The sequence below is a fragment of the Helicoverpa zea genome, chromosome 28, assembly GCF_022581195.2.
Source record: "Helicoverpa zea isolate HzStark_Cry1AcR chromosome 28, ilHelZeax1.1, whole genome shotgun sequence".
NCBI classification, from domain to species: domain Eukaryota; kingdom Metazoa; phylum Arthropoda; class Insecta; order Lepidoptera; family Noctuidae; genus Helicoverpa; species Helicoverpa zea.
In genome coordinates, this window is record NC_061479.1 from 2,753,517 (window position 1) to 2,825,605 (window position 72,089).

At 37.3% G+C, this 72,089-nt stretch overlaps 1 protein-coding gene across 1 annotated transcript; it reads right to left on the reverse strand.

Annotated features, from left to right (window-relative positions):
- Positions 1–12,678: 12,678 nt before the first annotated feature.
- Positions 12,679–39,555, reverse strand: LOC124643640 (cilia- and flagella-associated protein 44-like). Its single transcript, XM_047182656.1, has 42 exons — positions 39,513–39,555; positions 37,571–37,727; positions 36,268–36,430; positions 35,696–35,850; positions 35,108–35,271; positions 34,659–34,789; positions 34,376–34,480; positions 33,895–34,044; positions 33,518–33,577; positions 33,201–33,443; positions 32,327–32,503; positions 31,784–31,975; positions 31,070–31,212; positions 30,475–30,608; positions 29,813–29,993; positions 29,145–29,310; positions 28,454–28,557; positions 28,074–28,179; positions 26,656–26,828; positions 26,132–26,341; positions 25,798–25,908; positions 25,203–25,371; positions 24,621–24,794; positions 24,104–24,301; positions 23,568–23,715; positions 23,088–23,187; positions 22,733–22,835; positions 22,285–22,404; positions 21,519–21,717; positions 21,144–21,303; positions 20,772–20,910; positions 20,187–20,389; positions 18,007–18,235; positions 17,336–17,440; positions 17,053–17,160; positions 16,450–16,604; positions 15,858–16,011; positions 15,172–15,309; positions 14,628–14,784; positions 14,265–14,378; positions 13,702–13,850; positions 12,679–13,525 (listed from the first exon to the last, which is right to left on the reverse strand). The coding sequence occupies exons 1-42, from the start codon at positions 39,553–39,555 to the stop codon at positions 13,112–13,114; spliced, it is 6,504 nt and encodes a 2,167-aa protein (XP_047038612.1). The 3' UTR covers positions 12,679–13,111.
- Positions 39,556–72,089: the final 32,534 nt, after the last annotated feature.

The following is a 72,089-nucleotide window of genomic DNA, read 5'->3' on the forward strand; positions in this document are numbered from 1 at the left end:
TACCGTATAAGATTGACGCTATTCATCGCATCATTGTACTGTTTTTCGGCCTCTTTTCTTTCTTTAATAACCGATGTGCATTCTTGATCCCACCACGGGGGTGACGGGATTTTATTTCTGGCACAGTTGCGCAACGGAAAGGTAGAGTCTGCGCTTGAGGTAATGGCCGAGATAAAGCCATCGTAGCAGCTCTTAGCATGGCAGTGACCAGAAGAATCTTGGAAACTTGAATTTAAATTTGGAAGCGTACTAATTTTCCCCTCCAGTAAAGATGCAAACTCCGACCAATCAGGTTTGGACAAGTTGTACTTCAATAGTGGAGGAGAAGTTTTCTCTAAATAAGTTTTATTAATTAAAGTTACAACAATGGGGAAATGGTCGCTACCATGCGTCAGAGTAGTACATTCCCAATGAATTGATGCCGCCAACTCAACTGAACAGAATGTGAGGTCTACACAACTCTTTTGCTGTCCTGGAAGGGATCTACGAGTAGGGCTACCATCATTTAAGATGCAAAGGTCTAAATCATCCAAGATTTCTACTAAACCTTCCCCAAACGAATCACAACGATTGGAGCCCCATCTAAAGTGGTGACAGTTGAAGTCACCCATGACGAGCACAGGTCCTACTATGCTATTCAAAATGTCCCTAATGGTGGTTAAAAACCTACGCTGAGGATGGGAAATATACACCGATAAAACAGTGATACCCTCAATTCTACACGCAACTATATTCATATCACCATCCAGAACCGGAAGGGACAAGGTGGAGAGGGGGACACGATTATTAACAAGGAGAGCCGACCCTCCATAGCCATCAGATCTGTCACATCTGAGAATATTAAATAGTGGTATATTAAAACTGAGACTCGGGGTGAGCCAAGTCTCAGCTACAGAGCAAGCCAGAGGCTTGAATTTGTTGAGGAGGAATATGAGGTCGTGCTTTTTATGCCACACGCTCCTCACATTCCATTGAAGGAATACTTGGCGAGGCGCCATTTCTAATATTTGATAAAAGGTTAGTTAATTGGTAGGCAACGTTGGACGGTAATTGGGTATTATTGGTGGATAGGATTGTAGATAGAAGTTTAATAAGTATATCTATTATTGAGGAAACATTACTATCAATGAATGGGTTATTCAGAGCGCAGCCATCAGGCTGTGAAGGTGCAGGGGAGTTAATGATCTGCCGATGGGCAGCTTTATCATAAGAGGGAGATAGAGGGGCATGGGTCCTTGGCTTAAGGAAAACAGTTTTGCGGTATGACTGAGTGGGGGCGGGAACTGCTTTTGCAGCATTCGCATAATTGCGAGAAGCAAGTGGGACAGATTTGCTAGCTTCAGCATATGAAAGGGACTTCTCAGCCATAACCGTCTTAATGGCCTTCTGTCTACCCAACTCCGGGCATGACTTGCTATTTGCAAAATGATTCCCTGAGCAGAGCACACAGAATGCCTCCGCCTCAGAAGTGCTGCAACCATCACCAGGGTGATCATGGCCGCACTTACTGCAGCGAGGCTTGGACCGACACACTAGTTCCACATGACCAAACCTGCAGCACTTACGGCACTGGATGGTGGGATAAACATATTGCTGAACTGGAAGGGAAGTGTAACAGCAAAAAACTCTTTGAGGCAATACTTGGCCATCAAAGGTAAGTACACATGTCTCTGTTGCCTTGAATTCAGTTACTCCATCTATAACTACTTTCCTGCTTATGCGACGAACTTTCAGGATTTCACCACAACCTGAAGGGACCTGTAAGTATTTTTGGGCTTCCTCTTCATTTAAATCTGTGGGAACACCAGTCACAACTCCCATCCTAGTTATATTAAAAGTGGGGATTGAGGCAACATAGCAGTTCTTATGTAAAATGCTGTTGATAATAAATGAGTTTGCATCCTGAGGGGATTTAAACTCTACAGACACACGGTTCCTACCAACTTTTTTAACACCATCACGGACAACGTTAGTAATATTATGTTTTTGTAGGAATATTCCGAAAGTAACAGGGTGTAGAGAGGTACCGGCGTTAGGCTGGGGCTCCAATCGAGAGACATGAACGATAAAAGGTGCCTTATCAGTAGCTGAGTACCTGCTGCGGCCAACTAGGTTCCTTTGTTGTTTGGATGGCGGGGTTGACACGCTAATGTTAGCATCATCTCCGGAGCGTTTCCTGGTATACGAGGTTGATGGGGTCTGGGAGTCCGCGATGCTGCAAGCAACATCAGCGAGTTGGGATAGCGGATAGTTGGGGGAAAGAGGAGCATATGCAGAGATGTCGGGAGGATCGGGATCGGGAGGTTTATTTTGATCCATTATGCTTATAAACAACTAGTAAGTTACCGAAATAACAGTACACCACTGGAGACAAACACAAGGACAACACACAAACACAAAACTAAGTCACAAAAGTTCACCAAAACACTTAAAACGGCTGAAAATTCTAGGCACACGTGCTAACCAAAGACACTCTGTGGCGAGAATCCAACGTAAAATAATTCGTTTGGCGATTGTAACAATTTTGACAGAAAACCGAACGCGTTGTAATTATTCATTCAGTTCATTCAATTAAACTCTCGAATGAACTATTCCAACATGAATGGAATAACCAAATCAATCAATTCAAAAGAATTTCGTGACGATTGCCAACCGATCGAATAACAATATTATAACGAACGTTCGATTTCGTAGTGGATATTGCTTAAACATTGTCGCGTGCGTGTTTGTTTGTTCATTTTTTACACATCAGCTGTAAATATTACATGAGCAACTGTGTCGCGGTGACCATATTGTGTGTACGAAGTCGCGGGGACTCGGAACAAAGATTGTTACAATATTTACTTTTATCAAAGCCTTATCATAATTCAGGTTGTTTAAGTGATTTCATGGCGTTGCTGACGTCCGTTCGCGCGTAATTACCTCAGGTAAGTGTCAAGTTATGTTATAAAAGTGATGATTTATTTCAAAGTTTGTAGGTCTTTTTTGGTGTATCTTATTAACAAATTCGTAGATAACAATCATCTTTTGAGAGCCGGTGAAAGTGTAGTTCACCAATTTCTGTGTTGTATAATAGCTCTATTGTTTTGGTACATTTCTTTTGATAATTTCGTTCTCAATCGTGACAGTAGCATAGTAGTCGCGAACAGGACGTTTTTTGTTCCAAGAATTGTAAAACTGGTTTGTAATTAGTTGCTTCTCGTATCTCACTATTCTCAGATTTACTATTTTGTGTCACAATTTTGTGAAATACCTGTATTCTTGGAAAAATATACATATTTACGGTACCTTCTCAGGTAAAAGTCAAATACGTTAGTGTCAAAAGGTTAAGCTGCAGGGGGCAAGGTCAGATTCGAGATGGGTGACCGTTCAAAAAGTTTTGTTAATCCTTTCAGTAACCGTATTTTATTACATTTCTGTCACATTTTCATTGAAAAACTGGGAAAAATAACATTCCTTTGTAATTTAAAGTGACATCTTAATATTATCCTTATATTTAAATGAATTTACAAATAATGTTTTCCTGTTTAAATTAGGAATTGCAATTTCCTGGAAGTTTAATATACCTTTGTTTAATACTTTACTGAGCAGAAAAGAAGTTTTCTGAGTTCTTCAATTTTCTCTTAGTTCTAACTTCCATCAGCGTGGGATTCATCACCAATTCCATGGGAACTTCCCCACATACCCTGAAAAAAGTAGCCTGTCTCGATAAAGAGGCTGTCTATCACTGATATCATTATTCAATTCTGTCCAGTAGTTCCTTTGATTAGTTTGAAACAAACAATCTCTTTAGTTTTATAGTATTAATAGTATATGTAGATTGTTATAATATTTATCCAGTATGCCAGCGGTTTCACCCGCATCCGGTGGAAACCTCTACACAAACCCCGATAAAAAACCTATAGCCTTCCTCGATAAATGGGCTATCTAACACAGAAAGAATTTTTCAAATCGGACCAGTAGTTCCTGAGATTAGCACGTTCAAGCAAACAAACAAACTCTTCAGCTCTATAGTATTAGTATAGATTCCATTCTCATTTGATTGTGATTCCAAGATCTACAACAGACTTTAACTTGATCTTCCAGAGTACATTTTACAGTTGCCTAACTATTGTCTCCTAACTATTGCCTCCTTTCAAGAACTTTGCCAAGTTGAGGTAACCAGTTTGTGTCAAATCTATTCCGTAGTTTCGGAGCCTTTAGGGTTGTAATCAAACAAAAAAACAATGTTTTCACTTATACATATTAGTATAGATTGACGAAACACATTCCTATCCCGTCTCTGAAACTGCACTTGGGCACGATTCTGCTAATTTTACTTAAGCTATATACGATTCGCATCCAACTGAGATCCAATCCCGACTCAATTACGATTGTAGCGTTTGTAGCATTCCACTATTTTTTCTTTGAAATAAACGTTTTTATCCTTTTCTGTCATTTAATAATGAATCATTTTGTCTGCAAATGATTTACGATTGCAATATGATTGTAGAGCAAACTACCATATAGACAAAAGTCACCAAAATAGCAGACCAATCGCAAACCAATCGAATATTGTTGGAAAAGATTGGTCTTATATTAGTAGCAGAATGCCCGATATGGTTAAAACTGCTATTGCGATTCAAATTGTACATTATTAACTTAGCAGAATCGGGCCCCTCGTTTGTGACTGATCTTTATTTAGCTTACTAGACTCCTTGATATCTATTTCTTCTTAATTAACAGCTGAGAATGTAGTCATTTTAATTAAAAGTGAGTTAGTATTCAGTAAATCAAAATCTAAGATAATCTTTGTATCTATCTTTACGTTTTTGATTATGTATCTTATGTAACTGAATTGATTGCTTTTAAATTAAGTATGTAAAGTCAAAACCAGTCATTATAGGAAAGAAAGTTTCATGTATATTAATTTGTCATCATTTTATTACATCAGCAATTTCTTTTATGACTAATCAATTGAATAGCTGTTGATGCACTAGTTAGATAATAGTGTAAATACATAGATTTTTATTTTCATTCTACTATGATTACTCATGTTTTGTTATAATTCCTAGCGTGTGGCTAACTGAAAGCCGTGCGGATTAATCGTTCATAAGGTTAAGCAACACTTGGCGTGGTCGGTTTGTGGATGGGTGACCATCTTGTCACAATAAGTTCTTCCGTGTTTAGGCACGATAAATTGGTAGGTCCCGGCTGTCATTTAAACAGCTTTGACAGTCGTAATAGGTAGTCAGAAGCCAGAAAGTCCGACAACCAGCCTTAATAAGGGGTACCGGGTTACCCAGGTAACTGGGCTGTGAAGGTCAAATAGGCAGTCGCTCCATGTAAAACACTGGTTCTCAGCTGCATCCCCACATACATAGTTGGGAAAAGGCTAGGCAGATAATGATTTGAACCGAAATATGGACATTCTCAAGACTAACAAATAAGAATTTCATGTTTATTGTATGAGACAGTTTAAAATTCGCATTCGTTATCATATCATTGAATTCCAATATCTTACATAATATTACTATTAGAAATTATAATAATCTTCAATATTAAGACACTTTTGTATACTTGTGTTTTACAAATAAACTATGTTTATCTTTATGAATATACAATCGCTGTATTATCAAATGACTCCTGCTGTGGGTAACTAATTTGTTTTTAATTATCTTTATACCCGCCGACAATCACCGCTAACTCTATCCAATAAACTATTAGTCTACAAATGCATCATAAAACCCATATGGTCTTGTGGGATCCAGCTCTGAGGATCTGCTAGTAACTCAAATCTTGAAATATTACAAAGATTCCAGAATAATGTTCTAAAAGCGATATCAAATGCACCATGGTTCACAAAAAATGTGGAAATTCATGAGTACCTAAATATGCCAACCATTAAAGAGATTGTAAATCAATATTCGGCAAAATAAAAAGAGAGGCTCCAAAAGCATACAAACCAATTGGCCAGGTTAATAACCACAGTGGCATCACAAGACTGAAACGATGGCAAATTCTACAGTTAGATCAGAGACCCTAGCTAGAGGGTAGAACATTATGACAATTGGAGGAGTATATTTACTGAAATATCTCCTGAAACACAAATCAAGTCAGAAAATCTGATTATGGCTGAATAGCCGATGGCAGATGTGAAATGTGTGAAAAAAAAATTCTCACACCAGTCAAAAATGTATACTCTACCCGCCAAATGGCTGAATCAGAGTGGCAGTTGTTCAATAATTTAAGGCAAACTTAATGGCGTCACGCAACTAACTTCCGAGCACGATATATTATGGCTATAATCATTCACCACACGCTAAGTAAATAGCCTGAAAATGATTTCTGTCCATCGCGCGTTTTCCTGAGACGACATAAAGTTTGGCGATAAAGCGTGCTCACAAGACTTTATATACAGAAACTATCGTTCCTGAGTTAATGTAACCATATTCGAACAATTATGGTGAGTTACACCATTATACTATAACGATAACTGAACCATTTTCAGTAGTCACATTGCCGATCCGACAATTGGGCGAGAATTTCACGACTGGTTTGGTTACCGTTATAGTTAATCCCCCTAATCTGAATATTATACATGCATGCAAAGCTTCAAAGATTCAGGGCAGAAGTAGCTCCATAAAAAAAACACCAATGTATTTCGGAGGGCACATGAAACTGTAGGTCCCGGCTGTTATTGAACATCTTTGGCACTCGTTATCGGTAGACAGAAGCCAGTAAGTCTGACAACCAGTCTTACCAAGGGATATTGGGTTGCCCGGGTAACTGGGTCGAGGAGATCAGAGTATTCAGATGCATCCGGTTAGGCTGGCAGCCGTCTCCAACGTAGTTGGGAAAAGGCCCGGGAAATGATGACGGTAGCACTATAAAAAGTGCTGTTTTCAAGTAATTGAATTCTTTCAATTGATTGATTGAGTTCTGAATTTCAAGTGAATAGGTTGACTATTTGTATGAATCATAAATTTTATCAGTGTTATTCTGCATACCATTGTTTTTTGTTGTCACTTCTTCCTCACTGCATTATTATTGCAGTATGTGGCTTTGACAGATAACGAATAAATTGCTTGATTACATTTTTATCTCGTACCTAGTAGTACCATGAAATATGGTGTTGTATTGTTTTTGATGTAGTTGTAATTACGATAGTAAGGTTACATGATTTTTGAGTGTTAATATAATTTGGCCACCCGCGTCCTGTGGGAAATAATGTCTGTACCCGGATAAAATTTAGACTGTGTTACTCGGAAATAAGTAGTGTACCTAACTAACAGTGGAGATTTTTTTCAAATCTATTCCGTGCTTTCGTAGCCAAACAAACAAATGTTTCCTTTTTATTTTATATTAGTTAGTGTAGATTATCTAATACTGGTGGCGTGAAATATGATATTGTAGGTAAGCACTATGTTTTTTAACGTACCTATATAACATAGTAAAGTTACATGATTTTTGAACGTTACAAGATATTTTGGACTAGCTGCTTCCAACTGTTTCACCCTCGTGGCGGAGGAATTTCTGCCCGTACCGTTACGAAAATATACATACCTGAATTAATCGGCTCGATTCTTCTAAGTTCATAATGTCAAAATTGAATAGAAATTGAATCGAATAGCAGTTTTAACCATATCGGGCGTCCTGTTACTAATATAAGACCAATCGTATTCCAACGACATTCGATTGGTTTGCGATTGGTCTGCTATTTTGGTGATTTTGGTTTATACGGTAGTTTGCTCTACAATCATACATAATGATTCATTATTGAATGACAAAAAAGGATAAAAACATTTATTTATAAGAAGAAATAGGGGAATGCCACATACGCTTCAATCGTAATTGAGTCGGGATTGGATCTCAGTCGGATGTGAATCGTATGTAGCTTAAGTAAAATAGCGGAATCGTGCCCCTGGACAAAATATCTAATAAATAGCAATCTATGTCTTCCTCTCTCTAAATTGTTTAGGAATTTCAGGAAGTATGTATTAGTGTTTCACTTACAAACACGCATCAAAATTATATTTATTTATAAACTATTGATTATTATGCACAATTCATTATTTAAGGTCATTAAATATAATCACGTTTGACATATTGAAAATTGCTTAGATGCGATAGGCAAATTACTATTTTTTGTGCGTATGCTGAAAATTAATATATGCTGAAAACATATCTATATGTGACGAATATATAAATATTTCCGCATTCATAACATATGTGTAAGCTGCATAGATTTCAAATTATCTTCTTCTCTTCCATTTTCCGTCACTCGTCATACTGACACTCACTCCCTTCCTATCATGTCATCTTTCAGGCAATCCATCCATCTTTTCTTAGGTCTTCCTCTTCCTCTCCATCCATCTACATTCATACATAGCACACACTTTGTTGCATGCGTATCACATAGACATATACAGACATAGCCAATCTTCTACTTCTCATCTTTTCTGTAACTGGCGCTACTTTTAGACTTCCTCTAATGTAATCATTATCTTCTTCTTGCCCTGTTCCCAAGTTATTTGTGTCCGTTGCAACATGTTTTCCACATCCACTCCGTTCTTATACATGTTCTCTTTCAGGCAATCAATCCATCTTTTCCTCGGTCTACCTCTGCCTCTTCATCCTTCCATATTCATACTCTTTTCAAAGGACATTGGATAGATTATGTAAAAGATACTTACTTCAATGTTAATTGGAAATCACTAGAATCGATGTTTTTTATCGTTTTTGACATCATGGCGTAAAAATTACAAATCATTGCCGTTGTGTATACGTCGTAACTAAATCGTAGATTCGATCACTTTAAGATATGCCCAAAAATATTTTGGTACATTTTCAAAAGTAACATCCTCTAAAAGTGAAACTTGGGATTTCGGGAGTTGGGACTCCCGAAATCCCAAGTTATTGGTGAACAGTTGGATTTGAGAAAAGGCAAAAATTGTCCTTAGGAAAAACGAGTTGTAGCAACACGAGGCTGGGTCAGCAATTACTTAAAAACGAGCCCAGAGGCCTCAATAAAACGTGAACTTACATAAGACAGACGACATTTCCTAAGCTTCTAACGACCTTGTATAGGTTTCGGCTCAAACACCTTTACGCAACAAACTAGTATAAAGAAGCCGTATTAATTCAATTACTTTACAACATATATGTGTGTACGTAAGTATCGAATTCTCTACTGCTTGGCAAATTAACAGAGTATCAGCGTTTTTACAGTCCTATTACCGCAGGCTTCTTCTCAAACAGAGAAGGAACGTATGCTTAAGGTGGATTGCCAATTGCAGAACTTCTAAGTGCAGGTTACCTCAGATGTTTTCTTTATTATTGTTCAAGATAAACTTGGAAATTATTTCCGCGGCCTTGTTGTATTTTTTACCCTTTATAAAAGAGGAAAAGGGTAAAAGGAGATATGAGCATAGGAGTCCATTTATAATTATACTGCACTCTTCATCTCCCAGCCAAAAAATATCTTCATATAACGCATACCTACTTAACAGACTCCTGAAAACATATTTCAGGGATAGAATGCACAATTATCGAGGGAGTTTATACTTCATATCCAGATGCTCGAAGAAATTCCTACGGGACGCAAATGAAACCGCTGGCAGAAGCCAGTTATTGATAAAAAGTGCATACCTATTGGCTGATGATAAGATTCATATTATGACGCCAATAATTTATTTAATATCGGACCAAAATTCTAGGTAATGATTACTGACCACACCCATACATGGAATCTTGCACGACAGCTATGAAATGGATTATTCTGCTCGTATTGTAAACTAGACGTATTCCCGCGATTTCACCTGTTTCTTGATGGAACTACTTTCTGTTGTGTTATAGCCTTTATATCATCCCACTGCGGGGTACAGGCCTCCTCACACACGGAGAAGAATTGTCTACTTTCTGTATCCGGATAAAATATAGCCTATGTTACTCAGGTACAGTGAATTGTCGGTTACGTAGTTTCGGAGCCTCTAACTAAGGGTCCAAATAAATGTTTCCTTTTTTAACCTACTTCCGAAAAAATGAGGTTCTCAATTCATCGGGATCTTTTTTATGTTATTGTTATATTATGTAATTCTATAGTATAGAATTGTCGATGGTAGCTAGACCACATACCACAAACAATCAGACATTATGTGCGCGTACAAGGCATCGTGACGTTGATGACGTCACACCACAATAGCTAGTTATCCTATTGTATATTGTATCTCTTATAAAGACAGGAAGGCTGAGTAGAATGCATCGGTAATTACTTTAGAATGCATTTAAAGTTAGCAACAACCTCTGGAGTAAGAATGTGGGATTCGATACCAGGTCTTGCAATTTTTCTTTACCTTGGACACCAATAACTAAGTAAGTATAGCTGAAGGAAAACATTTTAAGGTAACCTGGACAGTGGACCTGGTAAAGTCTGAAATCGTCATTCCTTCTCTATTTGAGAAGAGACCCGCACGTGGGACAATAGACAGGCTGTCGTGATCTTGACGTGGCCATTATCAAAACCAAAATGATTATTGAAATGAGGCTGATTATAGTTCCTTTTCACGTCATTTACAAAATTAATGTTCGGGGCTACAATGCCGACCCTGCATCGCTTCCAAGTGTTATAGAAGGAAGAAGCATTGATGAACTTCCCAGCCACGTTTAAATTATGTAACAGACAAAGATACAGATAATAATAATAATATTGTTTCTCCGTACATACCACCGCTTACATTTGCATTTAATGAATGCAGTCTTTGTTCTAAGGACATCGTAAGGAATTAATGACTATCAAGGTGGCTATGGTGTTTTTAAAATAACGTCATTTATCATACAAGGTTTGGTCATTCAGCCTGTATAGACAATATCAGCAAAATAGCGCTATTTTATTTATTTATTTTATAATTTATGTAAACACTGTTAAATTACAATTGGAAATGGCATGATACAATGGAGTACAATGGTACTGATTATTTCTAAAGAAATTTCTACCAGCAGGCCTGCGAAAGGAAATATGAAGATGACTAGATCTAGACAATAGTAGCATGGTAGAGTTATATGTGCAATTAGCCTTCTCCATAAAACCAACGACAATATATGAGAACCGCATGAAAATACTTACGTTCAGTAGTTTGTCACAGATAGACACCGTTGAAGACTTTTTTTGATAATTATGTAGTGACAGTATTTTTACTGTTACTGTTACAGCCTTTTTATCGTCCCACTGCTGGGCACAGGACTCCTCTCACAAGGAGAAGGATTGAGCATTAATCACCACGCTTGCTCAATGTGGGTTGGTGATTTCAGACTATAGTCCAGGTTTCCTCAAGATGTTTTCCTTCACCTTTTTATCAGACATTGGTGTCCAAGATATACTTAGAAAGTACATACAAACTTAGAAAAGTTGCATTGGTACTTGCCTGACCTGGAATCGAACCCACACCCACATACTCGAGAGGTTGGTTCTTTACCCACTAGGCCACCACGACTTTTTCCAGTATTTTTACTGGCGCAAACAAAATAACCAGCCCCACTAAACGGTAACACCATTTAAACGAATTGTTATCTTAACCGTTTTAAATATGTAAGAAGTGTTGATGAGTATGTAACGGGTAGTTAAGTGCCGTTTACATTGATTGGCGCCTACTGACTCACTGACATATTACCTATATGATGGTCTGATGTGGGAGAATTGTGGCGAGCAAAATAGCGATACTAATAACTCAAGAGCCAGTGACTGCCAGACCTACGTTATTTTATGAAGGCAAACTTCGCAGCAGTCTTTTGTTCATACCCATTGTAAGAGTGCGTCTACACGGTGCATGTAACTGGATCGTGAGCAAGTGATAAGTAATAAGAGCACGTGGGTGGGTATTTTGTTTTTGTACATGCGCAAGCTACTTGCACCGTGTAGATGCACCCTAAGGTTTTATCCTTTATATTATAGACTAACGAACGTCTGGCAGGCGCTGGCTCTCGATTTGTAAATGTGAAACGGTAAAGCTAGTAAATTATACCTGTATGAAGGGATTAGCGTCCTCATAATAATAGATAAACAATCCCGCAGGATCACACAACCCTTGCGCCAGTTTTATTTGGGAACTAGCTTTTGATAGCGGTTTCATCCCCATCCCGAGGGAATTTCTGCACGAAGCCAGATAAAAAGTAGTCTATAGCATTCCTCGATAAATGGGCTTTCTAACACTTTTCCTGAAATGCGTTCAACAAAAGAGTACAGATTCCAGAAACCGACCCTGACATAGCCATAAAAACCGGCCAAGTGCGAGTCGGACTCGCTCACGAAGGGTTCCGTACCAGAACAAAAATTTGCAAAAAAAAAAAAAAAAATATTTATTTTATTCTAGTTTTCAGTATTTGTTGTTATAGCGGCAACAGAAATACATCATCTGTGAAAATTTCAGCTCTCTAACTATCACGGTTAATGAGATACAGCCTGGTGACAGACGGACGGACGGACAGAGGAGCGAAAACAATAGGGTCCCGTTTTACCCTTTGGGTACGGAACCCTAAAAAGGCATAACATATGAGATAAGTAATTATGTAATTAATAGCAGCCATAAGAAAGTACTGAAATGAGTATCTGCATGTGATAAATTAAAAAGCTCCATTTGCAACTGCAGTTTTTATTAACTTTTCATACATAAAAACACCTTAGACATTAACAATAGGTACATTATAACAAAACTAAGTAAAGAGCTAATAAAAGAAATTTAAAAAATTACCCTAAAAAACATAGACATACAGGTCGTTTACATAATTCCAAGATATTATATTAATTTAAAATAAAAGTAATTGATACCAAATAAAAGCATTAAAAATAACAATTAAAGATTAAAATAAATCAGAAATCAGGTACAATATACTTTACCTCAAGGTACTCACTCAAAAAATCTCATCTGTCAAAATCATTTTAAAGTAAGATACCACCGGCACTGTGACGCACACAAATGTATCTTCTGGTGTACTCGCTCTAGCAAACAGTAACACATTGCGTGCGAACATTTCTAAAACGTCCGCGAAACTGTAACCTTTGTGCGCGAACATTTGCTAGCAATTCAGCAGTTTTCTTTGGATTCGTACCGCGTACATAATTGGCGGAATCTCAACATTACAATTCGTCACTTTTGATAGCATCCATGATGGCTTGTGCTTTCTCCTCATCTGTATCCTCAGGCGGGTCAGGAGGCAGATCAATATGGACCCCAGACTGTTTAGATCGGGCCACATTAGCTTGGAATTGCTTCATCGGCCCCAGAATGCTTGCTGAGATACGTGTGGCTAACGACTGCCTTTCAGTAGGAGTCATGGTGCTTTGTTTACGCTTAGGTCTTAACTCCTCGTAGTCTACGGATATCGTGGTCCTGAAGTTTGGACCTGAAGCCCTTTGAGGTTTGTGGTCAGTTGAGGAGCCCCCTCCTAGTATCGATTTGTAGTCGCCTGTTACTGTCCCTGAGCCGCCCCTAGATTGCTTGAAATCATTTCTGTGACTGGAGGGCTTGGCGATGACGCTGACACTCGCCAGCTGAAGTGATTTTTCGTGAATTAGTTGAGTTTTGAATAACAAATCCACTTTAAACAAAGGATTATTATTGTCATGTTCGCCTGTTCGCTCGTAAACTATCAATGGCACTAGTGTATGAGCGAGGGAACATGAGAATAAAATTACTTTCATTAATTGATCTGTTTAAAGTTAATTACCTCATTGAGAGCCTGGGCCTGCATAGCTCTACGAACCTCCTCACTGACTTCTTCCATCTCCGCCGGCTCCACCACTTGAGCTCTTAAAGCCTCAATAGCACTGGATACCAAACGTTTTATGTCGTCCATTGGCAAGTCAATACCGCATTCTGGCGAGTAAATGGTAAATAATCGTCAAATGAAGATTAAAATTCAAATTAAGTATCCACAAAAAATGGCAATATTTTTTTTGTTTTTGGTTACACGTCGTTAGCCCTCCTACTACAGGGTATAGGCCTCTTGTCATTCAGAGCGTTAGTCACTACGCTTGCTCAAGGTGGATTGGTGATTTCAGACTATCTGAAGGTTACCTCACGACTATGTGGTTAAAGCACCTTCAACTTTTTTATTATTATTTTTTACGATATGCTATCTGCCAGTGCTGGGCAAGAGTCCATAGCCTTCCATCTTTCTCTATCAGTCGCTATTTGTGGCCAGTCCGCGAGAAAGCTGTCCAACCTTAATTACAGTTTAAAAAAATTCAGGTACAAGTGACACCAATTCGTTATTTGAAATGGATTAACCTTTAATATCTTCGATGACGTCAAAAGAACAGACTCGTTCAAGGCTATCGGAAGTGACTGGGTGATCTTCGTCTACCAGCGATTTTACGAGAGAAGCCATATTCTCGGGGTCATCTGGAAAAGAGGTGGAGAGGAGTTGAAGAAAGAATTTTCTGCAGGAGGTGTCTTGTCTGACTTTGTCAATCAACTATACCACCGGGGTGGCGATGTATTCAGAAACTTCTGAACAGATTTTCATACCATTTTGGACAGGAGATAAATAAACGAATGGGGTAAGGGGACTATTCTATCGTTGTAAAATGTATTAACTCTTTTATGAACACACAAAGTAAAGCCAATTATAAATATTAAGTACATATTTACCAACGTCTTTGAAATGCGCGGAATGCAATAGCGCCGCAATGGCTGGTCCCAGCCGGTCTTCAAGTCTATCATGCTCTTCCGACAAGTCCCTCAGTGCATCTTCCAAACCATCCAATATACCATCTGCTGGCGACCCTGAGGTTTCTATGAGTTCTAACTAGAAGGTTTCAAATAAAGATTTACTTTTAAGGGTCAACAAGCCCACCAGCCTACGGTGATCACACCCAAACAGAATAAGACAAAGAAAGCCAGTAAGTTTGACACTAGTCTTTCCAAGGATTATTGGGTTGACCGGGTAACTGGGTCAGGTCCGGGAAAATGAGGAGGTCAGATAGGCAGTCGCTCCTTGTAAAGCACTGGTACTCAGCTGCATTCACTTGGTCTCGAAGCCGGCCACAACATAATTGGGAAAAGGCTCAGGAAACGGAAAGTGAAAAAAAAAAGTGTTTTTAAAAGGTTTAAGGTAGACTGGTAGAGAATGCTTAAGGCGTTAAGTTCGCCGTTGTACAATGTGCAAAAAGTATTTTAAATAAATAAAACATACTTGTTGTTTGACGAGTCTGTCAACTAATGTAGCCAAAGTGTCGAATGCTTTGGTTTGCTTCTTGTACTGTGTTGGATCGCCTCCGCTCCTTAGCAGCCACTTTTTCACCAAAGAGTCAACCAAATCATAGCGAGACATCTGCCTGAAATGAGATACTTTTCGTTTACTTTTTAAAACGGAACGCTATAAATAAGACTTCTCTGTCCATCTATCTTTCATCATTTTCGACTAGCACTTTTTCGGTGAGCAATCATCAAATGATCCCTTACTCTGCGGGTAAGGTAGTGTCAGACTCTTACTGATTAAAACCAACCATCTTTCGAGTTCCAGCGCCTCGGTTACTCTTACGAACGAACCTTTCAAGTCCCACACTCACTTATACGCATTTGGACTCATAATCTGCATGAAGTTCAGGATTACATATTTTTTTTATGAAATACTAGTGGCCCGCAGTACGTGCTCTGCTACGTATAAAGTCCACCATTTTGTTCCCCAAAATGTGATAAATGAAGAACCGCTCGACCGATTTTGTGCAAACCTTACATAAATCATCTACTAAATAGTCCAAACAAAGCCTAAGCATTTGGTTTGGAAAGACCCTATTTGAGTTATAAAATTACAACGTAAAGTGGCATTATTTTATATACATATTATATGTATAGAAGCGAAGATGTATATAAGGGTACTGACCCAGTCATAACTTCAGGCAGCAAGCCCATGATTTCCCTGAGTAGAACTTCAGCTTCGTCTCTCGACACGCGCATAGCATCCAGGCAGTCGAATAGCATCATCATTATATTGACACCGCTCTTTATTTGCGTTCTTGATCCTAGGGGCGTTCTGTCAGCAATGAAAACATTACTATTTAAGAACTGCTTCAAAAGAGTTAAATTCGAAAAGTTGATCCAAGAAGCCTAGTCTTTTCCTAACAATGTTGGGGTGGCTTTCAGTCAAACCGGACAAGTGCCAGTGTGCCTCAAGGAGCGTCTGCCCATCTGTCCTCAATAACCCGGACTATCCGTAACGACGATGATGTTCGAATGACAACTGAGACACCAGTTTTGCGTGCCTCTTGAAACACAGACAACCTCGCCGTGACAAGATGGTCACCCATCCACAGACCGACAGTGCCAAACGTTGTTTAACCTTATCATCTATTGATCTGGTGTGCCATTACTTAGTCACGAGGAACTCAGCGTATCCTTATTATAGTCAAGAGATAAAATAGTGGGTTTAAGGAGTAGTTGATGTTATGCTACTGAAACAAAAAATACTCACATGGGGAAATATTTTCTACGATGGGGCTGCTTGGACCGGGGTACCATGAAGAGATAAATGTCAGATTTCTCCGGTTCAATTTCCTCGTGCGGTTCAAACGGGGGTAAGGGGGCTGACGGCTTGCGGCGGAGACTGAGGATCTCCTCTTCTAGTTGCTATTAATATAAAAAGTACTTTAAGTAAAAACTAGAAGTTTTATCGTCCCACTGCTAGGCAGGCACAGGCCTCCTCTCATATAGAGGGTTGAGCGTTAATCACCATGAGTACTCAATGGGGGTTTGTTTAGTATTCATACTTTTATTTGCATTCCACAATGAACGGAACAGGAGCTAAGTACAACCGTGGTGCCTGTAAAACACAGCAAAAGGTGCCTGAAATATTCCGTGGAACTTTAAGATATGAAAAAATATTTTGAATTCATACACTATATAGGTTCTTGTTTTACTACACATATGTATAGGTATTGTCTTGCTACACATATGCACAGGTATTGTTTTGCTACTTTTGAAGTGTGCAAGCTAATTTTATATTTATGACATAATATCTGGTAATTTTGATAGAAGTAACTCAAACTGTCGTCTGGAAGAACATTGACGCGATCACCTTTATTTGTTGTCTCTGCCGATGTCGCACAATTAGGAGACGCATCACATCTCGCTGGAACTGACTCAGCTCGTAACCTCCGACCATCTTTTCAGGTTCTTTCGTAATCTGCGATATGAATTTAAAACTAAATTGCAAATCAAAGTAATGGTTATATCTATCCATCCTGAAAGAAATTTCATACAAAAAAGCTTCTATTGGGATCTAAATGAATCTAACTCCTGTCAAATGTTTTCCCTCCTAACTCTAACTCAACTGAACCTGTATTTTTGACTAGGTTTACCTTCCGTGGGAATACTTCAGCTTGTAACGCCGCAGCCAAACGTAGTCGATCAGAATACTGATTCAAGGCAGCCAGATATTTCTTTTCGAGATTACTGTTGCGTTTCTGAAATAGACAGTTACCAAGATGTATATACTTTATTAGTATTCTTATGTATGATTTATGTGTATTTGTATTTTTATGGGCCCTAGTTGCCTGAAATAAAGGAATAAATAAATTAACACCCATAACTAGCATTAGAAAAGATGGATGGATTGCCTGAAAGATGACATGAATAGGAAGGGGGTGTCAGTATGACGAGTGACAGGGGAAAATGGAAGAGGATGACATATTGCGCCGACCCCAAATAAAATTGCTAGTTCAATAAGTAGTGGCAATTTTTTATGTGACTGGTACCTTAATAATGATTTGGAAAAAATCTATGAACTCTGTCGAGGGAAGAGGACTAAATTGACACTGCAGATGTAGACAAAATTATGACAGTGTTACAAAGTATTATATAGTTATCGGCACGGATATTGAGCTCTTGGCGGAAGAGTGGGGATCGCTTTGCGCACTGTACACATAAGGCAATAAACCAATAAATCGCTTCTGCGCAGGTGAAGGTCAGGGCTCAATATACCTGCCGATGATTATACCTACGGTTAATGATAGTGTGAAGTAAGACATACGGCCCAAGCCCTGATTTGCGTGCGCACTTGTGGCAGAGCGCCATAAGACATGGCATACTTGTGTCGTCTCGCCATCTGCCGCAGCTGGTCATCTAACGTGCGGTCCACCTTCCTCGGCTTGCCTAACTTGCGCGTCAGTACGTCTCTCATCTGCACGCGTAACTCCGTCGCCTCTGCTTCCATTGCCCGCAAGTCCACGTTCATGCGGAACAAGTGGGTGCGGTTTATCCTGAATACCAGTTAGAACTTCAGTCTTATGACCGTTCCCAATATTATATCTTAGCTTAGTACAGGGAATTTTAAAATTAACCCCATACAAGTAAAATCAAATTCCCTGTCTTTAGAAAGCAAAGCAATAGATAAATACATAGAATATATGGTACGACCGCTAGACGTACGAAGCACCAGAAAGTTACAAATTAGATTCTTAAAACTATTAGTGGATAAAAAAACTAAAAATAAACATAAAACAGACTATCATAAACTATACAAAATTTGCAAAGTATTACCGGTCAGCATAAAACATAAGTTCTTACTCGCAACTAATAGCCATGGTAATCGGGAGCGTAATTCATTGTTGACTAATGTTAGTAATAGTTATAACACCCGAACGATGTCGTCTGGTAAATATGTAGTACCCAGAGTTAATAATGTTTATGGGGACCGAACGCTAGAAAAGCGTGTCCCATACGTACTCAATAGCTTACCAGGCGACATCAGAAACGAAAATAGGAAAAATAAATTTAAGATAAAACTAAAAAAACACCTACTCAGTACACTGCCTTAACTTTTTATTGTATTACTATCCTACTAACTACTACTACTACCTAACTACCGACTACTTTTCTTACTTATGCTATATCTATACTCCGATTATATCTATCTAATCTTTGATTTTCATACTTACGTACTTAATATTAACCTCCTAATACTACTTATATAACTTAACATATATAATACTAATATTACATATATAATACTAATATATATATATATATAATATAATACTAATATATTAATTTTATTATTATTGTAAACTTAACTTAATAGAACCTATAATAGTAAGTCAATAGTTTAGAAATCTGATCCAACAGATAAACTGTGTATACAGTTTTGTTGGACATTTTATATTTTTTATAATGTAAAATGTACCTTCTAAGCAATAAATAAATAAATAATAAATAAATAGTTTCTACTGTACGTACTGCAGTCAAGTTCTACATCGACATAACAAATCAATGTAATTATATTATCGAAGACCAATGCAGTCCAGGTCTAGTTACTTAAATATCTAAGGTCATCAGAAAATTTGAGGCTGGAGATGGCGATGCATTCCACTAGCTTCTTCGACAAATCTTTTACTGTTCTGGCTGTTCGACTATGGAACGCATTGCCCGTTACGATAAGACAGGCTCAATCATTAGCCGTTTTCAAGAGAATGTTAAAAAGCCACTACCTTTCCTCCTAACGGTAGAATAATATTTATAAAAAGTATATATATCTAGCATTGACATTATTTAAAGGTATAAATGTATTTATTGTTATTATTTTATATATATATAAACATATATGTATGTATATATATTTAGTTTATAATTTAAGTATTTATGGTAATAATATTTAGGTGCGCAAATTGCAGGAGCAAGTGTACACTTAGCCTAACTGCCTACCGTATAATCTTTTCCTTCTCGTCTCAATCCATCCTAAGGTTGTCTGGAAGAGATCGCTCTTAGCGATAAGACCGCCCATTATGTCACCTACCTTAACTAGATTTAGATCAAAATTGTAAAATTGGTGTACCTATAGTTCGGCCATTCAGAGAATGCGTTCCTGACACGTCGCGATTGAACTGACGACGTAACTTTGCAATGGCGTTGCAGTTACGATAAAAATATTTTTGCTGGTTGTTTACCGTTTTAACAATTGAGGAGCATTAAAACAACATTATTATATCAATAATCAATGAATGTTATTACGTCGTCAGTTCAATCGCGACGTGTCAGGAACGCATTCTCTGAATGGCCGAACTATAATAAAGTATATCTATCTATCTATCTATCTAAAACAAACATGTGGATATTATTTACTTGCAAACATAAGATATACTTTTTTCCTAGGCTATTTAAAATTGGCTGTCTAATTACATGCTATCGAGGAGACGTCACTAATTGTTTCTCTACCTCTGTCTCAACTTCTGCTGCCTGATCTCCTCTTGCAATTCCAACACTCTTCGTCTCAGGCGGGTGAGGTGTGCTTCAGGGAACACCACAGTCTGCGACAAGCCCTGAGCACCTGTGCATCCTCTGATAGCCGCGGCTCTTATTTGGTCGTATCGAAGGACCACTACCGTTTCCACATCGTTTAGGCAGGTCTGTTTCTCCAGCTGAAACGATAATACAAAGGATATAGGAGATATTATTTGACATACGATAGAGGAACTCTAGAAAAGTTGAAACATCTTGTAAATATGGCTTACTAGCTTCCGCCCTTCGCGTTACTCTACGCGGGCGAAGCCGCGAACCCAACTCTATATAACTCTATATCGCGTTTCCAAGAGAATTCTTCAAAAGTCCGGGATAAAAACTATAATATGTTCTGTCTCAAGGTCAACTCTATCTCTGTACCAAATTTTATTAAAATCAGTTCAGTGGTTAAGACGTGAAAGCCAGACAGACAGAGTTACTTTCGCATTTATAATATTAGTAGGGATTGATGGATGGCTTCCAAAGGGCTGACCATAACACTAAATTATTTAAAACTTCTACCATGAATTCTCTGAGCTCGGTTTTCCTCTGTTCCAGTTGTACAGAGAGTTTGCGTTTAATCTTGTTATGGGCCTCAATATCTCGCTTTAGAAGCTCAACCAAACGGTCCTGCTCCATCATGTTTTGTTCGTGCTTATGTCTGCAAAAAACACAGGTCATCCATAAAATTTCTACATAAGTTATGTGTATGTTGCATTGAATCTAAAGGACGGATATTAGGTAAACCTTTCTTTGTTAGGAAAATCAACAAATATTTTTTAGAGAGGATGCTGTTGGGATTGTAGGAGACAAAGTTACTTTTGGAACCCTTTGTGTTCCAGGAGAACAATAACTCTTAAATATGCCCTAAATGCCCCAAAGAATCTTTCTAACCTGTCATTCCTCATTTCGTACGTCAAATCATACGTTTCTCTATCGCAACCCTCGGGACAGACGTTGGGGTCCAGTCGTATTGGACCTATCTCTCGACTGTCCAAACTGCCTTCATCTTCTTCCTCGCTAGATGATGAAGAAGACTCTGATTCCGTTGAGTCTGTGAAAAAATCACAACTCGATTAAGTATACTCTTCATTCTTTCTCTGTAAAAGAAGAGGCCTGTGAACTGGAGTGGGACAATAAAAAGGCTAATGATGATGATGACACATTACATAGAATGGAATCGTCCATCATATAGACCGATTGAAGGGTTTTTTTTAATAAGTCATCTTAACAATATTCTCTCAAACCCAACTTCAGATAAAGTTTTACCATCGTCATCACGAATTCGTGGCGGACGATACTTCTTTTTGAATATTCTGCGCAAGAAGTCGGCAAACTTGTTGTCCTGCACCAATCTCTTGAACTGCCTCTGCAGGTCCTGACACAGGACTGCTAAGTTCTCTTTCTCTGTTATATGTTCTTCAATACGATGCTCGCAGTCGCTTATCTGTTCTTGGACTCCTCGGACCTATATTTAAACCAGTAGTACATATCAAACGCTCTCCGCGTCTGTCTGTTCGCATGTCAGCAGCTAATACATAAGCTTATGGGTTATGGCACATTATAGCGGCACCGCAACAGCACGGCTCCACACCAGCATTTAAGTTGTCATTCAATTTAGAGCATTAAATCGTGTAAATTATAATATATTTCGTAATGTCAATATGAAAAAGCCAACGGCTCACAGTCAGCGTGCTTGCCGCTTCCACACAACTCCACTCGCCGCCCGCGTGCTGCAAGCGAGCGGTCCTCATGCGTACAGCGCGCCGACGGCGTGCTAATTGCGCGCCGACTCCGAGCCGGCAGCGAAACAACGTCATTACGTCGTGTTCAATCATAACATCAATCATAATCGTCTTAAAATAATATTGAGTTTGCGGTGACAGCAAGCTTACACCTCGCGGCCGGCGCGCCGACGGCGAGCGGACAGCGCGTGGTTGGTGCGCTGGCAGCTAACCGTAGTCTTAATTCGAGGCGACGCCGTGCTGCAGCCGTGCTGCTGCGGTGCTGCTATAACGTGCCACAAGCTTATTACCTGCATTAGTTTGACGTAAACTCGTTCAGCTAAACGATCTTCATGCATCTCGAAACGGTTCAATACATTCATTTCTCTATGCAACTGGTATAGATGTAGCTCTAGCAATTGTGCCTTTTCCTGCAACAATTTCATAAATAACAGTTACTTCCTTATTCGTAAATCTTTGGAAGTCATTACTGGTAGATAGAATCTATAAGTCCGATAACCACTCGTATTAAAGAGCGTCATCCAGTCAAAGGCCAGGTTTGAGAGGAGAGATAAGTAGGCCCTCCATGTCACATAGTAACTACTCAGCTGCATCCGGCTAGACTGGAAGCCGACCCCAACATAGTTGGAAAATAGCTACTCAATACAGAACACATGAACACTAACATTATAACACTAAATACAGATGGCAGATGCTATGTATATTATATGTAGAATGTTTAATTGAAAATGCACGAACCTGAACTCTGATACGGGTTCTCTGCAATTCTTTTAAACGTAAATCAAATTTGTCTACAGCGAACTCTGCGTCCGCGAGTAGCATATCTTGTTCAAACAGATGTCTGTGAAATGTGTAAAAAATATGATCAATTTTTTAGTCTTAACTGTTTCTCGTGGTACAATCCTCATCCTGGTGGAACTACTTCCTCTAAACAAATAAAGTACAGGTGATCTATAACATTATAAATAGAATAACTTTTGTATAGGAAAATATATTTTATTGGTTCAGTAGAACTTCTAAAACCCCTACAAATGTCTTGGGTCCTTTACAAAATAATGATTATCATGAAATATCTGTATTTTACAATACATACCGCTCGATACGTCTCTCGCGAAGTTCATTCTCTATAGCTGTTGATTCCTGATCAGGCCTAATTTTCAGAAGTTCCCACGAAGCAACTAGAGGTCGCGTTTCTGAAAGTAAATAGTTTGTAACTATTCATTTTGTTACTTTGTGTGCTAAAGTTTAATCACCTAACAGGTCCAAGTGTCAGAGTTTGTCATATCACCCTGATTGTTTCCAATGTGGAATTATTATAACAACTGTCAATAGGGAAAAGTTGGGAAAGATAGCTTTACATGTCTGCCCAGCCCCATGCCTACTTCCAGGCTTCAGCCTGTTCAGTGTATATGTCTTATAAATCTAGAAAGCTTTTTCGACCTAAGTCTAGCAGACCCTGAGTACGGCAGTCGCGTTTGCTACCACTAAACCAACTCTGGCTGACTGATCCTGCGATGGTCATTTTCATGTAGCTACATTCAATATACTGGGCAAAAAAAATTGCTTCGCTCACCAGTAATGGGTACAAATTGGTTGACCCTAGGAAGCCGTACTCTGGCAACTTGGTGTACTTGAGATAATCTTCTCCGCTCCTGGACTTGTTGCGATTTTTTTGACGACGCTACTCTGCCTGCGTGAATCACTATAGGCTCTGGCTTGACCTGTATTTTGTCAATTAATTTGAAATTGTGCCTGGACCAGTTGAAGACCATGTATCGTTCTAACTCTTCCAGAAAAGTAGGATAACGTTAATGAAATGACTAGCTGTAACTTGCGGTTTCACCCGCGATTTCAGACAACTACTTCCCGCACCCAGATAGACGTCTCAGGCTACCGTAACAAAGAAACTACGTCGTTTTCATAATACTTGTGTGTGCGATAAATAGATTTTTACTCACTTCCGTTCTACATTTTATTAACTATGTGTGAAATTTGATATGGTAAGAAAGATTGTTACTTGTATGACGGCAGATAGAAAAGTATGGAAGGAGAAAACATGCTGTGCCAACCCCAATGGATGGATGGATGATGATGATGACTTGCACTCACTTCCAGATGCCTCTCAGGGAACTCCAGTTCATCATCAAACTGTGGTAAAGCCGGTGGAGACTTAGCAAGCTTAGGTGGTATCTCTAATCGGATCTCTGCCAGTCTCTCACCGATCTCCTTCATACGTTGCACCATCTCAACTTTCCTATTCCGTAGGTCAAGCACTTTCTCGTTGAATTCGTGTTTTATGTCATAAATCTAGAAATGAAAGTTTCGTTTTCAGATATATTTTCTAGTTATATAGTGGTCTCGAGGGATCTATGTCCTGTAACTAATATGTAGCCTTTCTCCGTCTCCTGGATGCCAACTGTTCCCTAACTATTTCACGATTTTCTCTTAGTTGATTTAGCTGTAAGTGTACCTAGCAAATAAACATACTTACTTCGCATTACTTTCGCATTTGCAATATAAGAGAAATTCTGTATTCATATCTGTATCAATAGAAGGATTTTCGAATCAAACTGTCTCCAAAACCATTGTCATCATTCGTTCATCTCCAGATCTTGGACCCACTAACCTCTTTCCGAGTTAAACAGACTCGCATTTGAGTATTATGGCCACTAGGTGCCACATATTCAGGCTGGGTCTTCAGTAACCTGTTACCGATGCTTTGCTCAGCTTCCTTTAACGCTTCAGCCGCTCCGGGAGGCATGGCATTCGGGTCTGGTTTTTGATTTAGATGATTTTGCCACTGAAAATGAGAATTCAGGATAAAGTTAATACTAGCTGTTCCACCGGCGTCCTACTACTGCTTCTACCCAGATGTTTGGTTCATCCGTCTTGACGTGGACGCCAGACAGATAGTTCTCGAATCTCGTCGCATCTACAATATGGATTTATGTTAGGCTAATGTTTTTCTTATATTAATTTCGAAGACGTCCCAATACATACTTTGAACAGGCTTTTATTATTGCAACTAGCCATTATTTTTGCTACTATAAAAGTAATTAAACCTTTAGACATATTTAGATTTCAAAGATTTAGGGTGCATTTCCACTAGCAATGCCCGAGGAAGAATTGAAAAGAAATTGAATCATTTCATTTTCTTGCCACATCTGATGATAAAGCTTCCTTAAACTCAAGCAGTATACATACAAACCTCAACAAATTGTAAATGGTGCCTGTTCAAGCGGCGGTGGTAGTTCTTGAGGGCTTTCTTTAAAGGATACGGAGGCTTTGGTGGCAAGCCAAGCAAGAAGGAAGCTATCCTTGGCGGTCCGAATGATGCCTTGCGAGGAGCTACGCGTCGAATTTGTGACTCCGTATGTCTGTTTAAAAAAAAATATTATTTAATTAGGTGATGTGCCTAAATAATAGATAATTTTAATTGGATGTTAACTTTGGCGGTATATACGGCGTCAATCCAATCCAAGACAAGGAGATCAGTGAATTGTGCAGGACATACAGCGCAAAAGCATTTGCAGTGTGCTCTCTATTCTCTAAATCTCAAAGCCCAGTGGGACGGCAACCTAACACGACCTAGGTGAAAGATCAGGCGCAGCACCAAAATTTACGTGCTCTCGTTACGTGCACGGGTGTATCAATCACCAATTTCCAAACTCAGGGGCTGCTTTATGAAAGTTTCTTAAAGCCCACAAAGCGATTGCCGCCCACCCGAGGCTTTAAGCGAAGACCCCGTGCACAGCAGTGGTGATGTATATGTATAAAGTCAAACATTATGTAATATACAGTACCTTCCTCTCAAAGCAGCTTCAGCTATCTTTTGATAAACTTCTTCTAGTTGAGCATAGAAAGCTGCTGACAGATTCTTCTGGCGAAGTATTCTTAAAACGATATCAGGGTCCCTGCGAGAATAAACAGTAGACGTTCTTAATTTATAATCTATTTTTCTAATTGCATAAATAGCCTTTTTTGCACCCGTATTCAAATATTCTGTCTCCAAGCTATATAGATATATTTCATTTCTCAGTTGTTTTAGCGTGAAAGTGTTGCTTACAAACTCACATTCTCTTTTAAGGGATAGTTTGTTTATATAAAAAATATTCAAGATTCTTAAACTTCACCAACCTTATACTCCTTACAGTAAAAGGAAAAACATCAAGCTGTACGATATTCCTTGAGTGCATCTTTTCTAACGCCAGGTCAGAAGCTTCTAGCTGATGAGCCAGTTTCCTCTTCGTGAGGGCCTTAGCATCTTCTAGCTCCTTCTCTTGGACTTGGAGAGGGCGAGGGTCTAAAGTCACGTCTATTTGTTGCGAATATGGCAGTGAACGATTCCTGAAAATTATGGTTTAAGTAAGACACCTCTTTATAAAACTAGTTTAATGCGGTTTCACCCGTGTTATAGAGGAAGTATTGTTCCGAGTCAGAAAAGAAGTAGTTCGTTATACAGTTATCGAATTAAAAACAACATGAGATTAGGCAAACAAGACATGTAAAATGAGAAACTTCTCCTTTTGAATTCAATAAAAAAAATCTAAGACAAAATTATGATTCAATTGTTATTGTCATCATAATTGCTCTCTAAAGGAGTCATTTTAGTTGGATCAGAATTCTCTAAGAACGTTTCTGTCTGTAGATCTTCAACTTACGCTTTAATCAGCTTATTGTATTCCGTTGTTAGTTTAGCTAATTGGTCTCGAACTTTCTTCTTATGTGCGTTAGCTATGGCCATCATTTTATCGTATTCCTCTTTCTGTTTTAGCTGTTCATGGGACATAAGTTCTCCTTCAACCGTACTAGGCTCTTTTGTTTTAGGTACTTTCTGCAAAACGTATATTTTAGGGAACATTTTTATTTACTCCATAATGTAATCTAAAGATTGTTTGGAACCAGTCTTAAATATTATCCTATACTTCGGCCGTTCAGAGAATGCGTTCCTGACACCTATCAGTTAGTCACGACTAGTGATGGGCACAACATAACACTGAGTTCGTTACCGTTCCTTCAAAATGAACCGCCGCATTATTTTAAGATTATTTTCGTTTTAAATTGGCGGAATCATTTGTTTTATATTTTAGTTATTTAAGTGGAAACCAAAAAAAGGTAATATTCATATAATAAAATTGTTTTATTTATTCTTTGTTACAAGTACATTGAATTGAATGTGCGAACAGAATATTAATCAGACTCCGATTTGCTTGAGGAGGTGGTGTCTTCATCATCATCTTCGCCTACATGTATAATTATATTATTATCAATAACAGAATCAATCCTGATATCTCGGTCTAACAAAAGCCGGGTAATCAAATAAAAACAGATCGAAAACACTTGAAAAACGTGGTCTATGCGCACGAAACGACAACGGACGACTGTTTTAGCGTCACAAAATGGCGGCCCATAACGCCATTTGGGGTTACCATTTTTAATCTAAGTATAAAAATGCGGTTTGGTCATAGTTTTATTTTTATATTTCATAAAAGTTATAATTAAGTCTTATAGTCCATTATTTTCCAATTCTTAAAAAGAAAATCAAAACGTATTATTTTATATTATAACTGTATAAGAACAGATTACGATACTTGCCTGTTATTTTTAGCACAGCACTACAAAATATAAACCGCTGACATAACCTTGTAATAGCGCAGTATAGATTTAGAAAAATATTGTTTACCAAGTTATTTGACACTCAGTTTGGCACAAAATTATAACATTCATTGATTATTGATATAATAATGTTGTTTTAATGCTCCTCAATTGTTAAAACGGTAAACAACCAGCAAAAATATTTTTATCGTAACTGCAACGCCATTGCAAAGTTACGTCGTCAGTTCAATCGCGACGTGTCAGGAACGCATTCTCTGAATGGCCGAACTATAATATAAGATAAAAACTTCTCTGATTTTAAGCTTACTACGGATGTGGGCTGCATATTAGCAAAATATTCATTAATCCTTCAATTAAGCAAAAAATATACGTGTATCATAGTGAGGATCATGATCAAGAGATGTTGTCTAGGGTGTCTGTGAATTTGCTTAAATAATTCATTTTCAAAAAAAAAAATACTAACAAGCGTCTCTGGAGGTGGTGGCAGCCTCGTTTCAGGCAGCAATGGCTCCGGAAAATTTATTCTATAAGCGAAAATATTGCCATCGGCACCCGAAGTGTATAGACGACTGAAATAAAACATTGAGTTGACGTAAACTTATCTTGCTGGCTTTGGTTGGGTCTCGAAAGTCATGCATTAAGTGATATGTGGTCATGCATAGCATTTCTAGTGGTTCCTGATGATAAGAAAGCAGTTAGGCAAGACGGCAAAGTATTTAGTAGATGTCCCTCATGACTACTTCATTCCCTCGACCACTGGTGGTTCGCGTAGGCATTTTCATTTGCTCGATAAATAGGTATATTTTGTAGTTTAAAAAAACTGAAAGGTGTTGGCTGACTAACCTTGAATTGTGGTTAATTTCTAGGCAAGTGACAGACCCTGTGTAGCGATCATGCATCGGCAAATAGTAGTAATCAACGAAGTCTATACGGGGTATCGGTTGTTTCTGCAATAATCAGGAAGTATTAGTATTTTGAAGACAATGCAATATGAAATATACTATCATAACGAAGGGGCTCGTGGCCAATTCATTTTATTTTTATTTGTTCCTTTATTTCAGGCAACTAGAGCCCATAGAAAATACAATACAAAAATAAATTGCATCACAATACTTATAAACTAATACATAAAAAAAAATAAAAACATTATACATTAGTAATCAAACAAAATAATACTATAAACTTATACATAAAACAAACAATAAACTAATGAACATCACCACCAGTCAACCTATCCAAGCTTAAGAAACCCTTTGAGCGTTTGGTCCGTGGATGGCTTGACCCTCAATCACAAAGAGGTCCTTTTCGGAAGGCACATTGAATATCAATGCTTCTGACTACCTGTATCAACTGCCCCTGTAGCTGGCTACCAATCTTACTAAGGTGTTTCCCGGATAAATGGGTTGAGTAGATAAGATAGGCAGATGCTCCATGTATATATAACACGTAATCAGGTGCTTAAGGATAGGCAGTCGTACGACCCCAATCGAATTAGAATAAGACTAAACGATATTGGTACAATCACAAAGCTTACCTCTTCTTTAGCTAATCTTCTGCCCTTCAGCATACGTAGCAGCTTCTTCTGAGAATTTGCCCAGACAGTAAAATGATGTTCAGGGTTATCTTCGTATTCATATGGCATACGAACCACTCTGATGATTCCTGTGTCTGTTCCAATTAACAAATAGCGGCCTTCGCATCTGAAAATGCACACCTTTTTTAATTTACCTGTTTGTTTCACTTGGATACTAGCATACTATATGGAACGCTTATATGTTATTCTGAAATTCTTATAAGATATGTACTGACACTTTTCATCAATTCAAATAAGCAGATTTTACATAAAAGAGTAACAATCACTCACATTATATATCCCTATATACTTTTGCATTTGCAATATTAGTAAGATTAGCTTCATATCGTTTCACCCGCGTCCGCATCTTCGTATCAAATGTCATCGCAATCGGTTCGACTGGTTAATACTGTACCACTCGGGCTATAAGAGTAAAGGAATAGAGAGTGCACTTGTCTGCGCAAATGCTTGTGCACTATAATATGTCATCCGCAGCTGGCTGATTCCCTTATATGAAAACAGCCGCCATGGCCGATAATCGGCTAGAAGGCAATATACCGCTCGTACCCATACCTCTTTCTTCATCCTAAACTACAACACTAACATCCAAGCTTATTTCTAAAACCTACACAAATTTAAGTGCAGTCATATCTTCATCCCAAGCACCAGGGAAAGGAGCGTACTTCAGTATCTTATTATTCCCTGGCTGGATGAGAAACAGAGCACCTGTCCCTTGCTGAACGATCCACACGCCATCATCGCAGTACTCTGCCCAAGTGATCGTTGTTCCTAACATGCTATCGCTTTCCACTGGAATCATAAAATAGTTGGTGAACAGTTCTTCTACATAAATAAATGTGATGTGTATTCATGAAATAAATGAGACATCCGAAAAAACTTGTCGAGTCTGAAGTTATACATGGTTTGTTGCATCACAACATCAAATGCGCTAAGCTACTTCTATCAGGCTGTAAAGTAGAAAAAAAAACGTATTTCTTGCTATTGCGGAATCATTAACTTATAGATGTTTTATCTCAAGAAAGCAGGTGAGCCAAACTTGTGTGTAGATGTACATGCACATTAGGTATCTTTATATGAATTGGCGAAGAACAATTTGCCTGTACAAACGCCAGTACATCGAGTTAACATACGCTTTGAAACTTTAATATATTTTCAACTTTATCGTATAAGGTTCAATGTTATGTTGGAGTAGCTAGATGCACTGGCATCTATACATTTACATACACAAGCATACCACAACTGCTTTCGTTAGTTAAACGTCTGTACTTACTTAATTCAATTTCGCCGATCCATTCCATGTCATCTTCACTTTCGTCTCTTAGCTGGGCCTCTTCCTTGGCTTTCAAAGCCTCCTCATCTATGCTGGCAAGGTCTTCTTCTTCAGGGAAAGGTCTGTGACGCATACTAACAAAAGAAAAATAGTTTTAGTTCATTATATTATATATTGTTCATATATTACTCATACGTGCTCTCGCTGTGGCGGCATATTGGGCTGACAAAGTGTAGTCTCACTATAAGACATGTCATCGACACGAAAGAAGAAGTTTACACATGCTTGCCATTTCTAATAGCTGTATTCATTCTATTTATGTATACTTCATGTACAAAAACAAATAGTACATTGGCAGACTTAATGCTGCAAAGAATTTTCATTCATTCGCAATTCTTGGCGTAAATCACATGAATATGCATGCAAAATACACTTGATAGTTTTTGATAAAACTTGACAGTAATACAGCTTATATGTCACTTATGTCAGAGTCAGAACCTCTTTATTCTATATCAGAACGTTTAAGACTACTTTTTAAACATGTGCAGGAAATATTTCCCGCAGGAAAAATAAAAGGATGAAATACGGTACTTACTAGTGCTTTTTCACCAATGTTTCTTTAAAAGATTCAAACTCCAACTTGAAACTTTTGATACTGGTGTACTGGCGAACTATTGGTTCCGGTAGAACTACTTCCATTATTAGTCCTAACTGACCACAGAGTAGAAGCGTGCGTTCCTGAAATAATTAAAATGAAGCTGAAGGTTTAAAGTCCAAAGTGGAGCAGAGAAAATTTTTAAACAATAGAATTCCTTCGCTAAGTAAGTAACGAAATTCTGTTGGTTGTTTAGAACTTTCTTTGCTGCACTTCACTCTGACAGAATTAGGGTTAAATTTTAGCGAGAAAAAACCTACAGTGATTTAATTAAGGATTCGTTGATGGCAGAAGAAACAATGAATTTTGCTAGTTACGTTCATTGTCTATCTTCTATCTATATATATAAAAATGAAACCCGCTTTCTGTTGTCACGACATAACATGAAAACGGCTTGACCGATTTGGCTGAAAATTAGAGGGGAGGTAACTTAGACCCGGGAGAAGGTTTTAGGATAGTTTTTGTCACCATTCGGCTACGGGACGCGGGTGAAACCGCGGGCTAGTACTAGCTAGTACTAGATATTTCATGAAGTAATTTCAGCGTCATTATTGAAATTAATTATAGACAGTGGTCAAAATGACCATCCGATATTATCCTTTTTGCGTTTTTCCTTGGAAGAAGATAAAAAGACAAATCAAGCTACTAACTTACCGTTCCAGGTTTCCACGTCATAAAAGCGATATTATTCGGTGTATCCACGAAGCCTACTCTATCAAGTTTGAAGGGAGTGCCCATTTTCAACTGGTAAATGAATATGGTGCTATCCAGCCCACAGGTCACTAATAAAGTCCTTTGTTCGTTTATTGTTATCTGCGTTATGGCTTTTGAGTGTGGTTTTAATAACTGAAAGTAAGAATTTTATTAGGAAAGAGATGATATGACTTGAAATAATGTTACTTGTGAGATGATGTCAAACAGAGAAGTAAAGTTGAGGAAGTCATGCTATGTCGACCCCAAATTAAGTTGAGATGAGGAGGAAAGGGACTATTAAGAAGTCTATTTCAGAAATTTCGAGCATAATAACTCATGGCATAACAATTAATGCAGTGAACAATCACTAAATTAACCGATAGCGTATAGACTAGAATCCGACCTCAACATAAGTGGGAAAAGCCAAGCAGGTGATAAAATAAAATTAGGATATTAAATCAACGTTAAAACATGATAAATAAGAAATTAGTGATGAAGACTCACCGAAATCATATCAATAACATCAGCATGTTCAGAATCGTCGCTATGTATTGTGAGAGCCGAATCCACTTTGATGTCAATCATAGTCGTCTGGTACAGGAATCTCTCTGGATATAAGAACAACGTGCGCATGATACCGTCTTCGAAACCCACTATTACAATCCGCGATGTTGAATCAACCTTTAATATTGGAAAAAGTAGATTTAGGTATGAAAACTCGCTCTTCTTCACTAAGTCCTGGCTAAGTAATAGCTGCACGGATCCATCGATCATAGGTTTTACACCTCGGTCCGTGCCTAGGAAAGCACTTTGAACTGGTGGGTCTCGACTGACATCTGAACATCACTGGCAGCCCTTATGAGTAGAAGCCAGAAAGTAAGTTTATTTATTTAACAATATTGTACACATAAAACACAAACAACAATAAATAATAGGAAAAATTGTACAAGGGCACAGCTTATCTCTAATGAAATTTCTTCCAGCAGGCCCGTTATGGGAGAGTTAGAATAGAAGAGATAGGTACAGATAGACAGTGTAAAAAGAAAGAAGATATAACCAATATATAATCAGTAACATAAACTACTTAAATACATATATATATATACAATAAATACTATATGCATCTATGACAGAGAGAAAAGATAGTGTTCTTTCAACTTGCGTTTAAACACAGCAACAGTCTGGCAGCTCCTCAGTAGTAAGTTTTCTCGAGTTGAGCAGGCTACTGGGCTGAGAAGGTGTAATGCATATAATATGTTGGTACTCAGCTGCATCCGACCCCAACATACACTAACATAGGTAGCTATCCTTTTCCCGATCATGATAATGAATGTTAATGAACTCCGTGTCCACCAAAACTATAGTCATAGGTACTTACATCAATAGGTGGATAAAAAAGACATGTAATAGGCCTCGGGAATAGATATCGAGCTAGAAGAGTATGCCGCATTGTGTTGTAAGCATGTAATGCACCATCTTCACCGGCTGTGATGAGGATAGGATGGGTCCTCAGGGCAGCCATAGCTACCACTTTCCCAGCATGACAAGTTATAACTTTCTTATGCTCACATTCTAATTTGTCAATCTCAAGTTCTACAACCCAAATGCCACCGTTGCCATCCTAGAAAGAAGAGTAGGACAATTTTAATTGTATCCGTTCATCAACTTTAGCTTAGTTGTTTCTTGAATACTTACTTGTGCGTACCAAAACATGTCCTTCTGATGTTTTAGGCACATTATCTCGCAACCAGCAACCTAGATGTGAAATATTGCGATTTAGTTCTGCAAATGCAATCTAGAATCCATAAATATATTTATCAAGAAGTGTCACATGCAATTTATATTACTAGTAACCCTGTCAAATTACTGGTGTAACTCACGGAACCCTCCCTCCACTGACGAAACCAGATGAAAGTCCAGTTTCAGTTTGTTCAAGTTAGAAGTTATGTAGTTAATATCTCCTGCCAGCGGATCCGGTTAAAAAGTGACCTAGCCTTCCTCGTTAAATGGGCTACTACTTATCTAACTTTCGCGCATTCATGCAAACTCTTCAATATTATAATATTACTCACACAACTCTCCGCAACCGGATTCAGTTCCACAAAAGGGTCATCTTCAGGAGGATCAGCCTGATCCACGGTATCCCAATACCATGCTCGGATGCAGCCGTCGCGAGCTATAGTCGTTACTTCATCGCCAGCGGGGCTTAGCATGAACTGGATCTGAAAGGAGCAAGAGCGGTGGTGATATAAATTTATTCTCTAAGAATACGATACGATAATAAGAAACTTCTGGGCAAAGGCCCAGCAGTGGGGAAGTTAAAACTGCTGATGAAGATGATGATAAAACATATCCATAGAACTAGCTTCTTCCGTAGTTTCCCTAAGGTGCCGAGTTACATATTATTAGGGTGAAGATAAAAACAATGCTATATCTTATTTGGACAAGTGATGTATAAGCCTAACTGGGGATTTCAATAACGTATCTGTTTGTCGATTTACTAGTACACAAATACACAGATAGAATATTGGGGACGGCCTTTAGAATACGTACGATAGGTGCTTTGTGACAGAATTTTCTTCCCTTCTGTGTAACTTCTAGTTTGACGAGGCCAGCTTCCCACACTAATATGTTGCCCCATTCACAGCCTGATAGCACCTAAAACCAATATGTTATTAGATTCCCTTTCCTCGTTATCACAATTTTATTTGTAAGTCTTCTTCTTCCATGCATTTCCAGCCATTAACTTCTCTTATCTCCCTGGTATACTAATCAAAAAAACAATGTCCCGAACACTAAAACAATAATTTTCAATATTGATTTCATTATATTTTACCTTCTCGTCAGGCATAGGATACACTCCAAGAACATCACAGATTTCTGTCTTGCCAAATCTGCCTAGTTCGCCTTGTAATTTCAGCCCAGTGAACGTTTGAGCCATTTTCCAAAATTTAATATGAGCGGCACCTAAAACCATTGGTCACTGAATTGAAAATTGTTGGTATAAGCCCTTAACCCAAGCAAATAAAATACTGATTGAAGTCAATTAACGCTGAAATCCAGTTCAATAACTTATCACTATGTTCTCGCCAAAGTTAATGGCAGCTCGCAACTGACTTCAGAGCCCAACAAGTGCGCGCGCATGGGATTATTGTTACCCCCATGCGTGCCTTCTCCGTTCTGCGCAGCGACTCTCGTGATGTTGCGAGCTCCCATGAAATTAGGCACAAATATGACATAGTGCTGCTTTTGAATTGAAAACAAATTTAAAATGCTATAGTAAACCTGCTGTCGTAAGTTGTCCTTCGCAGTAAGGTGAGAACATGACAGAGTTCACGCCGTAAGAAAAGGCACTCGTGCGCAAAAGAATCTTGTGTCGTTTCCAGTTCCAGATGGTCAGATTGAAATCTGGTTCCTTGCCGACTGATGCTAAGAGCTCGCCATCGGGGCTATGAATTCAAAGAAACTTCTAAAGGTTAATCTTCTTTAGAATAAAAAACTTCATCTGAAATGTAACAATCTAAGACAAATTAATCTACCTCATCATCATCTTGTCTTGCCCTTATCTCAATTTTTTTTGGGGTCGGCGCAGCATGTTTTCTCCTACTATTCTTTCTATCTGCCGTCATCTCACAAGTAGCAATTATTTCTTACCATACCAATCTAACTGTCGAGCAAGTAATCTGTGGGCTGCTTTTCTTAACCTATCCACAAAAGGGCCTACGTAATATGTTTATGATTTATTTTCTACTTGACTACCGATATACTTTCATTCTCTTCCTGTTTATTTATATCATCTTTCAGGACATCCTCCCATATTTTATTTTCTCTTCTCTTTTCAACCATTAAAACTTGAGTATAAGAGACACCTACCTAAAATCCAGGATAGCATAGGCATTAGCAGTGCCATCACGTAGAACTGCATCTATTTCCATTGTAGGCCATAAGTATAAGATTATCAGCGGTTCCTTCTCCCCTTCTCTGTCCTCTGCTATCGCTATGCGATAGTTGGGGTCTTTTCTGTAGGACTGAAAAAACATGACAGTTACAGCCTTTTTTATCGTCCCACTGCTGGGCACAGGCCTCCTCTCACACGGAGAAGGACAAAAACGAAGGAGGAAGGGGAAAAAACATGCATTAGTATTTTTTTATATCTGAATACAATATTGACTGTATTCAGGTAAATGAATGCAAAAGCGGCTTTGTCACGCCTTTAAAATAAAACTTGATTCAATCGAGATAAGATATGGGATGAAGAAAAACCGAAGAAAAGGTTTTTTTTATTATCTATTAGGTGGTTTTGAGAAGAATTTCCCCCGGGTCTTTCATAAAATGTATGGATATATGTTTTTACTATTTTTACAAAAAATACTGAATGGATCTTGTGGGAACTTCACAGTAAATAAAATGTGCGATATATAAGCAAAATAAGTTAATATATTTACGGCAATACTCCCGACGGTACCACCAGTGGAACTGCGTCGGAACCAGGTCTGCTTAGTAGTGACGTCGAGGAAGGCAATGATGCTGCCTGCAGACCAGCAGACGACCAAATCATCGCAGGCGCAGAGATTGAAGAACTTGTGGCAGTTGTAGCCGTAGGAGTATCTTGGTTGGGTTAAGGAGATTAGTTCGATGAAAGTTAGCAGATCTATTGCAGATAAAACTTTTAAAAGCCTACTAATTAACCTAACAATAACCCTAACAAAAAAAAAATTAAGCTACGTGATCCTTTAAAGAAGGCAGACGAAGATAAATTACATTTCTTGAAATAAAAGAAAGGATATCGAAATATTAGTATGGTTGTTAGGTGGTAGTAGTTAATAGTCGGTCACCGATTCCTTAAAATTCCTTTTGTTTTATTTTATTGAGAAAAATATTTTTATTAGTTTGTTTGTCTCTAATCGACCACGGGACTACAGAGTCCCGGATTTTTGGAAGGCGAACGTGGGGCCGAAGCCAACACGCTGAAGCCCTTTTGAGACAACTTTAATGAAATGGCGACACAAAACCGACGATTATCCCCGTATACACTATAGAAACGTACCCAAGGACAATCCCCGGTTCTGTGTTAAACTATTGCTAAATATGGAATAAAACTACTAGAGCTATTGGGATGGGATGCTAATGGACTGGGAATAGGGATAACTATGGGAACTATGGCACCTGCCGGTAACAATGTTTGCACACGTAAAAATGGCAGGTGGAGACTCGCCAGCTCACTTACTGGGCCCCCGGGAATCGGTCACTGAATAGCAACAAGAGGGCAACAGGTACATGAGCGGCTGAAGGGTGAGGATACCTCGGCGGACTTTAAATGCAGATCACGCGCTCCCTGTGGGTCCAGCATCACCGGCCCACTCGCCACTTACCACGAGGCACCTACCCTCCGAGCGGGCTGCTAACCCTGCTCTAGCGAATCCACTCTGACCGGCCGATGAAGGCAAGCCAAGAGGCGGGAGGCCTATCCCCCGTCATGCTTCACCCCGGCAAGCCGGAGATGGGGGACAGTATACTCTCCCTGGAGCACTCGGATATATAGCCCCGCGGGGTCGCTACTCCCCGTCATCCGCCTCAGATACCCTATTGTGCTGTGTGCGCCTCTAATGGACAACCTATGTATTTATTTATGCAATGCATATATTGCTTTGCAGCATTGCCGTTAAATAAAAGATTGGTACCAAAACCAAGACGATCCATCTCTAAATCGAATACTTTAAAAAATAAATTACTTAATGCAAAGGATACTCGAAATCAAACAGGTCGATCGGTAGAGAAGAGTGGGGACTGGTAACCGCACCAGATATGAAGTCATCAGGGTCGTACTCCGAGAGGATGGACTCCTCTTCCACGAGCTCATCTTCTAGTTCCTCGTGATGTTCTTCTTCGTGACCTTCTTCACCCTCTGTGTAGAAGAGGATTAATTAGTAATTATTGCTAGCAGACTATTGGTCGGGTAAAGGACATTGGGCAGATTGGTATACCCCACCAATAGCGATGTCATACATATCATTGGATAGGCCTTTTTATGTAGAACAACATTTACTATGACAGCTTTGCTGAAATGTTTGTCCGTTCTGAGATATAGATCAAAAACTGAGCAAAAGTTAAACTAAAGTTAACTTAATAATCTATTGATATCTCAAGTTTTTAGAGGAAAAACTAAGTTCCACTAAGTGTAAGTCTCCTGAGTCCTACCTGCTGTTCCCGTTAGGATCCATAATTGTTACTATTATTTTTCATTTCAACCTTATACTGTACCAACTGGATATTGGGCATAATGATAAACCCCACCAATAACAAAGTCATGCATATCGATGGATAGGTCTTTTAAACTGGAACAACATTTACCTACTATGACAGCTTTGTTCTATTGTTTGTCCGTTCTGAGATATGGCTTAAAAACAATGCTAATCAACACTGTAATCTGATATTCTTTGAAAATAACACCAATGTCTTTATTTTTTTATTTTCATTACTTTTCATCATTACTTTCGAATGAGAAAGATTTAATGATCATGAGAAAGAGAAACTCTTGTCTGAGTAACAGCCACATGTGTCGATCGATAATAAGGATCATAAGCAAACGCTTGATGCGGTCGGTCCATGGTCTTACATGGGTAACAACAGAAGACAAAGAGACTGGCAACCAATCTTACGAAGAGGTATCGAGTTGCCCAGATTACTGGGGTAAGGAGGTCAGATAGGCAATTACATCTGGTTAGTCTGGAAGCCGACCGCAAGATAGCCGGGAAAAGGCTAATAAGATCATATTGAATTATTTAAATGTACAAAGTAACGTATGAACGAAATGTGGATATTATAGGTTACAGTATAGGTTGAAATGAAAAATAATAGTAACAATTATGGACTCTAACGGGTATAGCAGGTAGGACTTAGGAGACTTACACTTAGTGGAACTTAGCTTTTCCTCTAAAAACTTGAGATATCAATAGATTATTAAGTTAACTTTAGTTTAACTTTTGCACAGTTTTTGATCTATACCTCAGAACGGACAAACACTTCAGCAAAGCTGTCATAGTAAATGTTGTTCCACATAAAAAGGCCTATCCAATGATATGTATGACATCGCTATTGGTGGGGTATACCAGGTCCCATATATTTGTGCCCATTGTCCTTTGTATTTACTATTTTCTGTCTCCGTTTTAAATGGTCATGTCTTACTTTAAGCCTGACTACTACTAAAGGACCTATAATATTATAAAGGATTTAAGCAGTTTTTTTTTTTATAATTGTACTTACACTCTTTTATAACAGAGCACACAGCTATTGTAAGAAGCTACCTTTTATTTTTTTTTAACGATGTCAAAAATCATCAAATGACCCCTCCCGCTGTGGGTGAGCAGCGGTGAGGGAGTGTCAGACTCTTACTGACTAAAAACCGTCGTGTTCCGTCATAGGCCTTTTATGTACCAGGGCCGCGGTATCTCTTTCGAACAACCCGCAGCCTCGGCAGGCCTTGGCCCTACTGGGTGTAAGAAGCTACCTACTATAATAATTTCTGTCATAAACATGTGTAAAACCGCGAGCTATATGAATTTACATTTTTGAATTCTCACGATCATCACTAATTTCTGTTTCGATGCATCTGAGAACCCTTGAGAATTTTACTTGAAGCGACTGCCTACCAGACCTCCTGAACCAAGTTACTTAATTTTAAATGACATACCCTGAAACTCCCCTTCGACTCCTTCAGGGTCTCCCTCAGACATTCTTATTTATGTATAATCTTGTATTTGCAAACATTAACAAAACTATAAAAAGCAATATTTCAATTGCTTTTGTCAATATTCGGTTCAATTTGATTGAATAATCAAGCCGTTGCTAGGATACGCAAGATTAAAAATGGTTGTTTTTATTTTTTTCTTGGTTTGTCATTTTGCTTGAAAAGAGGTGGTATATGCAGATGTATCCAAACTTTTTTGTGCACAAGAAAGTTGATAAAAGAATTCTGTATACGCGTTCAACGTTTCTTTTGTTGAAGTATATTTTTTTTTTGTGTTCAGTTAAATAATCAGCGACTAAAACTGAATCCTAAGCAAAAAATCTTTCTCTTAACTTATTAAAAACAGCCAAGTTTCAAACAAACCTGCATTTTTGAACACAGCTTTTTTTCTTTGGCTCTCTTTATATCGTAGGTAAAGCTTGCCGCTCACATTTTTACAGCTAAGGTAAACGTACCAATACTCGTCGGATTTCGGAAATCGCCGACTTTGAAGCGCTACTGTGTGTTAAATATTCAATAGAAAATGAAAATTTTTGCATGACGTGATAGAGTATTTATTCGTTATTCTAAGTAACTAATGTTTTTTTAATCATTTTCATGGGTTTATGTAGTTATTAAGGCAAAAGTAAAAAAAGGGCGATTTGTACCAATAGTCGTCTGATTTGTACGGATACTCGTCAAATATTCCCAGTACTCGTCAACTTTTAATGCGAATGTAAACTCTCTGCTGTTGAACATAAAGTTCAAGTTATGTACATTTTTTTTGTGCTTGAATTTGTTAAGCATACTTATACCTTTGAAACATTACATTATGGCATGGTAAGGTACGGTATTCAATAAAACAGATACATAGTTGCATTTTAATTTATATTCCTATCTATCAGACGCTTGGAATCACAAAATCAGTCTATAAAATATATTTCGTAATCAATCATATAACCATGCAGTCATGTGCATATGTAGCACGAGTAAAATTGTTACTATTAAAATTGTAAAATAAAATAATTAGTTTTCACAAAAAATAAAAGCCTCAAAAAAAACATCTATATAGCTTTCCGCGAAATAATTACTAACATTCATAAATATGTAGGTAAGGTTGTCATTCATCAAAACTTATGAATTGCTTAGCGCATGCTAAGTACGATTTGAAAAAATCTCTATAGACAGTTCAAAAAAAATTGTTTTAAAGGTATGAAACAAAATTCTGATTACAACTAAGCGTTCAAACCCAATAATAATAATATCTAATAAGCCCCGCAGGGCATCTGACTCGGATGACGGGGAGTAGCGATCCCGCGGGGCTATATATACCGAGTACTCCAGAGAGAGTATACTGTCCCTGTCCTGCTTCACTCCTGCTGGCCGGAGTGATGCATGACGGGGGATAGGTCTCCCGCCTCTGGCTTGCCTTCATTGGCCGTCCAGAGTGGAGTCGCTAGAGCAGGGTTAGTAGCCTGGCTCGGAGGGTAGGTGCCTCGTGGTAAGTGACGATTGGGCCGGTGATGCTGGACACACAGGGGGCGCGTGATCTGCGTTTAAAGTCCGCCGAGGTATCCTCACCCTTCAGCCGCTCATGTATTGCCCTCTTGTTGCTATTCAGTGACTGATTCCCGGGGGCCTAGTAAGTGAGCTGGCGAGCCTCCACTTGCCTTTTAACAATTATTTTATACATTGTCATCGGCAGGTGCCATAGTTCCTATAGTTTTCTATATCCTAATCCACTAACATCCCAACGCAATAGCCCAAGTAGTTTTCCTCCATAGTTAGCAATAGTTTAGCACAGAACCGGGGATTGTCCTTGGGTTCATTTCTATAGTTTACTATAGCTTTCCGCCCGCGGTTTCACCCGCGTCCCGAGATAACTGCTTCCCGTAGCCGGATGGTGACAAAAACAATCCTATGTCCTTCCTCCTGGCTCTAAACTACCTCCTGGCTCCTTGCCAATTTTCAGCTAAATCGGTTCAGCCGTTCTTGAGTTATAAGTGGAGTAACTAACACGACTTTATTTTATATATATAGATGTATACAGGGATAATCGTCGGTTTTGTGTCACTATTTCATTAAAGTTGTCTCAAAAGGGCGTTTTAAATTTTCTTGCTGCATCTGATGTTGTGGCCCCTTGATTTACTGCTTCTATGACTTATAAAAGGCCCTCTTGCTTCTAGTGTCTTTCAGTCATGATCTGCTATTAAAATTACGACCATGCAATCACTAGGTACATACAATTTTAAATAAATAATCTTACTTAAGATTACTCTTTACCCATCGATATCGAATACGACAAGCAAAGAAGTGACAGGGATGGAAGCTATGTCATCTTAGTTTTAAAACTGATTTTAATATTTTTTGCGTAAAGACTAGTTGAATGACATAATTTTTATACCGGCGCTATTAAGGCACGTTAGGGAGACGCGGTACAATACGCGTGACGACATGCAGTTCTTTCAAACATTTTACATTCAAACATAGCGTAAGAACAGTCAATTTTTGCTTGCCACAAATTGAAATCTTGTATTTCAGTAGTAGAAACAAAGGCTAGTGGAAGTTGTACCCAAAGCGGTAGATATGTACCTATTTCGTGTCCTTAATCGAATGGCGGAGGCCTACAGCGGCCAATATTTACCTAAAAAAAACACTTGTAGAAAGTGCATACTCATAGAAAACAGGGGATTTAGCCATTAAGAAACATATTAATTGAATCGAATAACATGACTGTGTACGTGCATCTAGAACCAGCAGAGTAAAATTTACCCCTAAGAAAAAGCTTAAAAGAAACGCAGTTTTATCAACACATGTAGTCTAAACCTTAAATATATTTGTTCTAGAGAGTTAACAATTTTGTAAAAGTCCCGATATTAGCTATTTATTCGCATTTTGTACTGTAAAACACAAAATATCCTCATTGTGACGACTTTAGGTGCAACTTTTGAGCATGTCCCAGTAGTCGTCAAAATAATTCTAAAATTGGCGGGTTTTGGGTCAAATGGGAGTTTTAAAGTACCAATACATGTCACATTAAAAAAATATATCTTCTATGTTAAAAGTATTCCAAATTGCATATTACATCCATAGCAAATAAACTTAACTATCTAATTAAACAAAGAAACATACTGGAGTTACGTAAATCAAAAGACAAAACCACGTGCTGAGTTTCACTTTTGACAGCTGAACTCCACGAAAAAACTTTTTTGTTAGGGCACACACGTTTCGAATAACATATCTTAGACGCCATGACTGTTAAAACCCCGTATAGTCATTTCAATTGTGCAATATATTATCAACAATATGTTGACATATAAACCGGCCCATTTTAAGTTCAGTAGAAATAATAAATAAAAGTTTTTAGATTAATTGACGACTATTGGGGCATGACGACTTCACCCGCGTTTACTACAACGCTATAAAAACATCGCGTATACCGTAGTCTACTATAAAGTTGAAGCATTAAAAATGTAAAAGAACTCCGCCATAGCGCAGTCGTGTTTACGAGACGTGTATGTGAGTGAGGTGAGTGTGTATGTTTGTTTGTCGCTTGCATACGAAATGTTATATACAAATAGTGGCTTAGCTCGCAGCTTCGGTCGCGTTTTACTGCAGTGTTTACTTGTATAATTTATTAATGAGTGGTCTGTTATTTTGAGAGGTACTTGTAGCCATAGTAATATGTAATCAGAAGCCAGAGTAAGACCTGAAAAAAGCTTTAAATATCTATAGGAAAAAATCTAGCTTGTACATAAATAATTATTATTTTGGATGTTAACTGTACCCCGCGATTTTACCCTCGACCCGAATTATACAAACAGAGCTAGAAGTGCAAATGCTAGAAGTAGTTCTCTCGAGACACAGGTGAAACCGCTGACAGAAGCTAGAGCGTAATATTTTTAAGATGTAAGATTTAATTTTTGGCTCAGACTAAGTTGAAAGTTGACGGCGATTGGCTATAGTTAAGTTATAGAAAGACTTTCACTTGATATTTTAATTTAACGCTTATCTTTCGATTTGGTACAAGAATCTTTGAATGGAATTGATTCTGTTTTAAAGGTTATTTCCAATCTATTGTTTGTCAAACTTTTCAAATACGAAAACTTTTTATTTATTACTAGCTGTTGCTTGCAGTTCAAGCACGACCTGTAGAAACTGCTTCCAGAACTCGGATGAATATAGCATATGCCTATGCGGCATAAGCTTAACTATCGGATCGGATAGCGGATAGTGAAGCTTTCACACAGTTTAAGATTTTTTCAAATTGAAAGTATATTAGTATAGACTAACGGTTTCCCACGATTTCACTCGCGTCCCACACATTGATAAAAAGCATAACCCTTAGCAGTCGGGTAAAAATGTAGTTAAGCTATAATACTGAAAAGTTTCAATCAAAATTCATCTAGCAGTTTTTACGTGAAAGAGGACCAAACATACAAAATTTTGCATTTGCAATATTAGTTCTTCTAGTATTCAGGTATAATTTCGAAATACCCCATAGTGAAGAGTACTTAGACATGAGCAACTTAAAATAATACTAAAACGTTGTCTGCCTCGAATCGATTGAAAGGTAGGTATTATGGCGACTGTGTCAATGACCTTAGTCTATGGCGTTCTTTAGAAGGTACCGTTCAGAAGGTCTAGTTTGGATGTTACTTGAAAATTCATCATCTCCCAGGACTATTCCTAACTGTGTTGGGGTCGGCTACCAGTCGCATATGCAGCTGAGTACCATTGTTTTACAAGGAGCGACTGTCTATTTGGTACCTCCTCAACCCAGTTACCCGGGCAACCCAATACCCCTTGGTTAGACTGGTTGTCAGACTTACTGGCTTCTGACTACACGTAACGACTGCCAAAGGTATTCAATGACGTGTCTTCGGAAATTGCTTGATAAACATGGACTGAAATTGTCTCACGGTGAGTTGCACCATTTAATTTTAACGATAACCGAACAATTTTCAGTTGTCAAATCGCCGATTTGGTTATCGTTATAGTTAAATGGTGCACCTCTTAATATGTTATTTTTTTGTTTTTTTTTTTTTGTATAAACATTGTTTTAATTATTTTTTTTTTTTGTTCAAAGGTACTCGAGATACATGGATTGCGGTGATTTGAATTTTACATAGTTAACAGGAGTACATAGAAGTTGTGCATGTGGTATGTTATTTCTCCTACATTTTATACTACTCTTGTCTTAGATTTTCATGAATATAATATTGGCAATCGAAAAATCTATCGTGCCTTTCGAAACACGAAAGAACTCGTTATGGCAAGATGGTCACCCATCCACGAACCAACCGCGCCAAGGGTTGCTTCACCTTATAATCGAACCCCGTGGCTTTGACTTAGGCACGTGCTCTTCCACCCTACGATGTTGAAAATTGTAAATTCTGCGTTTCCTATAGGCCATACCAGTCATTGTTCTTCTTTGTTTTCCTGTATGTTTAGATTCCGTTCAATGAAAACCGACAATGGTTTTTTTATGCAAGTAATTCCGCGACATCATGCTGTTTGCAATTTCTTTGAATCAAATACTTTAAGATTATGCCCTATTTGAGGTCATAGCTTACATACTATTCGAATACATTCCAATAAAAAGTAACTCATAGCCATTCTTTATACTTAATAAAAACAATAACTTTCATTCAGGAAATCATAATCATAAATAAAGGAATCCATAGTATAAAAAAAAAATAAATAAAAATACCAACGAATACTCGTTTATGATTCTATCAAACAAATAAAAGAGATTTTTAAATCAGACCAGTGATTCCTGAGATTGACATATTAAAGCAAATACTAGCTGTATAAGATTAGCATAGATAATTCACCAGAATTATTTCTTGTGATATAGAACTTCGACACAATTTGACTGCCCCAGAAGTGCTTCTTATCTATTAGTCTTTCGTCGTCACATCTCAAACCGTCCACTGGACAAAGGCCTTCTCCAAGTTTCTTCTCCAAGCCAAGAGATATGTATTTGCCCATATCCCACTTAGAACTAAGTTATTAAACTTAGCTTCCTTATATATAAATAAATGCCTTATTGTGTCAATAAAGAGGAACCTGTTTCTTGTCAATAGTTAACTGCTTTTATAGTCTGCAAGGGCCGTACCAGGTACGGATAAAAATTGCCGAAAAGTTTTCGCTGAAATGACCTAGTTGTATCATTTTCTTCACGTTCAGTGGCATAAGGCAGTTTATTGTCATGGGTTTTATGGCAAAATATGGAGGGAAAACTTGAACCATGCAAGAATCTAATGTATTTTTTTTTTGACACATAGAAGAAATAAAAAACAAAAGATGAAAAGTTACCGAATCTTTTGTGTAGTTGACAGCAATCAATTTTCAAGAGAAAATAGCATTTATTGTACTGACTGACGGAATTGTCAACTGCACCAAAAAAACGGTCACACTGTACTTAGATGGATGCTATTTTTGAAAGATACTTTTGTTCTTCTTCATAACTTGGACTGCTAAGCTGTTGGTCATTGCTTACTTTTGTATATCTTTTCCAGTAGTCAGTAAGACGCCTTGGTGAGACAGGTTATCTATCAACCTTAGTAACTGTGTCTTGAAAGGTCGGATTGGCCAGCCAGTGACTTCTTGTAAAACCCTCGTACAAAGCTAGCATAGAGTTCGACTAGAAACCACCCAAACAGAAAAAAGGGGTTGGTAGACGATAACAAGACTATCTTTAGGCATTCGACACACACACAGACAAATCCGAGATTCGAGAAAATAAGAGAGATGTTATTTTAGAAACATTGTATACGACAACCCTTTCATGAACATGACAAGCCTCCTAATGTCATAATATGCTTATAACAATGATACTTTAAAGCCCCATTAGTGAACTTAAGTAAACTATAACTATACACATGCAAAAATCACCCTTACGACCATGCAATTAGAACACAAACTCCCTTGCAGTGCCACTAATAGGATGATAGAAACCAATTTAGCTTTGCACTTCGTTTTAGCGTATTTGTCAAAGAAAAAGCGAGCTTTCAGGAATTGTGGAATAATGGACTACGTATAAGGTTGTTGCATGCTATTTTCAACTCTATTGATGTATATTGAAAGTCTAAATTGGCTTGTGAAATTGGTCTGGACAAGGTGTTACCATCGACTTTATGTCAAACAATTTTCAACTCTTTTGCTGTGTATTTAAAATTGGAATTTGTAGTATTAGTACATTAAAGAGCTGTCAAAACAAAGTTAATTTTGCTGCTATTCCCAGCTGGATATCTAGGATATAAAATGAGGATTTTAGTTCGGCGACAGCATAATAAGTTTGTTAAGATATGTAAGGACTTAATTGTGGGTTGGCAGGCGTCCAAGTCCGGTTAGTCACGAATGTATTGGAGATAGTATAGGGGTTTGTCATGGCATTTATTTATTGAGCTATTGATGAATCAAAGGGGTTTTTAGGTCTTTTTACCTGGCTGCCAAAAAGGGTTATGTTTTTTCAATCTTGGTTCAGAATTTGGTCACTTTGGACTTCAGTTTGTAGATGTGATCAATGACAGGCGTTCCTTCTTTGTATCATAAGATGTTTCTCCACTGAGGGTGCAGCAGAAGAGACTGTCAGGCCATTATTTAATAAAACACACCTTTGTTCTTTCCGAAGCCCTTTGTGTATCAGGGCCGTGACAACTCCTTTAAAGTCCTAACAGGGCCATGAGTATTGTCTACTGTAAAAAGGCCTTCCCGTCAAATAACTTTGACCCTCTGAAATCTGCCTCATAGTTTGGCTAATGTGTAGTCAGTCACCTTCGTAATAACCACCTTCAAAACGGCAGAGTAACGACGTATTATAATTATTATATAGAGGAACGAGTAGTATTTGACGAGAATTACAATCACGTTGATACACACAAATATAAATGCACAATCGATTATCTGTAACCGAGTGTTTAGAATCGTTTCTCCACGGATAATTTGGTACAGCTGCATTGTTCAGGACATGCTCCATTTGACGGTAGACCGGTAATCGAAAAAATCATAATATATTAATTTTGACGCGGGTGTGGCTTCTTGGAAATGTCTTGTACAATCCTTTGTTGTTCTTTGATCTATAAATTGAGTTCATGTTTACTGTAGGTATTACTACTATATGTATTCAGTGCAGTATGCACCGTATTAAAAATGCTTTCATCATCATCATTCTGCTGCCCTTTTCCCATTTTATTTGCTGCAGCATGTTTTCTTGTTCTATACTACCGTCCTCTCACTAGTAACTTTTTTTACTAGCCGTATCGACTTACACGATCAAATAAACCATCAATCCTTTCTTTAGTTGTCCTCTTCCTCTATATCTATCCAGATGGTTCACGCCCAAAATATTTCTTTTACCAAGACTTTCAAGATTAATTTTACCGATGATTAGTGGAACAAAAAAATTGTCAATCGTTTTACCTATCGTTATACCTCTCTTGATCCATATAAAACACGGGTACTCAGCTTCAATTCGTTAAGACTGGAAGGTGACCCCAACATAGTTGGAAAAGATGAATTAGGCTATAAAAATACATATACATACCTTTTTAATAAATAAAAATGGTTGCTCCCGTAGCGACAATGTCATCGCATATTAATTGGAGCGTGATGAGGTTGACAGTTTCCGTTCTGTGGCTGCGTTCTCGTCAATGTCGTTGTATTGGATGCTTTAAGAAAACAATTTTTTTCTAGATTTTTCTGTTTGTTTGAAAGGTTCATCTCTTTATATCGAAATTAGGCATGTGTACTAGCTAAGTAGCTTAAGATGTTTGGTGTTATTTGAGAGTAAGTGGCCCTGAAAATCAAATTTATGAAAAAACTATAGATGGCTAATTATTTCGGAGTTCTTCATTTTATAGGGTATTTACTGCTTCTTATTTTAGCCGAATGTAACAACTGCTTGCATTGCTATGTAAATAACATATACCTACTTATTTGTATACATTGACATTTTAAAAATGTTAAAAATAATACGTAATGTCACGTGCCTAATATTTAAAAATATTCAAAAAAATACATACCTAATATCATTTTGCATGAATAACAAAAAAACAGATCCTGATGTATGAAAAAAACATAGTTCACAGCTGAAAGTGTTGAATTTCGCAACTGGAAGACCGCAGGTATTTCAAAACTCAGTTGACAGCAGTCCTCAACTTTCTGGATGAACTTTTTGCAAACTATTCGCATATTCAAAGTTGGTCGGCTGAAACAATGCTGGCAATGTTGTGCTTTGAATTTTCCAACGATAGTTCAAGTCTCTGGATAGAATTGAGATCTTCTTTATCCTAAAAGAATTGTCTTATTTCTAAATTCTCAGGCCATCGTGATCATAGCTAAGACAATCATCAAATCCCCTCCCGCTGTGGGTCAGCAGCGGTGAGGGAGTGACTTACTGACTAAAAACCGTCGTGTTCCGTCGTAGGCCTCTTATGTACCAGGGCCGCGGTAACTCTTTCGAACAATCCCGCAGCATAAACTAGGGGCTCGCCACTAGTTTCTAAGTTCAAAACACTCGCAACCTCAGTCGCTCCGGTACCTTAAAATGGTTTCCAAAGATACGATGTTTCGAACCGTCATAAAGTTTGGTGAAACTCCTCATTTGCGAATTTTAAAAAATCCTTGCAACTTCTCTAACCTTTCTAACTAATGACTTCAGTCATTTCACCTTGAACTCCCACTTTATTGCAATGTTTGCCCTGAACAAACGCTTAAACTTTTAACTACGGGTCAGCCATTGTTGTTATGTTTCCTTTAACGTAAAATTCTGTAACGTCCAATGTTATTTTAACTTCGAAGGTAAGGTTTGCTTTACTTTGTAACCATTTGACTTTGTTTCCATAATAATCTTGAAAATATTTTCTAACAAAATATTCGATAGGACTATTCATGTTGGTCTTTACCTTGGTAGATAATAAAACTGCGTATTTACTAAATCGGGAGAACCTATATTGTTCAATTGATGGCTATTTACAGCGATCTTTATTTTCTACGAATTTGGTTAACGTGCTCTTCCCATTATACGGGCCTAACACTCGGACTTACTCAGTAACTAATTAGTAATTTGTGACTGCAAAACTTTCCAAGCATAAGAAAAAGATGTTGTTCTTAAAGTAGTAGAAGTAAACAATAAGTTACAATCTAGGCAAATACTAGTAAGCCCAGAATGCACCAAAGCAGTGTGGAGAAGTTTTTAATCAGAGAATTTCTCCGCTCAGGTGGGCAAAGACGAGATATTTGAATAAAGAAATTTTGCCCGCTTTGATAGAGTTTGGACCTAAGATATATAAAAGACATGCCTCTGAATAACATGTTATGTCCCAATTCCGATATGAGTTTGTTTTTCAGAATTTTTCCATCATATTTCTCTGGAAAGTTGCCAGGAATACTTATTAGATCCATATTGCTTCAGGAAATTTGTCTCAAGTTTTGCTCTCGTTAGCAAGCCTACTAAAAATTTTCGTATAAGATTTTCGTCTAACGATCTTATTATGCTGAGAAGTTAGAAGTACTAGGACTGTTTTTGAGGCTTAGAATTTATTTTTGAAACCATATTCTAATGAGAATGTTTCAATTTATTATCTAGAGTTACTATAGGTTCTATTTTGGGTATAGTGCCTTGTGATTTTGGCATACATTTTGTAAACCATTGTGACAAGGGCTGTAGTCATTCAGGATCTATTGAATCAATTTTGAAAACTTTCAGCCCTAGATAGACCATTTTTCGAGGAAGTTTATAGGCTTTTATCTGGTTGTGTAAAGAAATTACCACTTTACGCTGGGAATTCGCTTACAGAAGCTAGTTTACTAATATTACAAGAACACTAATTCACCTTCATTAAATACCAAGCCATTGAAAATCAACAACAGTATCAGAGACACAATCCACAGTTAGTTCTACCAGTCTTGAATATGCAAAACTAATGCAAATGCTCATGTTGTCATCGTTGTAGCTGGTTATTTGAATATTAGCCTTCAACTTAGGTAATACTGCGACATCGGCCGTGGTTAGAAATGTCTTAATGTGTATTGCCGTTAGTAAAACTAGAATCTATAAGGTTAACCAGCGTCCGTCAGCGGCTTCAAATGCATTCTTTTGGGATTGGTCTGTACAACTGGATAAATAGTGTAGCCTTCTTCAATAAATGTTCTATCTAATACTGGAAGAATTTTCCAAATCAGTCTAGTAGTCCTTGAGGTGAGCGCGTTCAAACAATCAGATACTTAAGCCTAAAATATTAGTATAGATTTTCCCTAGATAATTACCCACCCCTTCTGGAAAAACGGGCGATATGGCCAAGGTCGCTGGGAAACTGGATGCGAATTGCTGAAGATCGAGCAAAGTGGACGCCTTTGTGTTTCGGCAGAAAATGTCCCTAAAAGTCGAATGAACAATACCTAATTTTTACATAAGAAATTCGTCAATATTAACAATACACTCACACAAACAGACATACTACACAATTTGAATACGACAATTAGCGCTAGTTCAGACACGGCGGGAACCGCGCGATTATAGAATCGCATGGAAATCGCGCGGGTCTTATTTATATGAGTTAGTTAGTAATCGTTCAGACATAACCGCGCGGTTAATCAAGCCGCGCGGTTACCGCAACCCAACCGCCAGAAAATAGAATCGCGCTGCTCCTGCGCGTTTCTATTACTATGGAGTCTTAAACACGCACAAAATCGCATACTAACCGCGCGTGTCTGAATAGCATCACAATTTTGCGGTTTCAAACCGCGCGATTCGTAAACGCACGATTCCCGCATGTCTGAACGCAGCCTTAATCAAGTTGGAAGCGTGCAGGATAACGTCGAGGAAACCCGCATGCCAAATAATAAATACATATAAACATTTACTTCATTTGTATGTACATGTTTTACGTGTGGCTGGTCACGTTTGACTGAGAATACCTTTGTATACCTTAGACTAGCTATCATAGCTACTAGTAGGTACTCTATACTCTATAAGCTTTATATATCGAGTGTGTCGTACCAAATCACATTAAATTAAACACGTTAATACTCTTATAAGTCGATTAGCACAAAGAAAAAAATAAAATAAAACTTTTTTTTTTAAACAAAGAAAATATAATAAAAATATGCGATAATTAGAACACCATAGAAGAATCAGTCATTACAAACAACTGAAATTCTCCCTTGAAAACATGATGTTGTAAATTATGAAAACGAAAAATGACTTCTGTGGCTAAACCACTGAATGGATTAGGTGTTTTTTTTTTATAATTCGCTATAGAATATCATAAAGTATATGTGATAGGATTGAGTGCGTTACGCTGTCACTATGAAACGGCTTAACTGAAATGAAATTCGTTGTATAGGATGTCCAGAAATTGTGTGTAATAGCTTACTTCTTATCATGTGAACGAAGTAATTTCTTCAAAAAACGGAAAACAGCTAGTATTTAAAACTCATAAACGTAAAAGTAACTACATATTATCCAGTAATCATGGGAAATTAAATGAGTTGAATGCGAATGCTGTAATACGAATTTTCCAATCAGTAGTAATTTGTTTATCATGATCCAATTTAAGTTTTTGGCAGAAGCGGACAGTAGTGGTAATTATTGGTGATTTATTATAGCTTTTTGCACACACAATAATACTATTTTTACGGATAAGTATAGCAAGGTTTTTTGTCCCTAACAAATAATTATAAAAAATACGTAGGTACTTATAATAATTAGAAGGTATTGTCTAGCTAGAGGCTGATTAAGGCATAAAATATTTACAATAAATAAAATAAAAATGTTTTAATTCAAGTAAAGACAATAAGAGTTGTATATTTTTTTATTTATACCTCATTTATTAAATACCTTCGAAAAAATGCATTATAAAGTATTTTTTAATAATCTTGTTTATTAAATGCCATCCAAAATATGAATTATAAAAATTATTTATTAAAAATAATAATAAACGGTAGCGTCTAATACGTTGTGCGTAGTAACCGACATTCTATCGAGTATCGATGCGCATCACTAGCTACAAGTAATCGATTCATCGATACCATCTGTCTTTATTGAGTTATGATCGAATGATCGTCGTTGTCACGAAGAAATGAGGGTGTGAGTTTCTAAATTGTTCAGGTATTTGTTTGTATCGTAATTCGTAACATAGAAATATGATAATGCTATTATGACTTTGCTATGCTTTCGTTTCGTAGTGACTTTAGTAAGATGCCCGATTCGAATCGTCATCTCTGAAGCCTTTTTCCCAACTAGGTTGGGGTCGGCTTCCAGTCTAACATAATGCAGCTGGACACCAGAGTTTTAAAATGCCCGATTCGAATGAAGAAAAGTTGAGATGATGAAAAGGCTTTACTCGTAGACTCGAACTTACTGTGGTTTACTTTTTAACTGAAAATCTGTGCACGTACAGCAACTGCATGGTGTCTGAGGGCGTTTGCACGTGCTGCTGCCGCTTCGATCCAAAACGAATGCATGTAAAGTCATACAAATCAGTGATGCAGCTGCGGCACTTGAGTTCGCCAATTGCAGTTGGCAGCTCGCTTCCAAAACATACCCTAGGCCCAAATATGAATGTATGCACTCAAATACCTGAATACACAGATTTTGTGTTACACATTAAGTTATCCTAAGCTTACAGCTGTGCATGTTCTTACATTTACACACACGAGTATGGCTCAACCGCTTTCGGAAGATAAAACATCAACGATTTCATGAGATGAAACATCTACACATCTATCTTTAGTATTTATCGTATATTTATCAATTATATGTACACCCTAAACTGCCCATTTTCAACGTATTCTCCAGATAAACTCCATCCAAAGGTTGTCTGGAAGAAATCGCTGATTAGCGATAAGACCGCCGTTTGTACTCTTCTTTGTGTATTGTGATATCCTGTGTTGTTAATTTTCTTGGTGTACAATAAAGACTAATCTATCTATCTATCTACACATACAAATACTACCATGGAATTTGTTCTAGCGGTTCTTGCGTATATTTTGCAACTTTCACAGTCGGGTCCGTTACTCCATATGCAAATATTGTCCATAATGTTTTGTTTGGTTGCGCAACCTGTATGGTTGCTTAGCTACGCGTGTAGTGTCGTCAACCGTATTGGTTGTTTGTTCGTCATCGGCACAGATTTGTAACCATTCTGCTATGCGCAGAGTCTATCCTGTCCTGTCTGCGCGATAAACTCGAAAATGACGGAACGAACTTTCGTACGGTTTTCACCTTACAAATAGGTAGATTAATCCCCCTTTCGAACCTGGGTCGCGTTTTTATGCCGTTTTTATTTTAGGGAAGAAATGTAAAAAAATAGTAATATGCTGTACTCGAAGGGCGACGTATTTTTTTAACATGTATCGAAATAATACTTGTATATCGACTTATGTAGCAAAGTGTATTAAATCGAAACATAAAAATACCTGCATATTAATATACCTGTGACCTTTATAACATGTTAATATCGGGTTAGCGCAAAAGTTATTTTAGATTGTCACCTCTTTAAAATATTTGAAGGGAGAAAAATATTGTGTAAGGCTGAAGGTTCATTAGGAAAAAATTGTCTTCTCCCGTCTCACAACTCGTGAAAAAGTTTACTGGCTACTGAGGATTCTACTCGAGTCGAAAATATGAAATAATCGAAAGTAAAACGAAGCTATAACAAAGTAATATTTTAAGGTGAGCAATAAGCCCGTAGAACCATTGGAATTATCGTAATAATAATAATATGATGAGGAACTTGTCAAATCAATGGAATCCTTATTTTGCAGCCTTACAACCAGTCTTACCAAGGGCTATGGGGTTATCCAGGTAAAGCGTGTTGACTTGACTTATGAGAAAATCCTATGTGGAAAACGCAGCTTCTTATCAGGGATATTGGGTCAATTTTCATGTAATTTGAGTAAAATTAACCGAGACATTTGACTATGACCTTTATTCACCCGACAAAAAATCTCAAGTGACTTTCGCTTTTAAATACCAGCAAAATCGTATGACAACTGACTTTTATGTTCAAGTATAATTTCACCCACTTTCCGTGAAAATATTTGGCTCATACGTAGAAAAGGATTCTACAGCCTATAGACTTTTACGATAAATGGGCTATCGGAATCTGAACTATTTCTTATTCTGACCATTAGCGTATTCCAAAATACTCTTCAGCTTGAAAAATTAGTACCTATAGATTGCTAGCTGTTTTCCCGCCGTTTCACCCACGTCCCAAGTGAACTACTACCCGTACCGGGATAAAATATAGCCTATGTTGCTCGGGAAGAGTGTAGCTTTACAACAGTGAAAGAATTTATCAAATCGGTTCAGTAGTTTTGAAGCCTTTTGGGTACAAACAGAAAAATGTTTCCTCTTTATCATACACTAGCTTTTGCCCGCGGCTTCGCTCCCGTCAACTGACTTCTCTACTTTACCCTATTTTTTTTTCATAAGAACCTTCTCCTGACAATAACAAACACAACAAAAAAAGAATTAGCCAAATTGGTCCAGGCGTTGTTGAGTTATGCGCTTACCAACACATTTTGCGATTCATTTTTATATTATAGAAGATATAACCTACTAGTTTAGATAGAATTATAGATGATTTATCATGCCAATAATAGATCGATTCATTGATAGAAAAACCTCGGATGTTTTTATCGATAGTACGCAAAAACGTAAATAGGTGTTAATCCTTTATTATTTCCTATATTTTATGCGAAAATTCTCATCGTGATAATTATGTTGACCTTGTATGATAATAATACATTTTTAAGTAAGGTAGGAGTCACTGTTGTTGGACTTATATTTTTTCAATATTAAATGATATCATTTTTTTGTTAATATTATAAAAAAAACCAGCCAAGTGCGAGTCGGACTTGCGCGTGAAGGGTTCCGTACCCAATGGGTAAAACGGGACCCTATTGTTTTCGCTCCTCTGTCCGTCCGTCCGTCCGTCCGTGTGTCACCAGGCAGTATCTCGTGAACCGTGATAGAGAGTTAAAATGTTCACAGATGATGTATTTCTGTTGCTGCTACAACAACAAATACTGAAAACTAGAATAAAATAAATATTTTGGGGGGCTCCCATACAACAAACGTGATTTTTTTCTCATTTTAAATAATGGTTAGAAACCCTTCGTGCGCGAGTCCGACTCGCACTTGGCCGTTTTTTAAACGATAATCCCCATGCTCGACCTTTTCATTCTAATAAGAAAATATTCATTGCTTTTATAACGTATCGTTTTTCAATAGGTCAAGCCGCTATGCAAGTGCAATGCACCGGCCGTCATCTAAAATTGGACGCATAACCTCTTATCTTGAGATAGCTACTATCAGTCAGGAAATAAATTCCTATTGAAACTTTTATTGCTTTTCACTTTTTGGTTTCTATTGCGTTTTTATTTACAATCTACATAATGTATTTTTATATGCTACCTACTGGCTGTTTCACTCGCGTCCCGTGGTACTGCTCGTACCGGGATAAAGTATAGCCTATGTTACTCGGGAAGAGTGTAGCTCTCTAACAGTGACAGAACTTTACAAATCGGTTCTGTAGGTTCGGAGCCTACAAAGAAACAAAAAAAATATTTCCTCTATTATATTAATAGGTATACATTTACTTATTATACCTATATTGCTATAAATCATACCCATTTACTTAAGTTGTTTGTTTTTATGTTTTGTTACTCAGATCGTCAGTATTTTGTTATTCAGTGATGTTTCCAAGACACATACACTCTTTCTATTTAACAATTTCTTTTAACGTGTAAATGACCACGCTGCTAAAGTCCTAATTCGGGGCCAACATTTTACGCAATGCTACTTAATTAGATTTTAATTAACCCATTTAGTAATAAAAACATTGACACTATGCAGGTAACTTGAGGAAACTACGATCTAATGTTCTATATTATTCGATCAATTGTTTTTATTCACAATAGTAAATTCTCCATTCATAAAAAGGATAAAATACATGCTAGTAATTATGTATTCTACCCTACGCCTTTAACGTAAAATAACCTGTGATATTTAAATGTTGTTTTGTCAATCAACTCACTGTCTTCCCTCTCTTTCGCAGATATGGCGACGAGTAGGACGGCACAATCCGAGTTGCAGAAAATTATCAACCGCCGACCCGCAGACTCGCGTACGATGTGATTTTTGAGAAAAAAAAAACATGAAAAATAAAATAAAAAGCATATAATTTAAAAAAATAAGTGATTCAAGTGGTTTTAAGTGTCAAAAAACGCATTCCGTTCATATTCTAATGCTCAAAAGTCGTGTTTTACAAAGTGCTGTGCTCAAAAATATCTAGTTCCTCAAAAATGGCTAGTGACTCCAAATACGTCCATTATTGCATACAGTGAATTGAGTAAGTGGTTTTTAAGTGCAAATTAGTGTGTGTTTAATTCGTTTTTTTCTACAAAAAATGGTTTAAATTACATCGCGAGTGCCAAAAGTTAGATACAGCGACATCTGTCGTGTGATGGACTGTTTTGTTTTGTGCGTGATTGCGTACAGCACCATCTGTTGTTGAGTAGCGGCGATGCTTAGTACCTGATATTGCCATGGAGGCCGGTTTCATACCGGTTGGCAGTGGGAATGGCGGGGGCGCGACGCAAACTAGTTCCGTGGTGGCGCCACCGGCGAATGTTATTCGCGCGCCCGGTTTGAAGCGCGGGAAAATGGAAGAAGCTATTTCCGATCGGGTAAGTGAAGTTTTTCTTTTCAATTATTCTTTTAGCTTACATACACTTAGTTAGGAAAATAATGATATGGTATTTACCAAAAATTAAATTATAAATTTAAAAAAACCCCCGTCCCAAGAAAGTACGCAATTATTATGACAAAATGTTATAAACGATAAACCCTATAAAAAGCAAAAAATAACTTTAAACACTACGTAAGTACCAACTAAAGCATGTCAGACTAAACAAAATTTTGACGTGTCGGGGGACCGCTCTAATTTATTAGCTTAACGTTAGAAGTAATTATATACCTACTACTACATTCCTTCTTATAACTTTTTATATAATTTTGTTAAGATACGTGTTTTTTTTATACGAATGTTGTAATTAGGTAGTTTTCATTTGATTTATGTAAGTATTTTTGAAGGTAAAAAGCGGTCCGACACGTCAAAATTTTGTTTAGTCTGACATGCTTTAGTTGGTACTTACGTAGTGTTTAAAGTTATTTTTTGCTTTTTATAGGGTTTATCGTTTATAACATTTTGTCATAATAATTGCGTACTTTTTTGGGTCGGGGGTTTTTTTTAATTTATAATTTTACTTTATTTCATGGTTTTTTAAAGGAGCTCCTTAATTTTTCCTTCTTTTTATGATGGGTTCGCTATATGCGATCTCAGCCAAAGGAAGCTGTTTAACAATCCTCATGACAAACTGGCTCTGGGAGAATTGCACAGATTGAGAAACAATAAAGATTAACCTTTGGTGATCCAGGGTTATATACCATTCTAGGGTTTCATCCGCCACATCCCATTTCCAGCATTAGGTTCTCGTCAATTAGAAACATGAAGAGAACTAGTCGAGACAAATTAAACGAGCCCAAACTCGATGGGTTTACTAAAAGGCAGTTCAGGGTTACGTCTCCTATCTTCGTGTCCTAACAGCAGACCAGCTCAGTGGTTCCAGAAGACATTATATAGTATTTAAAATTTTATATCCCACATATGCTTGCAAGTAAACTGAGCGTGTAACATTCCTATCACACCTAACAAACGAGCTGATGACCTTGAAGACCTGAACCGATTTCCACCAAACATAGCTAAGAACACTCCCGAATGACATTCCTTTCAAACAAAAAAAACCGCATTACAATCGGATCAACCGTTTGGGAGCTACGATGCCACATACACACACACACACACACATACACACAGACACGTCAAACTTATAACACCCCGTCGTTTTTGCGTCGGGGGTTAAAAAGAAAACTGAACTTCGAAAAAATCGAAATGAAATAGGAACTAGGTAGTCGTTTCTCCAAAACGTTTTTCAAACATAAGTAGGTACCTAAAGCCTACCTGCAATGGCAAGGCCATTGTTATCAAACGCCCGTATGATGCAAAACGAAACAATTGACAGAATTATCTTCAAATGTCAATATTATGAACTTGTCACATTTCAGAAATTAGTCAGACTGAACTTACAGCTCTCATCAAATAATTTAGCCTCTCTGAAGTAGCTATTGTAGAAGTGCTAAAGATAGAATTTAGACGTAAACCTCATACAAATGCCAAATTATCAAATTCACGGATAAATAGGTTATTGAAATCCCCCATTAGTTGACGTAGATATAAAAACTATAGGTACCTAACTAAAGAATAAAATGTTAAGTACACTCAAAATATCAACATCTTAGGTCTTAGAGAGATTGTACAGACAATTTCGAATCTCGACAGAGGAGTTAAACTCAAATATTTGACTTATCTTCTTAAATTATGCAAAGAGATTTCCTTTAAACCGCCCGCATTCTGAACACAATGAAATGCATAGCAACTGCAAACTGCAGTCGGCATAGCTCGCGACGAACTGAGCGAAAAATTGGCGCTCCAATGCGCTACTGAGACTATTGCATTATTTGCGCTATTTATAATGCATTTATTGAATAATTTCTGCTGTAAAAATTATCATTTTGAGCCATCTCTGTAGCGGAGAATTCGGGGCTAAGTAACAATTGCACGGGTTGCTATGATGGGACGCAGTAACCTTGGTATGGTTGATCCGTGGATGGGTGACCATCTTGTACGAGTTCCTTCATATTCCGGAAGGGATGTAAAATTTGTCTTTCCCTACTGAACATCCATCGGCATGGCACTCGAAACTAGAAAGTTCAATATTCATTATATTACCTAGGGAAACTGGGCAACTGGGTTTCCTAGGTAACTAGGTTGAAGAGGTCAGACAGGCAGTCGCTCCATGTAAAACACTGGTACTACATCTAGTTAGATTAGAAGCGGACATAGTTAAAACATAGTTGGGAAAAGGCTAGACAGATGATGACTTGTATCTTACCACAACAAAACATTATTAATTTTTCAAGACATCTTCATCAAGTACTGATTCTAAAAATAAATCTAGAAATTCTCTTGAATTTTACCCGCTTACCCTCAAGTTTTCTTAAGATGTAAGCGTACTTACGAAAAAGCAACACTTGAAGCTCTTAAAACGGTCTTGGCACGTCAAAAGACGCTCTTACTTTATCTTAAAATTTTCACAGCCATTTTGAAATGTTTTCACTGTAAAAATAACTTTATTATCGCTTCTTAAGCAATATTTTGACGTACCTGCTTTGAAGGAAAATTTGACAGTTGATCAACATCGTCCTCCTATCCTTACTCCAGTTTTATTTGGGGTTGGCACAGCATGTTTTCTCCTTCCATACTCTTCTATCTGCCGTCATCTCACAAGTAACATTCTGTCTTCCTCTTGCACTATGTCCGTCCATGTTCATGCCCAAAACCAGTATCACAGGCCCAATAAATCAAATGTAAGTAATTATGCCTTTAAAGACACCTAGGTATTCCTATAAAGACACCTGCATTGAGAATGTTCATTGCATTTTCTCACAAATTACCAAGCAGTATTTAAATCCTTGCCATATAAGTCTAATCCATCTAATTAGGCACTATAATTAAGTCCATTCATCAGGATCAGGTCATTCATTAACTGTTGGCAACTCCAAAAATTCGGGTATAATTTGCGCGTTATACGAAAAAGGATTAAAGATGGGTAATTTGTCCCAAAAGCCTTAAAATCGCCATTTAAAGACCAATGGTCCAGTCACCACATTCTGACGAAAAACTCATAATTCTTGGAATAAAATGACTGCCAGACATAATTTGAGTGTTAGGTATCTATCTGACATATACAAACCTGACAAAGATGTTCCAATGACAGTCAGGACTCCTGACTGTCATTGGAACATCTTTGTCAGTCGTTGTGAGTAGTCAGAAGCCAAAAAGTCCGACCACCAATGTTACCTAGGAATATCGGGGATGAAGAGGTCGGATAGACAGTCGCTCTATTATAAACTGGTTCTCAGCTGCATCTGGTTGAAGCCGACCCCAACATATTTGGAAAAGACTGATGATGTCAAACAAATTAAACAACACCTCTCAGTTAATTTGTAAGTAAACACCAGTATGACTAATTCTACATTACAAATATCGATATTCGTGTCATATCGTATGTCCCAGTATCAGGTAATATGATCATCATACTATATTGTATGGTTTAATGCATAAATCTGGATATTAAACTAGGCGTGGCTGATAAAGTATGTCAAGTGGTTACGGTGGACGAGTTTTGTATACAATTAGGATTAACATTTAATAAAGTAAGTAACAGTGGTCTACATAGATTCCCGAAGCTTTTGAGAGGAACTACGTCAAGTACACCTATGTTTAAATTCTTAGAAGTATCGCTTACATATCAATCTTCAAATCCTTCTCTACACCCGTCTATCAGCAGTTTCCAATATTGTATTTTTCTACTCTGTGGATTTACTTAACATTAGCCTCAACCTCAAGTAATGTTAAATTCCGATCTGTAGTAATCAAATCCTTATTATATCCAGATAGGTTATTGAAATCCTCCCTCAAGTAATGTTATTCCGATCTGTAGTAATCAAATCCTTATTATATCCAGATAGGTTATTGAAATCCTCCCTCAAGTAATGTTATTCCGATCTGTAGTAATCAAATCCTTATTATATCCAGATAGGTTATTGAAATCCTCCCTCAAGTAATGTTATTCCGATCTGTAGTAATCAAATCCTTATTATATCCAGATAGGTTATTGAAATCCTCCCTCAAGTAATGTTATTCCGATCTGTAGTAATCAAATCCTTATTATATCCAGATAGGTTATTGAAATCCTCCCTCAAGTAATGTTATTCCGATCTGTAGTAATCAAATCCTTATTATATCCAGATAGGTTATTGAAATCCTTCGTAAATCAACAGTGATATTTTCGCACTACTCAAGTACATACTTTAATGTTTTTCGGAGTACATTATATATTTCTGATATTACACGTACTTTCAGTATCAAAGTTATCCAACGACCTTTGGGTGAACAATCTGCGTAAAGGACGTCCCTCAGACGAAATCTGCTATTGAACACTCGAATGTAAAATTCTAGATAGAAAAATTCCAGATAATTTCTGCGTAATGCCAATGAACTTATGAAGGATTGATTAAATGGCGGCCTTGGGTGACTACATCTAGTGACTCGCACGCAGCCCCAGTGGTTTAACCCATATCCCATGGGAACTACTTCGCGCATCTGGATAAAAAGTAGCCTATAGCTTTTTTCTAAAAATGGGCTATTTAACACTGAAACATTTTTTCAAATGAATAAGATTAACACGTTCAAATAAACTATCCAGCCTTTTAAAATCAGTACAGACTTAACTCCTATAAAAAACGATGCCTAGACATAGACACCATAGTAACAAAGATTCTATGACAGTCCCATGCACCCATGGCATGCATTTCCCATGTAAGTGCAGTCGAAAGTCTGAACACGTAACCGTGAACATCCGTCCACTGTGATTCTAATGACACATTAATGTGTGATCCGATGAAAAGGGTTGCCAGACTAGAATGGAAAAAAATTACACTATGTACTATCATACAATTTTGTTTGGTTTTTCTTGGTAAATCGTAAATAGTATGTATTTTATTTTTAATATTATGGTTGTCTATAATTATGTTTTTGTTAAAAAAAATTGCAGTCAAAACTTAATGATGTTGTGAAATAATAAAAAATCTTTGCAAAAGTAAAAATCACGAACTCATTTCGTGGAATTGTTCGAATTGATATGGATGGATATAAAAAGCTTAAAGTTAAACAGGATTATAAATGGTTGAAGTCATATGCTACCATAATAAGTATGTACAGATGCTAAAAGTTAAAATTACTACGGTCAAGGTTAAGTAGGTTAAATAAATATTACGCATTTGTATTTATGTTTACTAAAAGAACTGGCAAGAAACTTAACGATGTAAAAAACGTTGTAATGATATCTTATTTTGGAACGGGTTTTCAGAAGGGCTGATTGTTCAATAGTCAAAGAGTTTTATTTCTCGGCACCAATGTATTACAGCAATGTCATACATTATTTTTAAGTAATAAACTTACTTAAAAATAATGTGAGAAATTGCGCTTTGCTAACGTCCGTTATGCTTGATTAAAAGTTCAGCGTGTAGTAAAAATAAATCAAGTTAATATACCATTAATTTGTTTCAATCTAATCAGTTGATCTTAAAACAGTCTACAACGTGATTTCAACAGCTTACTAGCTCACTCAGAAACAAAAATGTGTAATTTTATCACTTAGGTGTCACAAAACTCTCTAATACCATATTTACCCTTCACACTACACTCCTATACTACTGTTACATCCTTTTTATCGCCCCACTGTTTTGCTCAGGCCTCCTCTCACACGAAGGACACTCCCATATATTCTACAAAAATTGTACCAAACAAAAAAAAAACCTACGTATAATTTCTAACCCTAGCAACACCGATCGTATACAATCTAACGCGACCAAGTACTCCAGTGTCGGTAGACGGACGGCCGAGGCAGGACGTGCATCCGTCGCGCATGAAAATAAATCGAATAATTTAATATTAATCGAGTTTATTAAGTTAATCGATTAACAAGTGCATAGTGCAGTGTATTAAAGTGATCAGTGTTTGTGTTTTGTTTTGTGGTTGTTTTAGAAAGGCGGTTTTGTAATGCAAGTATGGGAGAATGCAGTTTTTTTTTTTATATTAGTATCGTTGATAGTTATGTTGTCAAAATATTCTGTCTAATTGCGTATTTATATAACCAATCTATTGTTTTGGGATTAGATATTGAAAAACATAATTTAGATACATGAAGCTAAAGTTAAAGTTCAATCTTTAATCGAAAATTAAGGCTTATGTAGATAGGTTAAAGAAATTCACCATATACATATTTCTTATGATGAAAATGTAGTTTACTGTGTTGTAGTAAAGTATTTTTAATGGATACTCAATCTAGTTTTCCAGTCTAAATATTTTCACGCCAATATCACTGAAGCGTATAAGTTATATTCAACTACATTTTAGCTCAAATCTATACTATCTTGAACATCAGCTGCTCTAAGTTCAGATACCAATAGGAATAGGGATGTCTCATGTAATCCTGACCTTCAAAAAGTGCTGTTTTTCAGCCACTACAAATAAATGATATCTGATTTCAATAACCTATCCGTAGATTTGCTTAGGTACCTACTAGAAATATAAACTTACAATAGCCCCATACAAATGATGTCGAATTCCTATCTCTAGTAAGCAAACTAATAGACAGATATGTTATTGAAATCGGCAGTATATGAACTTACAAGTACATATAGAGATCATCTGTAAGAAATTAAGAATGAGACGAGAGCGCCGTTTGGTTAATCTGTACCTCTTTAACCCTTGGCCCTCGATTAAAATTAATTAGTTAATAGATACAAGATGATTTATATAGTGATAGTAATGTTCTAGTTATGCAAATGTAATCAATATAACTTGGGCTTTGAAATCTACAGTGTTAAATTTTATTCACACTATTTTCTCAACACTAGTAATAGCTTCTCTACTGTGAATCTTGAAAAATTCAGAAATCCGAAACTATTTACCGTAACTAGAACTTCTTAAAAATCTATATCATGGCCCAATTATAATAATTAATCACTTATTTTAATTGACCCTGTCAATATACCCATAGTTGAGAATCCTACCTCTACACAAAAACGTAGTTGACCTCACATTAAATTCTTGAAACAATCTGTTCATTCCAAATAAAACAATATTGACCTTAACCAAAAAAATGTTCAGAAACACCATAAACTAAACACCCAAATCTTATTTGTTCTCACTTACCAATAAATATTTTACGATGGCTTATAGTGTTTGTAATAAAAACCGGCCTAATGCGAGTCGAAATCGCATATAAAGAGTTCCGTTCGTTTCCTCTAAAACTAGTTTTCAGTATTTTTGCTATAGCGGCAACAATAATACATCATCTGCGAAACTTTCAACTTTCTTACTATGTACTATGAGATACCACCTGGTGACAGACGGACAGAGAGCTCTTAATAATAGGGTCCTGCTTTTTAATTGTCCTTGAGTACATTTCTATAGTGTATAAAAGGATAATCGTTGGTTTTGTGTCACCATTTCATTAATGTTGTCTCACTTTTCGGCGTGTTCACTTCGGCCCCACGTTCGCCTATCAAAAATCCAGGACTCCCCTATATTCCCCTTGTCGGACTGCGGCATTGTTCGAAAGAGTTACCACGGCCCTGGTACATAAAAGACCTACGACGGAACACGACGGTTTTTAGTCAGTAAGAGTCTGACACTCCCTCACCGCTGCTAACCCACAGCGGGAGGGGTCATTTGATGATTTTTGACGTCGTAAAAAAAATATAAAAAAGGGTAGTCAAATTTTACTCTTTCGGAACGGGACCCTAAAAAAATCGTGTCCAATCGCTTTGTTGTGACATAGACAGCTGATTGTGACTGTCAGCTGTTTAATACACGTATTTGTTTAACTCAGTTTCAAATTCCGAAGTCAGCTGTTTTTTTAAATGTTGCGCAGAAGCACGTTGTTAGTGTAAGGGATCGTATTTCTGTATATCAAAATTGTTGTCAATTCTTTATGAGAAATGACGTCACTTCACTTGTAAAACTTGGTCTCCGTTGTGTCTGTCTTTATGTCTGCGGTAAATTCGGGAACTGGCAATGACATGCGTACACTCTCTAAATATACACATGCATAACATATGATAAATAGACAAGAAAGGAACTACTCCGCGCACCCAGGTAAAAAGTAGTCCATTGTCTTCCTCATAAATGGGCTTGCTAAAACTGAAAAAAAAAATAATTCAAATACTCCCTGAGATTACCACATTGAAACAAAAATAATCTTAAGCTTTATAATATGAGTATTCCATCTTATCATATTTCAAAATCCTTGAAAAGGTCACAATACCAAACAAGAGATAACGCTCCCACATATCCATGATCCATAACCGACCCCAACGTCCTTTAACCCCAAAGAGTAACGAAAGATAGCAGAGATGCCATTATGAAGATAAGTCAAGCGCCTTCTAAGTCAAATACGTACGGTGGGCAGGTCATAACTAAAACCATTAGTTACGAGTGTTTGAGACATTTGTCAACGATTATATGGTATTAAAAATTGGGCGATTAAAGAAGGCATCAAAGGCGGAGAGTGTAACGTTCCTCATCCCCGGAACACCAGCATTTTGGCGCGCTACTTAGGAGATTTTCCGTTATGACATCTCTGTTAGTCATTTAGTTCTCCATGTTTAACCCTGAAGACGTCATCAGGCGTAGGTCCCCCCTCTTACTCCTACAAGCATTAATGAAATTTCTCAATGTGGGCAGTCAGACCTCATGCGAAGGTCACATAATTGACACACTAACTGGTTTTGTTTGGAACTCTGATGTATTCAGACCTGGGTGTTTGTATTTATGGAAAAACCGGTTTTTTTGTGTAATTGATTTTTTTTTCGTTTGTGGTCGGTTTATGTCATCGTGCGTTTTTTTAAGGGTTAAATTGTTGGAGACTGAATCTAGTCTAGTTAAAAGGTACAACAAGTTAGATAAACTGTCGAAAGGACATTGTTCCGGCTCCATACATGTTCTGCCTAAGAACCGTTTGAATGGAAAGTGACTTCTATAAACTCTTAAAATTATATGGAATCCTATGAAATAAGTTTTCACGAACGGACACTTCAGGAAACTAAAATAATTACGAAAAAAGTTAATATTTTGAGGTTATAAATAAAAAATAACCAAGCTTGCGTGAAATATCAGAGTAGTGTTATCAAACTACACTATACAAAATATCAACAATACTATGTACAGCTCTATATGTTCTCTTCTAGATCTAGGAAAAGACTACTCTACTAGATACTAGGAAAAGAGATAGTAAATAGTCAAGTTTAAGATAATTCTTTGACAATGATCATTTTATAAAGTTGCATTTTCTGTCTGTCCCTTTGAATGCTTTAGATCTTTAAAACTACGCGATGGATTTGGGTGCGATTTTTTTTTATTTTTTTTTAATAGATAGAGTAGGTCAAGAGGAAGGTTAACACCAAGGTTTTATATTGCCACCGTGCGAAGACGGGGCGTGTGACTAGTTTTCATAAATGCTTAGAATTTTTATGAAAAACAACTACCTAAACGCTTTTGCTTTCAACGTTACGTTTCTTAATATATAGTGAATCCACTTTGGATTTGTGATAAAACGTATCCAAAATGGAAGAGTTCCATTCACCACAATTCATAAAATATCGATATTATTACGATAGAGAATTATTTATTTAAATGATTGATACTACTTTTATATTAGACAGTTACCTAGCTATCTACATGCCATAAGGCGGGAATCGAACCCGCGGTCTAATACCAAGAAGGTACAGACCATACTAAAAATGTCATTACCACACAAAATAATTTAACAGTTAAAGTAAGGTTTACCAATAACAATGAAAGAGGTTTTCGAGGATGTGCAATAAAAACAATATTTATATTCAATTAAAGGTTTTTAATCATCAATATTTCTCAATAATATATTATCTAAGAACTGAGCAGGGGGTTCAATTGAGTTTTGGTATCTCGCCCAGCTTAAATACCAGATAATAGTCATTATGTGGGCACAACAGCCCACTGTTCTACGCCCAAAGATACAATTGCAACAGTATGCCTGATGGTAGGAGCTTCTTACAAAGTACACAATTGCGTCCAACAGTGCATTGCATCTTATTATGCTCGACTGCTTGAGACCAACACGTCGTACATATAAGGTCATGAGCTTCAACCTGTAATAATAAATACAAAAAACATTAGTAAATATCAAGTAACTTGCAATTGTGGCAATTGATTTGAAAACCGAGAAATTGTGTGCTTATGAAAACATAAGTAGGTAGTAACATTCTTATCAAAATTAGAAAAACACTTTCGTAGACCACTTACCATACGGGGAACGGTCCATTGTTGTATGCAACGAAGTATATCTTCGTTTTCTAATACCAAAGAACCTCCAGCAGATCCACAATTTATACAATATACTATATTCTGCATCCATTGTTGTAATTATAATATAACTAAATTCGATCACAGACAGAGCAATATCCGAAAATGCTAGTAAAATCCAGTTCTTCACACAAAGCCGAGTCTACCAAGTACGCAATCTAATCGGAGTCCGTAATCAAGCCAAAGTTGTTAGAATAAAACCATGAAACGCATAGAAAATCACAAAAGAAACGATAGTCGCAAACACCCTTTAGGGTATATATGTTCTGTGGTCGCAAAGCTATCAAACTGACTTCTAGCAAACTGACTGAAGTACACCAGTGTTGCCAATTACGAAAACTATAATCCTACTCGAGTGCCAAGCTAGAAATTCGCGATTTCGCTCAAAACCATCTTAAAACATTATACAAATACTAGTTTTTTTCTAGCTAGTCAGTTTAGGTATTTAAATGAATAAAGTGTTAGCAACTAATTTTAATAACCGACTTCGGAAAGGAGGTTCTCAATTCGATCCGTATTTACCGAAATCCCGAAAACTTCCGAAACTGGCAGCACTGGCCGACGGAAACATTTTATAAGGCATCAATAATTGTGACCCTACTTTTTATTTGGAATTTTTTTATTTGAAGTGTCCGTGGAATACTAAAATATGTTTCAAACAATATAAAAATAAATAAAAATTATAGTATAATTTATATTCACATCGGTTCTTAGGCCAAAATTGAACAATGTCCTTTGCCGGTACTCTATAAATTAACGCTCAATCCTTCTCTGTGTGAGAGGAGGCCTGTGCCCAGCAGTGGGACGATGATGATGATGTTGATGACTAGAACATAATAAAAATCGCTTTTTAGTAAGTAAAATTATGAAGAGTATGTTTGTTTGAACGCGCTAATCTCAGGATGTGAAAATTCTTTAAAATCTCAGATAGCACTTTTACCGAGTAAGGCAATATACAATTTTTTATCCAAGTGCATTGAGTAGTTCCCACAGCACAGGGGTGACACCCTGGTAGAAGCAAGACATTTACAAACAAGCAATTTAGTCATATATTCTTGACAAATTCTTTACATTATCTCCTCATGTGAACATTTTGTTTAGTTTCCAAGATAAACTTAAGACTGCAGACACTTAGATAACGTTGTTTTTCATTATTATTGTAGTTTTATTAACTAATTATATAAAAAAACTTTGACGCCACATCCTCTTAAGTAGATGTAGGATAAAAACTAGACACATTTCTTACCTTATACGAGTAAATGTACCTAGTTCTTGTATAGATTTATAGTGTAGGAAGTTATTCTTACTATTTTTCTATTGCTATATAAAATGATAAACTGGTCCCCACGGTGTCACCAATGACTTGAGACTTCTTGTACCTGGATAAATTATTGTATCCTATATGTTATGTTGATGCTAAACTATGCTATTGCCAAGTTTCATCAATAATAAAAACTGTTCCGTAAAAGTATGAGGGTGTGGGTTCGATTCCAGGTGGGCAAGTACCAATGCAACTTTTCAAAGTTTGTATGTACTTTCTGAGTAATCTTAGACACCAATTGCTGATAATAAGGTGAAGGAAAATATCTTTAGGAAACCTGGACTATATAGTCTGAAATCAGCAACCCGCATTGAGCAAGCGTGGTGATTAATGCTCAATCCTTTTCCGTGTGAGAGGAGGCCGCAGCTCAGCAGTGGGACGATAAAAAGGCTGTAACTGCAACAGCAATAGTTCTTGCGTGAGAGAGTAACCAATATATGTACATATCAAAACTTTCCCATTTATGATATTAGTGACTTAACAAGCGACACGTCCCGGCTTCGCACGCATAACTTTTCTTGTAAATTACTGTATTTATTGGTGAAAACTATGAAAATAATTCATTCAAGTTATTGAGATTTTCTTTAATAGAGACGCGGATACCCGCCGTATTTTATAATACACTAGGTTTCACCTGCGGTTACACCAGCGACCCAAGGAAAGTTTTTACCTAGTTAAAAAATTGCCACTAGCCTTCCTCGATAAATGGGCTATCTAACAGTCAAAGAATTTTTCAAATCGTTTCATTAGTTCCTGAGATAAGTCCATTCAAACAAGCATACTCAATAGCTTCAAGCTTTCAGCTCAATTAGTTCCTTTGCATAATGATGTTATAAACTTTTATTATAATGACATGAACTGATCACTCAGCCTAGAATCTAGACCTTATAGCTTATGTACTGTATTGTATACTTTACCTATATATGTCTAGGTATGTTAATCATGAAGCCATTGTCCAAGGTGACAATGATTTATACGCAAACCATTGTTGATTTCATGGTGCTTTGTACGACTAAGATTTATTATGGGAATGCAGTATCTGTGTGCCATCATCACGATGGAATAAACACAAATATAATAATATGAAGTTATTCTAGAAAATATTTACAATCGAGCTAAATAGAACAATAAGAAACGTATGAATTGTCAGCCATCTTCTCATTGCAATATTTTAAAACGGTTGAGCCGATCTATGGTGGCCTATTTAGTAAAAACACCAACCTCCCAAGTACGAGTGTGTGGGTTCGATTCCATTTCAGGCAAAGACCAATGCAACTTTTAATTTTGTATGTACAATCTAAGTTCTTATATCTTGGACACCGATGACTGATGGTACTGATGGTGAAAGGTGCAGGAAAACATTTCGAGCCAACGTGGACAATAAAGTCTGAAATCAGCAACCTGCATTGAACAAGCGTGGCGATTAACGCTCAATCCTTCCCCGTGTGAGAGGAGGCAGGTGCCACGCAGTTCGACGATAAAAAGGCTGATGATATGATGATGTAGGTAACAGACAGACAGACAATCTCTGTATTAGAAACTATGACATAATCCTCAAATCTCCTTGACATGGAACCGCAAATAATAACAGCGACTATTAAATAATAGTTAAACCGTCTTCGAAGTAATCAATCATATTTGTACGGGTATTACCTGGACATTATGCTTTATCAAAGGCTCTGTCTATTTTGATCCAAGGTTTTAAAGATTTTCTGATGGCTTTAATAAAAATATCATCATCATCTCAGCCATAGCACGTCCACTGCTGAACATAGGCCTCCCCCTTTGATCTCCACAGATACCTGTTGGAAGCGACCTGTATCCAGCGATAAAAATATCTAGACTTTTGAAATGTCTCCCCTTTGCATCCCTAAATGAGAAAGCATTGTAGCTCTTTAAGTATGAACCAATTGTGATTTGTTATATGAAACTGTAGGTTAGTTGTAAATAAAAAAATGTGGTAAAATAATCTGGGTCACAATTTTCCATGCTTGTACGAGCGAACACTTTTCAGCTTACCACTAACGACTACCATTGAACACAAGGAAACATTTTTCTGCTTGAATCTTGACTAGAAAAATCGGCCAAATTAACATTTGCTGTAATTACAAACTTTTCTAAATGCTACTGAGTAGGTAATTTATATACAAACTAGTCCCTGTATAGGGGCAGTAGTATGTCATGTACTAAAATAGCTTTTAGTCGTCTATTACCCATGAATTTTTTTTTCGATAAAATAGCCTTAATACTCAAACATGGATTAAACATGGAAACTTAACATGGATTCCTATTGCTGAAACGATTTTCAAAATAGGGTCACAAAACTTTACCTCTTTACTTTGTATAGATTACATAAACAAAGTCGTTTTAGATATCAATCTACCTACAAGTATATGTAAACAAAGTTTCAATTATCCATTCAAATGACAACGTGTTTACATACAAAGACTTATCCGTTTTCCTGCTTGTAATCTACTTATTTACATAATTCCTGATTTGGCGCGAATCGGTGCTAGATCATCATGCTCTTCAAGGTGATTTGAAAGAAACTGAGAAATCCTGTTGTTTTTAAGCTGTGTTTTGCTAAGTTTCAGTATCTGCCTAGCCATTTTCCTACTATTTGGAGTCCACTTCTACTTCTAGTTCAGTAGATACTGGTCTTCAGTGGCGAAGGGTGGTTTAATGAAATAGGGAAGCCGCAGCAAAAAAAAAATGGGGGGGGGTACTCAAGGATGGGGGGAGAGGTAATGGAGGTAATTTCTCAGTTCACCTTTTAGCACTGACTGAGAGACTGATAGTTTGAACATGTTTTCTCGAGGAATTCGGCAGATTATTAATATCTATAAAACTTTATTATCTTTAGTTAGGTATAGGTATTAACTACTAGAATCTGAGAAAAGTTGGCACTAGAAACAATACCTTTTAAGTATTTAATTTACAACGGCCTGTTAGCCATTGATATTTATCGTAGGTATGTTTCATAAATCCGTCAGGACGTTAGAAATTTTAATATTGACGTATTATTGGTAGGTAATTCACCCGAGCGGCGTGCCCGAGTTTTATAACACGTTTTTATTCTCAAAACTTAACCTTGAAAAATAAGTTCCTTCCTAA

Bases quoted from the DNA above. Each gene is read 5' to 3' on its own strand.
- LOC124643640 (XM_047182656.1), bottom strand. From the start codon at position 39,555: ATGTCTGAGGGAGACCCTGAAGGAGTCGAAGGGGAGTTTCAGG. The intron at 37,728-39,512 runs GTATGTCATTTA...TCTTCTACACAG, and splicing joins AGTCGAAGGGGAGTTTCAGG to AGGGTGAAGAAGGTCACGAA. The intron at 33,444-33,517 runs GTAAGTATTCAA...TCTTCTTTCTAG, and splicing joins ACATGTTTTGGTACGCACAA to GATGGCAACGGTGGCATTTG.